The sequence below is a fragment of the Hylobates moloch genome, unplaced genomic scaffold (genome assembly GCF_009828535.3).
Source record: "Hylobates moloch isolate HMO894 unplaced genomic scaffold, HMol_V3 SCAFFOLD_10, whole genome shotgun sequence".
Taxonomy (NCBI): Eukaryota; Metazoa; Chordata; class Mammalia; order Primates; family Hylobatidae; genus Hylobates; species Hylobates moloch.
Genome location: NW_026652285.1, coordinates 53,886,491 through 53,958,579, shown reverse-complemented (window position 1 = coordinate 53,958,579; position 72,089 = coordinate 53,886,491).

The following is a 72,089-nucleotide window of genomic DNA, read 5'->3' as shown; positions in this document are numbered from 1 at the left end:
GGATGTGGATAAATATGAACACTTTTACACTGTTGGTGGGACTGTAAACTAGTTCAACCATTGTGGAAGTCAGTGTGGCGATTCCTCAGGGATCTAGAACTAGAAATACCATTTGACCTAGCCATCCCATTACTGGGTATATACCCAAAGGATTATAAATCATGCGGCTGTAGAGGCACATGCACACGTACATTTATCGCGGCACTATTCACAATAGCAAAGACTTGGAACCAACCCACATGTCCAACAACGATAGACTGGTTTAAGAAAATGTGGCACATATACACCATGGAATACTATGCAGCCATAAAAAAGGATGAGTTTGTGTCCTTTGTAGGGACATGGATGAAGCTGGAAAGCGTCATTCTCAGCAAACTATCGCAAGGACAAAGAACCAAACACCACATGTTCTCACTCATAGGTGGGAACTGAACAATAAGAACACATGGACATAGGAAGGAGAACATCACAGACCAGGGCCTGTTGTGGGGTGGGGGGAGGGGTGAGGGATAGCATTAGGAGATATACCTAATGTTAAATGATGAGTTACTGGGTGCAGCACACCAACATGCACATGTATACATATGTAACAAACCTGCACGTTGTGCACATGTACCCTAAAACTTAACGTATAATAAAAAAGAATAGTTGCATTTTATTTATAATCATTTTAGGATTTCATGTCAATAAAAATAGATTGACTAATTTTTTTATCACTATCATGTGTTTTGTATACAGAGTTTGTAAACTTTCCACTTTATATATCAGCAGATTGTTAAAAGATCACTAGAATAATCTTTTCCTTCACATTGGAAAAGAGCTGCCCATGTAGGCTTCATGGTATTGTTGTAGATGCAGCTTCTTGGCATTATTTTAAACTCTTCCATGGTAGTTATCCTAGTTAGATTTTTCTATCTCCTCTGGGGCCCATTTCAGTAACTTATATTTTCCTAGAAAACCTACTTATTTAGGTTTAACATAATTTTTATAAATTTGAGTAAGATTTTATATTACTCTGATTTCCATTTACTTATATTATTTTTCCATTGACACTTTACATTTGGACATTTGTGTTTTCTTTTTATACTTATACATCCACAAATTATTTATGCATTTCTTTTTGTCTCTAACTTCTTACATTTATTAGTCCTACTTTTCTCTGTCTCTCATTGCATTGTGTTTTAGCTTTATGAAATTCTGTAATTTCCCTTTTGAAGTTGTATTTGTTTGCATTACTCTTATTTATTTGTATTCATTTACTTTGATTCTTTCTTGTGTATCTATACTATGCTTTACACTAGGAACTGCTTTAACCATATCTCATAGTTCTGACATGACTTCATTGCTTCTAATTTATAAGTACTCTGTAACTAAGTTTTAGCTTGTCCTTTTTGACTCAAAAGTGATATAACAAAATTGTGGAATGTCAAAGTTGTTTAGTTTCTCTTTTGTGTCTATTTTTTGAAAAGAAAATTCTAGTTTTATTGGGCTATAATAAAAGATATAACAATACTGAAACTTTTTGGAATTCAGTTAGGTTTGCCTTATAACCTGCTAAATGAGACCTTTTTTTTTTCTTAGTACTTTGTACCATAAGCTCTAGAAAATAACTTTTAGATCCTGCTTCCAGGGACTGATTTTAATGCATTTCTTTACACCAAACCTTTATTTCTTAATAAAAATCAGAAAGTTAGTGCAGTTAACATTCCCCCAGCATCCTCAGCACACTCATAACCTCCTAATTGCAGCTAGACATGTCATGTTTCCTGACATTTTAGGTCTTATAACGTTGTATTTTCTTTTGTATTTATAGCTATTTATGTATGTACCCTTAGCTATTTCCTACTGGGGCTTTATTATTTCTGAACTCTATATTTTGATTCATTTCTTAATTGTCTAGATTCTGTAAATCAGAATGTTTTCCATGAAAAATTCTTAAGTATTATATTCCCTGAATCATGATGTGTCTCTTGCCTTTGTACTTGAAGAAGAATTTAGTTCAGTTTAAGACTATTGGGTCATACTATTTTTTTTTCTGTATAATGTTATGGCCATTTTTAAAACAATATTCTATCCTTGAATAATGTCATGGAAAGGTTTGAGACCACCCAGATTTTCTAAATTCTGTCCCTCTCCAATTTAGAAACTTTATTTTTTCTTAAATGTCCAGAAGAGTTATTACCCTTGAAGTAAGGTAACTTTGACAAGGCAGAATTCAGTGCTGACTATTCTGTACCAGATTTTTCTGGGATACAGTGTTTAGTTCCTTCTGTTATATGTTAGCATACTCATACTTCATTTAGTAATTTGGCCTTCTTTGTACTCTATTTCTATGACTTTCTTTGTAATCACCTTCATCTCTGTTTTAAATTTGCCCTTAACTTCTATTTTTCAGTGTCTATCTATCACAAGTGTTTCTAATGGTGAGAGGCCAAGAAACTCTTAGGATATTCTTGAGATAAGGCACACATTTTAATGCATGTTTAATAACACCCTATTTTCATGAGACTGGGTTGATTTTGCATGTGGCGTGTTATCTACAGGAGCCTTCCACCATGTCCTCCATGCACATCTTCCTCACAGTCTGTGTTGTGAGTCTCGATGGGTAAGTCAAGTTTTAAGTAGGTTGGTCATATCGGAAATAGCGAAAGATCAGCTGCATGAGATGGGTCCAGTGGTTTCTATCATTATAAATGACTTAGAGAACAATCATTAGACTTTCTTATGTAATAGCATCATAGAACAAAAAAAGATAAAAGTTGGGAAATGCTTAGAAAGCTAAATCAAACTAAAAGAAGGTTTATCATAAGCAAAAAGTGCTTAGAGAACTACTTATTTCAGCTATTGTCTGCAATGTTGTGTAGAAATTGGGCATTTAGCATGTTGAGATGCCTTTAAGAGAAGAGCTAAGACAGAATGCTCGAGTCTCAAGATATTACAAAAACATTAGACAAAAATGTTGACATTAAACATTTTAACATTTAAGAATATTTGTGAATAAACGAAACATCAATAAGTCAACGATATTACAGAAGTATGAATTTTTGAAGCGTAATTCACTTATTAATTTCTTGGATTTTTCAAGTGCATGATTACCTAATCTTTTAAATACTTTTATATGCATGAAAAACAATTCACTTAATAAAAAAACAGCAAGGATTGAATGATATAGTTTTGTAAAAATGTAAAGTAATAAGGTAATATCATAAACAGTTTTCTAATATTTATTATTAGTAATATAGTTGGTTTGGGGACTACAAATGTGAACTAATTTTATAAGATGAGATAAGTAAAAAACATTTTGCAACTCTAACACTCTGCAATAAATGCCATCATAGTAGTCCCTGTTTCCTAACTTCCTTCAACTCTTCTTCTCTTCAGAGTTTTCTTTTTCTTCCCCCAATTATCTTCAAATTTCAAACAAAGCTTATTAGTCTAGTTTGCTCTTCTAGAAAGTAAGATTCAGATTTTTGTGTGCTAAGACATAGGAATGCTTTTCTGGGCATCAGGCCAAGGTTCAAATGTAGAAGTTTTTGAGACCCTACAAATGGTCATCTTGGAAACATTTTCTTCTTGAAAACTCTGGGTAATCTCTGGTGAATGAAGCAAAAGAAAATTGAAAATCCTACAATTTAGTTAAGTAAAATGTGCAACATCCCCTAAGAAACTAAAATCAAAGTTTTCCTTTTCTCCCCATGTTGCATGGAGCAGCCAGAATAAGACAGGCAGGGTCAACAGAAAGTCAGGACCCCTAAGGAGAACAGCAGGTAGGGCAGGCTATTAAAACGAAGGCTGCCCTGCCATATGTGGTCATCTGGCAACCCCATGAATCAGTCACACAAAGACAAGCACCTTTGATCTACTTGAAAGACTAGAGATGTGAAATACAAACTTGAGTGACCTTTTCATTTTTCAGCCCGAGCAGTTCCCCCTTGTTCCTTGAGTACTTTTTTTTTTCTAAAATTCCATGCCACTTGGGATGAATCCATGTGATTCTGTGATTTACCTATCTCTGTTCTTGTCTATTCAGCAGCATCAGAGTGTGTGTTTTATTTTTGTAAAGATGGTTCTACAAACTCTGATTACAAAAAGAGCACCTGAAAGCTATATAGAACACCTTTTAACTGGAAGGAGACAGGAAGGAGACACAGAGACACTGAAAGCTGTGATTTACCCCAGATGAAAATGGACATGTTCTATACACATGATGTCCAATATTTAAATACATGCCAACATTCCCTTTAAATTAATATTAATCCTGTCATCTTTCAAAAATTTGGTATCTTGTTTATATATCTTCAACCTTAATCTCTATTTCTAGAGTAGGAGATGAAAAATACCCAATATAGTGAAAACTTGGGACCTTATTAAAGATGTTGGAGATGCTGTGTGGTAATCAGAGTTCATGTATGCATCATAGTGTGTTAATATCAGGACTTTCTTGCTGGTATGAGATAGTTGTTTCAAGAGCCATTGCTTGATCTCTGATTCATATATTTATAAAATGTTGTATTGGACAGTTATGTTGTAATAAAAACCTACTGGAGTTTATGTCATACTATAGAATATTAGCCATATTAACATTTGGAGTTTACTTGAAACTGAAATGTTAAAAACTCCTTCTGCCTTACTTTTTAGCCAGAGGATAAAAACAAAATAGCTAATAATAAGACAATGGATATATTATAAAAATCAGATTATCATTTTAAACAAACTATAATGGTACTTGATACCACAGAGCATAGTTGGTCAACTTTAGTACTTACCCTCTTCCAAATATTAGTTTTTATTAAAATAAATGTGTAGGTCAATTTAATTTTCTTTTAATTTCAAATGACACTCGAAGGATATGGAGTTATTTTTTAAAAATCTTAATGTCACTCATATTTTTGCATAAATATTAGAACCATAATATCAAAAACATTTCCAAAGTATTGCCTTTTGGGAATTTTTTCTTCACAACAAAAAGCATAGTCTTTATTCAATGTTTAGCCAAATGACAGTATTAACTTCCTGACCACTTGATATGATTCTATGTATATCTTACACATACATGAGTGTACAGTCAGTCATAGCTATGCATATATGAAATAAAATCTAGCAAGCTTTTTCAAATTAGGCTTCAATTTTTTCCATGTAACCAAAGTATCTTTTGCTTATATCCTTAATGAGGTGGGCATGGTGGCTGATGCCTGTAATCCCAACTACTTGGGAGAAGCCTTTGAGTCCAGGAATTTGAGACCAGCCTGGGCAACAAAGCAAGACCCTATCTTTAAAAAATTCTAAAAATTAGCCAGGTGTGGTGGTACCTGCCTGTAGTCCCAGCTACTGGGCAGGCTGATTTGAGTGGGGGGAGGGGGAGGTGTCCCTTAAGCCCAGTAGTTGAAGGCTGCCGTGAGATATAACTGTGCCACACACTCCAGCCTGCATGACAGAGCAAAACACCATGTCTGGAAAAAAAAAAAATCCATGTTGCCAAATCCAAAGACCTTTCTAGACCAATCAACAGCAACTGACATAGGTGATCGCTCTCTTTCTTACACACTTATTTCACTTGGTTTCTGGGACACCAACCTTCTTGTTGGCTTCCTCTGCCTCCTCAGGCTGGCTTCCCTGCTCATCAGCTTGCAGATGACCTATTGTGGGACTTCACAATAGGAAAGACACATACTGTGTGTCCCAACCCAGTCCTTCTTAAGCCTTTTTGCTCTTCTTTCATCTCTCTGACCAATGAATTTAGATAAAACTAAAGGCAGTCCTTAGACTTCTTTTCTCCTATATGTTTACAATTTTCCTTGGAAATGTTATCCAACCTCATTTCAAATAATATTTACAGTCTTAGATTTTTCCAAATATATATTCCCAGTTCAGACCTCTCTTGAAAATTGCATACATGCTTGTCTACATCAAATTTTATTTATTTATTATTTTTTGAGATGGAGTTTCACTCTGTTGCTCAGACTGGAGTGCAGTGGCACAATCTCAGCTCACTGCAACCTCCGCCTCCCAGGTTCAAGCTATTCTCCTGCCTCAGCGTCCCGAGTAGCTGGGACTACAGTCATGTGTCACCATACCTGGCTAATTTTTTGTATTTTTCGTAGAGGTGGGGTTTCACAGTGTAGGCCAGGATTGTTTCGATCTCCTGACCTTGTGATCCACCCACTTCGGCCTCTCAAAGTGCTGGGATTACAGGCGTGAGTCACCGCACCCGACCTTATTTTATTTTTTAGGGATAGGTGATCATTTCTCACTGCAGCCTGAAACTCTTGGGCTCAAGCAATCTTCCTGCCTCAGCCTCCCAAGTAGTTGGGACTACAGGTGCATGCCACCATACCTGGCTATTTTTTATTTTTTTGTAGCGAATGTGTCCTGCTGTGTTGCCCTGGCTGGTCTCAAACTCCTGACCTCAAGTGATCCTTCTAGCTCAGCCTCCTAAACTGGTGAGATTGCAGGCATGAGTATCTGGCCTACCCTAGATTTTCTTTTGGAGTTAAAATAGACATTTCAAAGTTAACATTTTCGAATCAGAGACCGTTTCCACCCTCAAACCTGCTTCTCCTGTAGAACCCCCAATGTTAGTACATGGACTCTGTATTAGTCAGGGTTCTCTAAAGGGACAGGACTAATAGGATAGATGTATATATGAAAAGGAGTTTATTAAGGAGTATCGACTCACACAATTACAAGGTGAAGTCCCACAATAGGTCGTCTGCAAGCTGATGAGCAGGGAAGCCAGCCTGAGTCCCAAAACCTCAAAAGCAGAGAAGCTGACAGTGCAGCCTTCAGTCTGTGGCTCAAGGCCCAAGAGCCCCTGGCAAACCACTGGTGTAGGTCCAAGAGTCCAAAAGCTGAAGAACTTGGGGTCTGATGTTTGAGGTCAGGAAGCCTCCAGCACAGGAGAAAGATGGAGGCCAGAAGACTCAGCCAGTCTAGTCCTTCCATGTTCCTCTGCCTGCTTTTATCCTAGCCATGCTGGCAGCTGATTAGATGGTGCCCACTCAGATTCAGGGTGGGTCTGCCTCTCGCAGTCCACTGACTCAAATATTAATCTCCTTTGGCAACACCCTCACAGACACACCCAGGAAAAATACTTTGCATCCTTCAATCCAATCAAGTTGACACTTGGTATTAACCATCACAAGCCCTGTTCTTTATCCTTAGGCCAGAAACATTGTCATCGTTCTTACTCTTCTATTCTCTTCTCTCTCTCTCTCTCTCTCCTCATATCCAAACCCATCAGCAAATTTTGATGACTTCACCTTAAATGTGTCTATTGTCCAGCCACTTATCCCCATTGCTCCCTCCAGCACCTGAGTTTAAGCTACAGTCATCTCTTACTTGGATCATTTCAATAGCCTCCTCATTCTCTGCCTTCTTCTGCCCTTGGTGCCTTTCAGTTGATCTTCAACGTTGCAGCCAGAGCAATAGCCTAGAAATCTCCCACTGAGCATATGTCTCCTCGCTAAATCTCTCCAGTGGCTTCAGAGCAAAAAATAAAGCCTCCAAGCCCTCACACAGACACGACATGTACTACCTCTCTAACCTAATTTTGTATTTCTGTTACCTTTGGTGATCCTTTTCTTGTCACCCTTACTTCCTTGAGGCTCCTCAAAGGCTCCTGACACCTTTGCATTTTCTGTTCACTCTGCCTGGAATGCTCTAATGCTCTTCTTCCAAGGTACTTATGACTTGCTCCCTCTCTTCCTTTAGGTTTCAGCTTACATAGAACTTTAAGTGAGGTCGTCCATGATTTCTCTTTTTAAATAGCAGTTCTGTCACTCCAACACTTTTGACCCAATTTACTATGCTGTATTATCTTCCTTGGCCCTTACTTGAATCTGATACACACACACACACACATCCCTATATATACATATGCACACACACACATTTACATATATACACACATATACCTACATACACACAAATATGTATGTATTATATACATTTATAAAGAAATATATGTGTATTTACTGTCTCTCGAAGTATGCTATGTTAGCCAGATTTTTTTCTGAGTGGTTCACTGATATAACCCTGACTCCTAGAACAGTGCTGGGCATATAATAGACACTCAATAAAATGTGACAAATGAATTAAAAAAGAACGTTCTTAGAATATACTTATGAATAGAATATTGTTTTAAATTGGAAGAAGAAATAAAATTAAGAGAGTGGGGGTGGGTTCTAAGATAGAAATTCTCTTGTTGGCAAAAATGCACAAGGTTATTCACATGCTTAGCTGCAGTGACGAGTTCACCATTGCTCCTGGAAGCTTTTTATCTTGTGTTATGAGTTTCCTCTTTTCTTGTACTGATTCCTGACATACTGACATACATATTTGTGATTGGAAATGGCTTCTGCATTCTTTGATAACCTACCACGTTTCTGCTGGATTTTTAACTCTCTCCTCAAGAGGGTCTGGATTCTGTATCCCTATTAGGGGTCGGTCCATGAGATGAACCACCATTTCTGCTAATTCTCTTCATCTACTTTCTCTTCATTATCCTTTTCTTCACTTAATACCGCTATCAAGCCAGCACTGTGTTAACCAGATTTTTTTCTCAACTCTTGCATGTTGAGGCTAACCTACAAAAAAAGTTCCTAGTTTATCTGCATTTTATATCCCTCTTTTCCCATGTCAGTTTATACTAGATCATTTTCTGAATCTCTTCCAAGCTGAAGCATTCATTTAGAATTCATAATCTTAGAATTTATGTTTGATTAACATGACACACAAAAAATAAACTGCATGATAGACTCAATTCTGATTGTACCAGACTTAAAGGCTCTGTTTACAATTGAGCAAAAACTTTAGAAAGGGCCTTCTTCCAGAATCTTGGTATTAGTTTTAAAGACAATTAAAGCCAAAATCTGTCTTAAAACCTCAGCTTTTAAAAATGACTAAGTAAAAAATTCTGGAAAACAAAACAATACAAACACAAGCCAGAGGTTGCATTTTCTTCTTTTTTACCAAACCAGAAAAGACATTTCTTCTGTTTCTTATTACTGAACCTTTATCTACATGTTGTTATAGGAATTTTGAACAGTTATCAGAAATGACGTATACAGACTATTGATAATTGAATTAAGACAGCACCTTTGGACAGATACAAGATTGTCAAGTAGTAAGCACAAGACCTTGCTTCTCAATGTGTTGAAAAGAGGGCATGACCCTGATGGGCATAGCAGAATTTAGGGGGGAGTCATGTAAAATTAAAAAAGAGTATTCAACATGTTAATATAGTCTGTGATCTATAATATAACATAATATGTGCAGTATTTGGTTTACTCTATTTCTGACTCAAAAATAAAACCAAAGCATATTTGGTTTACATGCCAGTTTGTTTTATGTTTTACACAACCTAGAGGAGAAAATCTTGTGACAATTAAAATTGATACTCACATTGATACTATGTGAACAAAGCGGAAAAATAAAAGTTTTGTCTTTCAAATTAAAATTAATTTTTTCTTTAAAGTCCATTGATTTTATTATTTTGTGGTATATGATATTTAATTTATTGTGAAATTTCAAAGAAAATTTAAGAAGACCACTTGGTATATGTATTTATTGAAAGAGGGTATTGATTTGTTAGGATATACTAACATAAATAATTATGCTGTGTGACACATCAGAGTGAAAATTGTGCAAGGGAAAAATCCAAGAGAAGCATAGAAAAGTTGTGAGAGGGTCGGGTGTGGTGGCTCATGCCTGTAATCCCAGCACTTTGGGAGGCCAAGGCAGGTGGGATCACCTGAGGTCAGGAGTTCGAGACCAGCCTGGCCAACATGGTGAAATCCTGTCTCTACTAAAAATACAAAAATTAGCCAGGCATGGTGGCAAGCACCTGTAATCTCAGCCACTTGGTAGGCTGAAGCAGAAGAATCACTTAAACCTGGGAAGCAGAGGTTGCAGTGAGCCAAGATCACGCCACTGTACTCTAGCCTGGGCAACAGAGTAATACTCCATCTCAAAAAAACAAAAAACAACAACAACAAAAAAGAAAAGTTGTGAGAGAAGGAAAACGACAGATGGAGATGCAAACTATCAATCCAAAAAAGATTTATTCAGCATCTACTGTGTGGCAGACACCATTTTGATTTTAGCCAAGGCTGTGTTCAATTTCAAATAACCAAATCTGTGACTAGCAGTAGAGAGCTTAGGTGATAAAGAACAGAAGATAAAAACTGCTTGGAGCTGTAGGTTTGGGACTACAGGCTGTGCTTGATTATTAGGGGAGTTCTGTCTTACCACAGCCCAGCAGCTCTGCTGTCTAATGCAAATCCTGACTTCAGTCATTCCAAATCACCACAGGTATAGGCCTTCTGGGTTGGACTGCTTGCAAGTTATCAAACCCATGAATATTAACTAGGTAGTTCTCAGGGCTTACTTTATAAATTGGGCAAATCAGTAGTAAGGATTCTTTTATTCCTGACTGCATGACCCAGTGTTGATAACAGGGAATGTAGTGTGAGAGAGGCTGGTAGGCTTTAGGTAACTAAATAAGGTAGTCAACTCAGATCTGCCCTGACTAGTACAGTTATTATAATTGTTGAATGGATGCTGACACATCATTATCACTCCCAGCCTGTAGGTTACATTAGCATTCACTGTTGGTGTTGTATATTCTAAAGTTTTTGGCAAATGTATAATGACATGTACCCACACAGTATTATATAGAACAGTTTTGCTGCCCTAAAATCTCCTATGTTCCACTTATTCATTCCACCCTGCCCCCAAGCCCTTGGCAACCTCTGATTGACTCTTTCCATAGTTTTACCTTTTCCAGAAAGTTATATAATTGAAATCATACAGTATGTAGCCTTTTCAGAGTGGCTTTTTTTTTCATTTAGTAGTATACATTTAAGCTTCCTCCTTGGTAGCTCATTTCTTTTTAGTGTCGAATAATATCCTGTTGTCTGGATGTACCACAGTTTACTTATCTATCCGTCTACTGATGGGCCACTTGGTGGCTTTCAAGTTTTAGCAATTATGAATAAAGCTGCTATGAACATCCATGTGCAGTTTTTTGTGCAGACATAGTTTTGAACTCATTTTGGTAAATAGAAAGGAGCCCTATTTCTGGATCATATAGTTAAGAATATGTTTTAGGTTTGTAAATAGTTGTCAAATCGTCTTCCTAAGTGGCTATACCATTTTACATTACCACCATCAGCGAATGAGAGCTTCTGGTATTTCTTCATTGATGATGTTTTATGTTTCATTTTATTAGCGACAGTTATTGAAGACTTTAAGACAGGTAATGGTATTAATCATGGGAATGATTAGGCCATTTGTTTGGCAAAATAATTTATATTACTTAGAAATATATGTAAATAATAATTATATATTTGTATACATATATTTATATTAATAGTATTGGAGGTAATAAGCAAACAGGTGGCATGTTGGAGATTTGACATAATTATCAAAGAAGATGCTGTTGCTAACAATATTAGAGGTTATTATATGAAACATATATACTTGGGCTTTATCAAAGCCTTCGTAGTAGAGGATTATAGATAGAGGCTCATTCATGTTTGGCCAGCTTTTCTTTTGATGATGCCACAATATCATTCCGTGGGATTTTACATAAAGATAAAGTTGTTATGGTATTTTTAAAAAGTTCTCATCCACTACATCACATCCAAGACAATATATCAGCCTATTATTTAATTGTATTTTATTTTCTATGACTTAGCTTGTTTTGGTAGCAATATATTAAGGAATAAAGTGACTCGCTTATCTTCATTTTTATTCTCTGGTGGTTAGAAAGGAAAGGCTATTTTATAGAGATGTCTAACCTTCAAAATTTGTGCCAAGCAATGGCCTGAACGATCTTGTCAACACAGGGTAGCTTTAGGGGTATAGAATATTATAACAATCCTTTTAAGTTTTTGGAATTTTGAGCGCCCTTGGACCAAATTAAGAATGGATCTATTTTCTAGTGAATTGTATTATATTAAGGAATATTACATATCATCTACATATAATGTAGATATTTAACTTATTGAATTGACTGTTTGAGCTCTTTAATCCTGAAGAAATAGTTTTTGTTTTATTGTGCTCCTTTCACATCCAGCGTATGGACCTGATTCTACCTGTCTCTGTAGAGTAGTCAACAAGCAGTAGAAAGCTTCTACATCTTAGAGAAACATTGTTAACCCATCAGTCATGGTCTAATCACACCTTGTAATAATTTAAAGCAAGAGGAATTTAATTCGGGTAAATGGTGACAGAACTTGGAGTTATATAGGAGATGGCAAGAAATCCCAGAGATTAAACAAACAGGAAGCTGATACCATCCCTTGTTGGAAGGGCAAAGAGAAGAGATAAGCTAAATAGGGGCTGCCTTGGGTCCAAGGATTCCAGGAATAATATGAAATTGTGGCAGGTTTTGCCATGTGGGTGATGAAATAGGGAGAACACACAGCTGCATTCAAAGGCTGCTAGAGGCAGCCTTGAGGGAGAGACAGAATGTCTCATTTCCCACGTACGTTCTCCAGCCTTCCCTGGGGGTCACCCGTTGGTTGAACCCAGGTGGAATCCAGGATTAGTAGGGCCCAAGATACGCAGCCTGCAGTAACCAACATGCCTATGAAACAGAGCAGCAAGGGTAAAGAAAGGGCATACAGTCCAGAGTTCAGCATGGCTAACCACAACCTGAAAATGCCACAGATTTTATCCAGTTTCTATACATATTGAGGTTGTGCAACATTAATTGGCATGAGTTCTTTTCTTCAACTCTATATTCATCATTTAAATAAGTGAAACAAATGATTCTGATGCAGATAAAACTGTCCTTATGGGAACATTTACTTTGGAGTTTATATTTTGACATTTTTTAACTTGAAATTCATGAAGTGTATTTCTGTCTCCTTTCTATATTTAGTTAATTGTGGGATTTTGCAAGCTTTTTAGCATTTTGATAATATTAAAAAAGGGAGCTTTAAAATGATAAAAATGTTTTCTAAATATGTAGTTTATAATAATTTGATTATCAAAGTAATATAAGGTGCTTTTCAGTAATTTATTCTGTAAATGTAAAAATGTCACTAAATTGTAAGCATAATGTATGTTTTTGTGCTACTTATATGCCAATATCCTCTAAGCGATCATTTGACTCAAGTCTCCTGCTTTATATTGGTTTTCCATAGATGTGAGCACAGACCTAAAGTTTCCTGCCTCCATCTGTTCAGTGAGTATTATCATTTGATACACAGAAATAAGGTTTAAAAATTTTAACTAGTTGGTCTTTCTAGACTTTAAATGTTTGATCTTTAAATTTAGCTTTTATTCCAACAAACTGCTCTTTCGTGATCATAACACATTTTGGTACCATTGCATATTAGTATAACAAATTGCTCCCCTCTAAATTTTTCCCAATTATTTCACTGGTTAACGTAATGTAATATTTCTTATACTGTATCTGGAGAATTATCCTTGGGTATCTGCGACTTACTGATTCAGTATAAGCAGATATATCACCTTATATTTTGACTGTAACAGTTGGCTTTGAGAACTCAACCTTGGGATCTATTTTATGACTTACAATGAGTCTTTCAAGTTAAGATGTATATTACAGCCTCTCCTAGTCAATATATGGATTGATGATAAGGTCTACCCACAATATCTTGGAAACAAAACAACTGAGATATATTTAACCTGAATCTACGTCCTCTTTCACTGATATCAGGATAGGATAGACTGTATTCTACAAGCTAAAATTTAAAGTTAAATTTTTAGATTGTAAAAATTTAAACAATATTAATACAAAAGGAGTGGTTAATATTATTTCCAGAAAAAAGGGGACATCCTGAAACCAAATTTAATGTGCCCACAATATTGTAAATGAGAAGTCAATGATGACTAACAGAACCTCTCTATCCTGGTTGGCTTGTGGTACATATTTAATTTATTAATATTCACCAGCAAGATCCAACAATCATTCCTCGCTTTAATCACCTACTGTATTAGTCTGCTTGGCATCAAATTTGCAACAAAGATGAAAGACATATATGTAATTTCTCAGCTTACTTTTTGCAGTAACAAAATACCATAGGCTGGATAGCTTAAACCACAAAAATTTGTCACAATTCTGAAGACTGAAAGACCAAGATCAAGGTGCTGGCAAGGTAGGTTTTATTCTGAGGCCTGTTATCTTGGCTCAAGATAACCTACCTTGGCAAGGTAGGTTTCATTCTTGGCCTGTTATCTTGACAGGTGACTGTCATCTCACTGAGTCCTCCCTTGCATAATCTCTTTGGGAGTGTGACCTGGAAAGAGAGTGAGAACAAGCTTTCTGGTAACTCTTCTTATAAGGGCACTAATCCCATCATGAAGGCCCCACCCTTAGGACCTCATGTAGCTTTTTTTTAATTTAATTTAATTTCTGAGATACATGTGCAGGAAGTGTAGGTTTATTACATAGGTAAACGTGTGTCATGGTGGTTTGCTGCACCTATCAACCCATCACCTAGGTATTAAGCCCCACATGCATTAGCTCTTTATCCTGATGTTCTCCCTCCCCTTGCTCAGACCTCATGTAATTTTAATGATCTCTCAAAATCTCCATCTGCAAGTCCCATGGCATTGGATATTATTGCCTCAACACACACATTTTGGAAGGATACAAACAGCCAGTTCATTATACCTGCTCAGTCACCTTCTGATTATTATTTAGGTTGAACCCTTGTCCAGATGAGAAGGAATCACAAATACAGGCTTTGATCTGAGACTGTAATGCATTAGGAGTTCAGTGAAGGTCAAGGCGGGAAATCCCACAGCCTCAACATACAGAAGTAGGACAGGACATTATGGAGAATTCAAAAAAACAAGCCAAGCAGGGCACCCAGTTGAGTCATCAATCTGAGTTGGATGGTCTGGGAAAGTAAGCCCAGGCAGGAGAGAGGTTATAGGGGGCAGAACTGCCAAGAGTAAAAGTATCCGGAAGAAGGATGCTATCAGGAACCAGGAAAAATTCTCCAAAGCCTTATGAACAAAGCCACGGTCATTTATATAGCAACGCAGAAGATGCTCTGAGAGGGCCCATCTGACTTAGCCATATATTTGGCTCACCACTTTGACTTTGCTACATGAAAAGGATGTTTTAGTTAAAATTTAATCTACATGTCAATTCTATATTTTAAATAAACATATTAAATAAATTGACCTTGCATTTTTTTATGTAGTATCTTTCTTACTTGGATAATGTTAAGTTCGGCTCCTTGAATATGAACAATTCTAGGTTTCCCTTTAGAAGTAGGGGTTTAAATAACAAAGCCAAGGGGCAGAGCATTAGTAGAGATCACACTGCAGGAGGTTCTCCTTTTGCAACTACTCTTCTAAGATGTCATCTTCCATCAGACAGGGGTAAAATTACAAAAAAAAAAAAAAAAAAAATCCTCCCAATCACAATGACTTTAAGCAAAACAAAGATGCATTTCTTTCTTTCAATCACAGACTGATTTTGTGTCATTGGGAAAGATGGCTCTGCTTCACTCTGTTACTCAGGAATCTAGGTTCACTTCCTCTAATGGCTATCTTCTAGAACCTTGTTTGCTGGATTTTCTGCATCTGATCAAAGAGGAGGACGGTTATGCAGAAAGTACATTAATATCAGGTCTTGACATGGAATACATTATTTCCACTCATATTCCATTGGCTAGAACTCAGTTGCATGGGCCCTGCGAGGGTGGTTGGGAAATGCAGTCTAGTGTGTCTAGGAGGCAAAGGCACCAGATAATGGTAAACACATATCTTGTGATTGCTGTATCTCTTTATCTGCTTATCTCTCTACAGCCTCTTCTCCATCAGTAGGAAAGTTGTAGAAAAGAAGATCTACAACAAAAGATACTCCAAAATATGCTTATACGTTTTAATAAATATAATTTCTAAAAAATTGATGAACAAAAATCTGGAGAGTGTGCACAAAGTCAGTTTCAAATCGTTTTGAGCGTATCTGGTATCTGAGAACACGCCATATGTTCCAAAAACAATCAGTCATTGTTCGGTATGAATAGAGAGAATTGTAGCCAATAAATTTAAAATAAGTTCTTGAATATACTTAGCATTAGAAGATTTGATATTATTTGAAAGCTCTGGTTACAGTTCTTTATGGCTGTTTATTTGTCACGAGAAACATTAAGTTTACGCCTAAATCCATGTTTCAATAGACAGAGTATTTATGCACTTGGTTCAAGAAAGAACTTGCCAGTGGCCTTCTGAGAGACAGCCTTGGCACTAGTAACTTTGAATAATACATCAGGGAAAAAGCTTTCAAACAAATTCTTTAGGTTAAAAGTAAGCTTAGCCGTAACTAATATGCAATGACTTTTACTTTATATCAGAGGGAAGAAATAGCCTCTTATTTAGTTAATTCTAGAACTACACTGTCTAAGACAGTGCCAATTAGCCACATGTAAGTATTTAAATTAAAATTAATTAAAATTATATAAAATTAAAAATGTAGGTAGTTACTCTGGCCACATGTCAAGTGCACAGTAGCCTTAAGTAGCTTGTGGCTATCATATTGAAGAAAGAAGACATAGGGCATTTCCATCAACGTTGCTCCCAGGTAGCAGTGATCTAGAAGTTTGCCAACCCATAGCCATGTGAGAGGGAGAAACAGAGACAAAGAACTCTGATCAGGGTGTCTGTTACCTATTCCTTTTTTCATTTGTGCATGCACAAATATGAATGTGTTTGGTACATTTTAAAAAATCAAGCTTAAACAACTGGGTGTTTGCTTTGACGCCTAAAGAAGGGCGGCTAGCTCATTGGGGACTTTTATTTATTGCTTTTGTGCTAGCAAACAGACTATGAAAACGATTGAAAAGAAAGCCAATCTGTTTGGTGTGAATGGGCATAATAAATTAAATACAATGCAATTTAACCTATGATACTTAAGTAACAAAATATATCTGTATACATTTTAAAATATGAAAGCCAAATAGGCTACTAAAGTTTCTCTCTCTCTCTCTCCTCTCTGTTCCATATACTCTCCCACATCCTTCTATTTTTTCTGGTTCCTGGAACATTCTGTATTTTTTACAAGCTAACAAGTTTGATGTGGCTCTGTGTCTTATTCCCTTCCAGGCTTGCAGCTGTTTTGGCAACAGAAGAAAAAATCCCCATAACAAATCAAATAAAAGCCCTTTATGTGAAGAGGAATTGAAAACAGCAGGCCTCAAAGAGGACTGCACATGAGATGCCTTGTTCTGGCTTTCAACACAACTCAAATCAGAAACACATTACCATAATCTGAAACAGCCCACTGCTAACACAAGACAGATGGTGGGTAATAACCCATGCATCATTAATAAATAAATTCCAGCATTAAAGGCTTTACAAAGTATGACAACATTATCTGGGCACAATTACTGCCCCTCTCCCACCCCCAACATCATTTCAGTGTGTTATGGGATATGCTAGGTTTATTTTTATTTTTTTTCCCCTCCAACTCCATGGATCTGAAGGAAGTTTAAATACGACACAAGTTTTAACCAGATGAAACCTATCTCAGTGTACAAGACAGGTCTGAAACTCCATAAGGGAAAAATAAAATAGCTGCCAAAGTTTAATAGCTCACATGTTCTGGTGTTGGATCAGCCCACAGCAATTTATTGCGCTGCCCTCCATGCGCTGGCCTCACCCTTTCTGGTACGCCTCTGTGCCTGTATTGCAGTATACACTCCAAGCAAGAATCTTGGCATCACATTTGCCACAAAGCTGAAAGATATATGAGTAATTTCTCAGCTTTCCTTTTGCAAACGATACCATCTGTCTCTTTTCCCCCAGCTCCCCCCACCAAGGGGGGGAAGAAAAAACCACCTCTGATTAAATTGAAAAAAGGAGAGAGAGAGAGCATTTTAACTCCATAAATTTTGGAAATTTAAAAAAATTATTTTGTTTTGTTTTAATTTGTTTGTCCAATGGGATGATGTTATTCCAACAGAATGTGAGGAGCATAGGAATGCAGCAATGTGACACAGAACTGTGCAGACCTCTTTGGGTGATGCTGTCTGGAATTTCCCAGGGTAGCAGCATTCCTGCAAAGCCTAGGTGCCCACTTCCTATGCATGCCATCCTAAGCCAAAAGTCAAGCATGGTCCTGGCCATCAGTTCTGGAAAAATACAGGCCTTAGGAGAGCAAATACTATGTTAGATTCATCCTATATAAATTACATATTCCTCCTCAAAAATGGGTAATATAAGCATTTTTGTCAAACAGACCAGCATCATGTTTTTAACGAAAGAGATAAACTATTTTGCATTAAGTCACTTGACAGGTGAAGAGCTAGGAACAGAGAAAATAATACATGCTAAACAGGCTAATCCAAGATTACTAGAAGGCCAAGGGAAAGTATCTCCGTGGCATCATCCGTTGACCCAAGTGGTCAGTCATGAGGACGTGATTTATAGTCCGTGAGTACAGAGTTGCTTCTCCTGATCCAGGCCCTGTGGGCGTGGGGGAAAAGAAAGAAATCCCTCTCTGGAACAGCTGTCCCTTTTCTTTCAGCACACAGGGAATTTTCCTTCCACTTAGACTCATGTGAAGGCTGATCAGCAAGACTTTTCTAATTAGCATCTAAACCCTTTGCCTCTATGTCCTCTTCTTTCCCAAACTTAAATCAATATTTTTATGTGTACATATGTATCTACTTTCTCTTAATTCACTGTGTGTTTATCTTATTCCCTCCATCAAATTGTGAGATTCCTGAGAGTAAATACCATGTCTAATCTATGCCCTAAATTCCCCTTAGCACCCAGTACAGAACACCACACTCAGGCTAAATGAAATCACAACTCAGAGACAGACGCCAGGGCCCCTGGCAGGGCAGACTCGGATGGAGTCTATGAGTTCCAGGTGAGTCTGTTCCAAGGCGGCTTTTCTTTGAGCTCTCTCCAACTTTCTCTGGGAACAGCTGCTGAGGGACGGTCAGAAGAAGGTGAGTTAAGCTTTAATTGGTTCCTGAGGTATGCAATTTCCTCTATGATCTTTACGTGATGAAGGGAAATTTAAATGGACTCCCATATTGAATTGATAGAGAATAGAGCAAAAAGTCATACTGATCAAGGAACTTTCTACAAACAGCACATTCTGTAAAATAAGGATTATTTTCAAAATGTCTTGGTGTATTTCCAGCTTTTTAATTTCTGGATTCACATTTTATAGTCTCCCTCTTCTATCTTGTGGTAATTCCCAAGCAGGACAATTTACTAAGCTATTATTTTTTCATTATCATCATCCAGGTCAATAAGCAACCGATACACTTCTTATTTTGCCCATTTTGAAGCACAGGCTATGGTTTTAAGTTGGTTAACTATATTTAACCTCTGTTCTCTGAAGTTTTAAGGCCAAAAATCAAATTCTATGACTACAAACATGAAAACTGTGAAAAACAGTATGTAATTCCACATTCATGCTGTAGTTTAGATTGTTATTTTTACTTTTACATGTAGCAAAGAGCAAAATATAGCATGAAACATATGAAGGACGAGTTACTTTTTTTGATAGTCAAGAAAGTCTTTGTCTAGGAAATTAAGAGGTGATGTGTTCATTAATGAATGAATATTTTTGTGTGTCAGGACTTGCACCAGGGGTTTAGGTTAATGCGATGAGCAGACCTTAAAGTAATGGAGCAGAAGAAATAAATCAGAACAGTGGGCTGGCTGAAAAAAGCCGGTATTTTCACATAGACGACTATGATGAGGAAGCAAAGGGTAGATAGACATTCTTGTGAGACCAGGGAGAGGGCCCAGAAACACAGAACAGTTTTCTACAGACCTGAACTAGTTGAATGGAGGGAATACACACTTAGCACATTATATCCCTAGACATGGACAGAGTTGGCGTTTGCCACCTCTTTGAGGTATTTCCAGCCCAGTATTAGTAGCTATTCCTCTTTCTTCATTTTTCTGTATGTCTGCTGTTAGAGCATATGGTTCAGTTTAACAAATACTTGTGAAGTTTCTAGTGCCTCATTTTCCTTATCTGTAAAATGGGGGGGAATTCTAAATCTCACAGATCATTGAAAGATTAAATCACACATGTAAGGGTCTTAAAATGATGCAAACATTTATGGAAAATGATAGGTTTTAGCTTTTATTCTTACAAAAAGTGAATCCTTGGGCTAGGCACTCTAAGTACAAAATAATTCCTTTTCCTTGCCATCTGGAAGCTTACCATTTGGGGGTAAGATCAATGTAGGAAAATGATTTTCATGTAATAAGGTAAGTGATACTTGCATTCACTCATGCAGAGGTATTTATTGAGTGCCTACTCTGTGCCAGGCACTCATTGTATTAGGCCCTGAGTATGCCCTCATAAAAAAAAAAAAGACAAGATCTCTGCCCTCATTGACTTTACACTTTAGTAGGACATAGGGAAAGAAAGAGATTTTCAAAATTCACAGAAGTAAAGCTAAGTTATAATTGTATATGACTACCACACACACAAAAAAGATGCTTCAAGAAGATTGTTCAGTTGTTTCTAAGTGTGCAAGGCAGTTAAGTGAGATAAGGACTTGAATGGGTGCTGTTCATAATTAGTTTCTTTTGAGAGCTAATTCCAAAGACTGTTGATTGAAACCAGATTGAAGTGGGCTGAAGAAGAAGGGGAGATAAAGAAGTGAATACATTGATTCTACTTATGGTACACTTTTGAGAACTAAAATAAAGACATGCCCAGGAAACTTAGTGTAAGTTCAGCATCCATTTCCTGGAGGAGCTAACATCTTGCCCTGAATTTTAAAGAATGAGTTATGCATGTAAAGAAAAATGAGAAGGATATTATAAACAGAAGGAATAGCATCCCTGCCCGTCTCTAGAGATATACATTGCTAAAGTCAAAGATGTGTGAAATGGCAATATATATGTAGTCTGATCTATAAAATTTCTAGATTTGATCATTTTCCAAAGGTCTGGGCTATGCTCTTGGCTTAACATATCTTAAATGTAATTCTAGTTTACTTTGTCTGGGTGATAACAATGTTCTGGCTGGTTGTCTCAGTCATCTTTTGCCATAATAATAATGCCTAAATAATAACCACATACCCATGACATAGAACAATAAACATTTATTTTTGTTGTAAAGTCTATGGATCATCTACATCATCCAGGGCTTGGCTTGGCTGATTTCAGCTGGGCTTGCTCGTTTATCACTGGTCTACTCTGGGCCAGCTATGGACTGGCTGGCATAATATATAAGGCTTTACTTGGAATGACTCAGCTCTTTTCATAGTTCCTCATACTCCACCAGGCTAGCATGGGTTTGTTTTCGTGAGGGTGGCAGAGTTCTAATAGAATGAATGGGGACATAAAAGGCCTATTGAGGGCAAGCTGAAACTGGCATGCCGTGTCTTCTACTTCTTCCTATTGGCCAATGTATGACACATGGCTAGCCCAAATGATTAAGTTCTCTACTCCTCCTGTATCTAGGAGGAGTATCTAGTACTTCTATCTAGTACCTAGTACTCCTATGCAGTATCTAGTATCTAGTACTCCTCCTATATATAGGAGGAATATTTAACCATTTGTGCAATCAGTTTATCTCATGGGTAATTAATGTTTTTGGAGCATAGTGATCCCTTTGCTGATCTCTCTTCAAAAGAAAGCTGAAACCACAAATACTTCATATTGAGATATCTTGTCAGAATATATCTGTCAGGGTGCATTTGGCATCTTGCTGGTTAGTTTTTGGAGATTAGCCATTCTTCCACCACATCTTGCCAATCTTTAAAGTATAGATAAAGAGTGGCATATGTTAAAGAATGAATGTTCTTGCCCCTTGCCAGCTAGTTAGTCATATGCTCACCTATTTATCTAGTTTTCCCACCCAGCCTGGAAAGGTGGGTTGCTCTTGTTATGGTTCCTATTGAGTTTGGCCACCAATCATGTGGGCATGGTAAAGTTTCTGGAAGAATCTAAATCTAGGTCCCATCCATCCTGTCTCATGAGATTTCCATTTTCCAAGTCAATAGAATAAATAGATCTACTGGGTCCAGCTCATGTGTTCTTTTTCCCAAATCTACGTTACTGGTATTTTTCATCATTTGTGCCACAACTTTCTCTAAAACCTGACCCCTCTCTCAGGATTTAGATTTGAGGAATAGAAAGTATGTTGGTAGGAAAGGAAGAGAATGAAACCACAATTCATTCTCAAACTCAAAGTCTTTGCTATAAACCAACTTATAGCAAGCAGGCCTATGTAAGTGGTTTTGAGTTCTAATACAGATATTAATAAAGTGGTACTTTAATTCTTATTCTGTTACTGCTTTTGCCCATGATTCTCTAACGGGCCTTGTAAAAGCACCATAACTTTACTATAATTTCTAAGTCTCCATAACACAGTCTTTTTGAGCTTGAGCTTCTCAGAAGTGATGTAAATCGGATTGTCAACTGAAGGCAGCAGGAAATGTTGGGGAGAGAAACGAAACAGAAGATAGCGCTCATACTAGAAAACTTTCCCATCCATGTGATAACTTGATTTCTGTGTGCTGGCCAGAATTTTTCATCATTTCATTTTGCATGGTTTCATGCTTTCTTCCATTTCCTTTGAAGATTCCTGAGTTCGAAAACATGAGAACAAAAATGAAGAAAAATCTGTTTCTGTGAACTTCCCCTATTCCAGCCAAAATCTCTTGGGCTTGCATAGCTCCTATTTGATGATGGCTCCAGGGACTGACAGATGGCACTGCTCTCCGTCGCCTGACATCTCTGTGATGTGGCTTGGGAAGTCAGAATGTTCTAGGCAAAACTCTACAAATTCCCAGTATCAGTAGCTTCAGAATAAAGGCAACATGGGCCTCTTGTAGTCATTGGATGAGTCATTTCTCAAGCTAAACTTTATGTGTGATTTTTATTCATTGTAGGAAAATAGAAAAAAAGATGAAACATTTTAAGATTTTAAACTACTAAATAGGATGATGTCAAACTATTTTGAAAATAAAATTTTTAAAATAAATCTATTTTAAAAATAGGTTAACTTCCTATTTGTAGCAGCAGGAGGAAATTGTTGATATCATCTGTTGGTTTGCCTCCACGTTTTTAAGCTAACTTGCTGTCATGTAAAAATGGGAAGACAGAGAATCATCCCCAAAACCAGCTAACTGTGTACAAATATATTGATCCTAGACAGTTTGGGGTCAAAGTAAATGAAGTTTAAGTAAGAGGCAGGGTGGTGGAGGAGGAAAAGACATACTTTAGCAAACCACATTGTGGAATTTGGTGTAAAATATGTATTATTTAGTTAAGCACAGTCCAGACAAGTGAGACTGATAAAGGAAAAAAAATTCTGGGCAAAAAAATAGAATTCAACACTCATCTTTTAGAGAAATGAGCTTTTGTCTTCCTTTAGGAATGAATGGATGGTTAGTGAAGTTCAAGGAAACCCAACAATTGTACCTGATTCGTATTCTAAGTCATCTTTCCTTGATGAATTTAGCAGGAACTGGATAAAAGTTGATTATAATTTCAATTCCCACTGCTATTTTGGAAACTAATCAGAGGAAAGAAGGCCAAAATATACTTTCAAGACTTGTAAAGAAAAAAAAACGAGAGAATCTTGGCTAAACTGAGTCCTCCAGGCAGATGTTTCTATTGGCAACAAGTGAGGCAAAGGAAAAAATGTTTACTGAAGAAAATATTCATAGGTGGAAGCTTTGAGCTCTGAAGAACTCACTACAGTCTAATCACACCAGATGTAGGGCTTCTGGAAAAAATAACTGCCTTTATTCTTCTTTAATCAATTTCATTTTATTAATTTATATATTTAATAGATATTCTCTCCATATTTTTAGTCACATCACACAAAGATTTACATTTGGGAGTTTTCTCTCTGTATAGCAATATTCCTGTGTTACAGCTCTAGCACTCTGAAATATGGTCTGTTGCTCAGTTTGTGCTGGAACTTAGTATTTACTGTGATTGGATAGGAACCTGGCTTACCATCACTTACCTTATCACTGAAGAAATTAATCTTAAGAGAGGGGCACAATATGACTTATTTTAAGTTCACAGAGTCAGTAAAAGTTCAAATTGAAGGAAGCCCTGGATGTTACGTTGCTGTAGTAAAGCTCAGACAAGATCACTTGTCACCAACACTGTGCAACAGTTGTCTCTTTGATTTAAAACACAACCACCAATGCATTTTCACAAATATAAGGTAAACTCAGCTGCTCTACAGATTTCAGGACCCAAGCCCTTTTATCATTTGTGTTAAACAAATACTTCCTCAGCATTACAGATAATTATTATCTTTTTCTTAACTACCTCGTATAGACAGGCTTTTTAAAGTTATTTTCTTGTTTGAATTCTGCCATTCAAAAGCACTTAATATAAGCTGACAATCAAGTCTCTGATGCTCTATATAACAAAATACCTACAAGAAACCTTAAAATTGCAATTTTAAAGCATAAATGTTACCAAGAGTTTCAGAGTAATTTTTGAAGCTTTCTTTCTAGCCATCTATTATTGCTATTTTACTTGCTGGCTTGAGATGAATCTCAGTTTTGTGGTCTAAATTGAGAACTGGGAAATGACAGGTAAAGTAACAAATATTTCAAACTTTTCATTTGCTTTTTAGAAGGCCCCTGGAGTAATAGCCCTTAGTGACTCTCATGTTCTGGCTCAGTAGTTCTCAAATTGGGAGTCACCAATCAGCTCCAACTTTATGGGTGTTAGATCTGTGCAATCTCACAGGGCTTCACATATATAACAGCCCCATACTTGTTTTAATGTTCCTCTATAGCCTTATTAAAATTCTAAATTTTTATCAAGGGCTCCACATTTTCATTCTGCACTAAGGCCTGCATACTATGCACTTGGTCCTATTGCCGATCTCCCACCATCTTAACCACTAAGAGAATTAGTTACAGGACTATCACAAATCCAGGGAAAGAGACAGAAAGCAAGAGAGAGAGAGAGACTCAATTTATAGGCAGCACTGTCCAATCAAAATGAGACACATAAGTAATTTTAAATTTTCTACTAGCCACACTAAAAAGTAAAAAGATGAGATTTTAATATATTTTGTTTATCAAAATTTATCTGAATATACTTTTAATATATTTATATATTTAAATATTTGAGAAGTATTATATTTTTTCTTAGTTTTTGAGATTCACTGTATTTTACACTTACAGCACATCTCATTTAATTAAAAATTCAGTTCTTCAATCACAATAGCAGCATTTCATGTACTCAATAACCATACCTGTTAGTTAGTGGCTACCATATTAGACAGGACAATCACAAAGTAATTGTGAAAGAAACTTGGTTCCATGCTAACAGAAATACAGAAGCATGGTGAAAAGTTATTGGCTTTGAAAAGCATTCTACAATTCTTTGCCTTCTGTGTTTCTTTCTCCCTGGCTCATTTTTTTTTTTTTTTAATGGGACTAAAAAAGGAAGAAGATATTCAGTATAATGATCTTAACAATTCAAGTGTGGTTTACTATCTTGCGGAGGCCAGCAACCACAGTAAATTGGAACACCCTGGGTATTCCTGGTGCTCAGAGCAAGAATGGTTCATATTTGGCACAAAAGCTGGAATCCCACAGCGAGGAGAGATGGAAAACAAGTATACCGCTCTTGTATGAATAAGTGGACTGGAGCAACGATCCGTGAAATGGTGTCCTGGAAACTCCATCCCAGGCACCCTCACTGTAATTGTTTTTAAAATGGTGGTGAAGCAGGGAGCATTTTGCAAATCTTTTTCTAACCCCTCACCGGAAAATGTGAAGGCAGCAGTCACCCCCTGCAAACAAACAGATCATTGGTGACTGACCGCAGCATCAACGTGCACCTGAGCTTCCCAGAGAAATGGGCTCTTTGTTTCAGGTAATTGGCAGAATTAGAAAAATGGCCTTCATTACAATCTATATAAATTTTTGATTTATAGGATTGTGATAAATTAATAGTTTTGAAGTCTTAGTAGGGTTGCCATGTATCTCATATCAAACCAAACATCCCAGGACCAAGACTTCGATCAAGTATTGAATTTGCTTTCATCGATGGGCGTCCAGGGTTGCTTGGGGTCCCAAGAATCTCTGGCATTTAAAGATGCCTGCTGCCTCTGCTGGAATATTTGGAAATGCTATTAAGAATTGGTGCCCTGAAGGCAAGTAGATTACCCAGTTTTCCTCTTTCAAGGAGATACTGTGAGACTTGGAAAATAGTATTTATTTTTCACTTCAATTTAATATGAATAATTGAGTCCTAGTACGTACATAATAGAGTCCTCAGCTAGAAAAAACCTTAGTTGCTATTCAGGTTGCGGCAGTCTCCAATCGTACAGGAATGCTCTTTGCAAACTTCTGTAACTAACACTTCCAGTGATGAAAAGCTAATACTCTTTGTAATGCAGACTGTTTCATTGTGTGTACAATTCTGAATCCCAGCTCCTTTTACTCTCCACTCTTCTAAGATAGAGCTCAAATCTATTGTGTCCAAATTCCCATCCATCTTTTTTCTAATTCAACATTTTAGAGACTTAAGGAACATAAACATCATCTTTCACATGACAACCCTTAAAATACGTGGGCTCAAACCATTCCTGAATAGTCCTTTTTTGGCCAAGCTAAATGTCCACACTTTTCTCACCTATTGCTGTTTTAAATGTGATTTTCATATCACTCACTGGTCATTTGAGTTTACATAATCTTCAGAATTTCAGAGTATCTTTTAAAATATAGAATAACTAAACATAATACCACAGATTATGCTACGATTGAAAACGCTGTGAAGGTATTTGATTGGATTCATCTATTTTTATAATAATGCAGACTCAGATTTCCTATAATCACAGCAATGATGGATCTTCCCTCTTCTGATCTTTATTTATCATCTGATTTTTGTTTTCCTTAGGTACATTTTCCCTTTCTCATTACAAAATAATTTTTAAAATACAGAAAAATATATATATATATTTTTTTGAGATGGAGTCTCACTCTATCACCCAGGCTGGAGTGCAGCGATGCGATCTCGGCTCACTGCAAGTTCCGCCTCCCGGGTTTACGCCATTCTCCTGCCTCAGCCTCCCGAGTAGCTGGGACTACAGGCGCTTGCCACCACGCCCAGCTGATTTTTTGTATTTTTAGTAGAGACGGCGTTTCACCATGTTACCCAGGATGATCTCGATCTCCTGACCTCGTGATCCACCCACCTCGGCCTCCCAAAGTGCTGGGATTACAGGAAGTCTTAATACCTAGGAGGGAAGAACCCAGCCTGTATTATTTACCTTGAAAATTTTCATCTTACAAATTACTTGTCCTTCCTCTTGTTCTTATATGTAAATTTTTGGATCAGTTTGTTAAATTTCATCAAAAACAAAAGCAAAACCCTTCAGGGCTCTTGTTTGTTAACTGCACTGAATTAATTGATTTTAATGGGGAGAATTAAAATATTGGCTCCTAACTTTTAAATGCCAGACAACATGTTTTCTCCTGAGCATCCATTTTATTTCTCACCCTGACCATGAGACCCAATAAATAAGGTCAAGTCGCAATATACCCTAGCAGTCAAAAGCAGAGTTATCATACTGGGAGTGGTAAGAGGTAGGACTGTGGTTACACAATAAAGGCAAGGTAGAAAACAGTTGATAACCACAGTGTCTCTTGTTACTCTCTCACTCAATCATGACAATACATGGACAGTAACAGCCACAGCAGTGTGAGAAGAACATGGCTCAGAACCCTCACAGATAAAAGTGTGTTAACCTGACTAGATAAACCAGTAATACCAGTTCAGTAACTAACTGAGGATGTGGGCAATTTCAAATGGGTACTACAGGAGGAAGATGACGAGCACCTATGATAATCTGAAACCAGCTATTGTAGTAGGGACTGCCATTTGTTTTACTACCCTTTCTTTTTTATAATTTCTAGAAAAAGAGACTAACAAGAATCATGGAGAAGCTTTTTCCAATTGGAGTGAACTTATTATATGGAACAAATAGATCTGAGCAGTGCTGGGGTGAACTGTAGTGGATGCTGTGTTGTGTAACACAGATGTCCTTTGTGACTAAGGCACTCATTTCCCCAGGTTCAGAGACTGTTGGTTGCTTACTGCTCCCAGCTGAGTCAGTCTTCAAGCAATTTTTTCAGCCAAGGAAATCATCCTATCCCACAGTTAAACTCCATTCCCTGATGAAAGCTGTCATATAATAATTAGTTGTTGGGGACAGGGAGAGTTAAAAAAAGTCCCACACTGTTGCCACAATTGAGAAATCTCTGAATAGCCATCCCAACCACTGTTGCCACTGAGAGCTGTGAGACCTCTGTTAGAAATGCATGATTACAGTTCATTTTATCCTGTGTTTAATCCTGCTTTCTTCACTCCTCATTCATGTTACTCATCAGAGAACTCCCCAAAAAACTAGCTGCATGAAAACTCAGAGCCTCAGACTTTTGTTCCTTTGGGATATCTGACTTCCAAAAATTACTAAAATTTCCATTAATTATACCTGCACATACTTTCAGTAACCAAGGATTATAATTCAACTTGACTGTGGGTATTTGAAATCATATATTATCTTGCAATCTCACTGGAGATATTAAGATTGAATTCCATACTAAACGTATTTTAGAAATATTTTCCCATTCTAATTCTGTTTCTATGAATAAAAAATTTTCTCTTTTCCCCTGACATTCTGGAATTTATCAGTGATACCCATTTAATTTTTTTCAATTAATTTTACTGAGTAGTCAGATGCTTTAAAAATGAAAATATATATTTTTCCACTTGAAAAAAATGTACTTATGTCTTTGATGACCTCCTTTTCCATTTCCTTTGTTCTCATTTACTAGGACTCCAGTTAAGTGAATGTTGGGCCTTCTAGATGAATAATTTAACTTCTTAACTTTTCTAAATTTTATCTCTTTGTTATTTTGTCTACTTATTGAGAGACTTTCTCAACTTTTAACTTCCAAATTTTTGAATTCAAAGATTTCTAATTTCTATGGTTTTCTTATTTTACTCTGATGATTCTTCTGTTGATGGTGCTTTGATTTTTTTCTTAAAATTCATTATAATTTATATTGTTAAAAATGTCCTCCTGTTCTTGCATTGTGAATGCTTTCTTTCAGTTATTTATTTATTTTATTATACTTTAAGTTCTGGGATACATGTGCAAAACGTGCAGGTTTGTTACATAGGTATACACATGCCATGGTGGTTTGCTGCACCCATCAACCCGTCATCTACATTAGGTATTTTTCCTAATGCTATCCCTCCCACCCCGCAACAGGCCCCATTGTGTGATGTTCCCCACCCTGTGTCCAGGTGTTCTCATTGTTCAACTCCCACTTATGAGTGAGAACATGTGGTGTTTGGTTTTCTATTCTTGTGTTAGTTTCCTGAGAATGATGGTTTCCAGCTTCATCCATGTCCCTGCAAAAGACATGAACTCATTCTTTTTATGGCTGCATAGTATTCCATGGTGTATAAGTGCCACATTTTCTTTATCCAGTCTATCATTGATGGGCATTTGGGTTGGTTCCAAGTCTTTGCTATTGTGAACAGTGCTGCAATAAACATAGGTGTGCATATGTCTTTATAGTAGAATGATTTATAATCCTATGAGTATATACTCAGCAATGGGATGGCTGGGTCAAATGGCATTTCTGGTTCTAGATCCTTGAGGAATCGCCACACTGTCTTCCAAAATGGTTGAACTAATTTACACTCCCACCAACAGTGTAAAAGCCTTCCTATTTCTCCACATCCTCTCCAGCATCTGTTGTTTCCTGACTTTTTAATGATTGCCATTCTAACTGGCGTGATATGGTATCTCATTGTGATTTTGATTTGCATTGCTCTAATGACCAGTGATGATGAGCTTTTTTTCATATGTTTGTTGGCTACATAAATGTCTTCTTTTTAGAAGTGTCTGTTCATATCCTTTGCCCACTTTTTGATGGGGTTGTTTTTTCCTTGCAAATTTGTTTAACTTCTTTGTAGATTCTGGTCTCCTTGAGTTTTCTAAATTATAGTTTATAACAGAAGCAAAAATCATAATGTTTAATCTGATTATAAATGGACATACAGAAAATATTTAATATAATTAGATTATAAATGAGAGAGGGTAACAGAACATAAAGGGAGATAAGATCTCTATATTTCACTTGAAATAGTAAAATGTCATATTACTAGATTGTAATTACTTATAGATATATAATATCATACCTACAGGCAGGAAAAAGAAAACAGAAACAAACAAGAGAGAAAAACAGAAAAAAATGGCATATTTAAGTATAATATATCAATAATGAAATTAAATATAAATGGTCTAAATTTATGAACCGAGAAACAGGCATTGGCAAAGTAGATTAAAATGCATGACCTATAGTGCCAGAAAATAAAAGTGTTTTTTAAAAAGAAACTACTGTGCAAAAACGTGTACAGAGATGTTTATGGCAGCTTTACTTATAATTGCTCATGGAGGCAACCAAGATGACCTTCAGTAGGTGAATGGATAAAGAAACTGCCAAATTCAGAAAATGGAATATTATTCAGTGCTAAAAAGAAATGAACTATCAAACCACAAAGAAACACGGAGGAAACTTAACTGCATATTAATGAAAGAAGCCAATTTGAAAAGGCTACATACTGCATGATTCCAATTATATGACATTCTGTAAAAAGCAAAACTGGAGTCATAGTCCAGGGTCAGAGGAGAGAGAGGGATGAATAGGCAGAACACAGACTGTTAGGCAGTGACAAAACACTCTGTATGATAGTATAACAGTGGATATATGACATTATATATTTGGCCAATATGAAATGGAATGTGCAAAAGGAGTGAACCCTAATGTAAGCTATATAGACTCTGGGTGATAATGATGTGTCAATGTAGGCTCATCAATTATAACAAATGTACTACTCTGGTGGTGGATGTTGATAGTGTAAGAGGCTACTCAAGTATAGAGTCAGGAGGTATGTGAGAATTCTTCATACCTTCTACTCATTTTTGCTAGGAACCTAAAACTGCTCGAAAAAATAAAATCTACTTTAAACAACCCACTAAAAATTAAAGGACATTTTTACAGAATGAATAAGTAAATAAATAAACTGCAGATAATGACAGGAAACTATCAAAGGGATATGAGTACCATCTGAAAGAGCTTCAAATGGCCAAAACCTGAATATTTTGAACAACAAAAATACAGTAGTGTTGATTCATACCCCAAAGTATAAAATAAATAATCATGAGTCCATACTGATATAACTTAATGATTTAATAAGTAAATTAATGTAAGAGAATAGACAAATCTCCCATCCAAAAAATTCTAAATAATTAAAGTAGATACTTTCTTCTTCAGCAAGTAGAGTATAACTTTCCACTTTTTATTTGTGGATTGCAAATAGTGAGTTTCTTCCCAAGGGCACAGTATGAAAATGGGAGAAATACTAAATTTACAATGGGGAACCTTCACAAACACTGTTCCAGTCAGGTAATCAAAGTTAATATCAACAATCATAAATCATGTCAATAGCATGGAGCCTTAGTGTGATCTGGTGAAAATGACACATTACATCTATAGTGGTCCTCCCAAAAACATATTACGCAACCTAATCATGAAGAAAACAGACAAATTCCATTGAGGAACAATTTATAAAATACATGACCATTACTCCTTAAAATTGTCAAGTTCATCAAAAACAAGGAAAGTCTGAGAAACTCTCAGAAGAGGAGCCTAAGGAGACATGAGTATTAAATTCAATGTGGTTTCCTGGATGCAATCTTAGAAGAAAACAAAGACCTTAGCGAAAAATAAAGGAAATCTAAATGACGTATGGACTTTGGTTAATAATATTGTATCAATCATGGTTCATTAATTGTGACAAACGTGCAATACTAATATAAGATTTTAAGAGCAGGGAAAACAAAGGGTGGGTTATAGATCAACTTCCTTTACTGTCTTCATGATAAATCTGTAAATTTAAAATAACTCTACAATACAAAAATTTATTAAATTCCTGTTTTAAATGACCTAATTTTAGGCTGTCTACAAAAAACTTCAAATATAAAGATAAAGGCAGATTAAAAATAAAAGGATGAAAAAGATCATGCAAACATTAATGAAAAGAAACAAAAAGTGACTATATTACATATTAACGTGTATTACGGAGCAAATACAAAATATTTTGTATTTGCACAGCAAATCCAGAAACAGAGAGATATATTACATAATAATAAAAGGGTAAATCCAACAAGAAGACATGACAATGCTAAACATGCATGCACCAAACTACAGAAACACAAAATATGTTAAACAAAAATTGATACCACTGAAAGGAGAAATTAAGAACCCAGAATTGTACTTGGGAAACTGAATACCAAGTTGTCAATAATTGCTAGATCTGGCAGGTAGAAAATCGGAAAGAACAGAGAATAATGCAATATCCTCAACAATAGAATCTAACGGACATGTATAGACTACTCTATTCAACAATAGCAGAATATACATTCCTTTAAGTGCCTGGAGAACATATAGCAAGATGGATCATATCTTGGACCAAAAAAAAACTTCAAAAAAGTTAAACCAATAGAAATTACACAGAGTGTGTTTTCTGACTACAATGGAATAGAAATTAATAACTAAAAGATACGTGGACTATTTTGAACACTTGGAAATTAGGCAGCATGCTTCTAAATAATCCATGGATAAAGGAGAATGTATCAGGGAAATAAAAAATATATTTAACTGAATTAAAAAAAGCAACGTATCAAAATTTCTGAGACACAGTTTTTCCTTTGGTAGTGTGGAGGCCACATCATACCTGCAGTTACTGTAAAAGATGTGAACTGGCAGGAGTTCTTCAGACCTCTGGCAGCGTTCCCCAAAAAGTCCAAAAGTTGAAAGTCCCAAGACATGTTCAAGCTGGCCAAGCATAAAGACCTTGCTCCCTATAATGACAGCTGATTCTACACATTAACTGCTTCCATAGCACAATAGCTGTACCTCCCAGGTGGAGCTGGGGTCAGCTCCATGACCAAAATCTATGGGGGATCTTGAGAAATGGCCTCAGGCCCAGACACTTCAACCAAGGATCCAAGAGTATGGCATGCTGGGTCCTTGTCCTGGAAGCGCTGAAAATAGTGGAAGAGGACCAAGACAAGGGCTACAAACTAACAACTTCAGTGCAAAGAAATCTGGACAGAATTGCAGGGTAGGTGGTGACTGCCAACAAGAAGCATTAGACTAAAAGATGCTGAGTTAATAACTGCCTCGTTTAAAAAAATCTAAAACACATCTTATGCAGCACTGAGAGGAAAATATGTAACATTAATTATATTCGAAAACAGAAAAATTTTTCAAATTAATAATATAAGCTTCCTATTTCTCCACATCCTCTCCAGCACCTGTTGTAAACTAGTTCAACCATTGTGGAAGTCAGTGTGGCGATTCCTCAGGGATTTAGAACTAGAAATACCATTTGACCCAGCCATCCCATTACTGGGTATATACCCAAAGGATTATAAATCATGCTGCTATAAAGACACATGCACACGTATGTTTATTGTGGCACTATTCACAATAGCAAAGACTTGGAACCAACCCAAATCTCCAACAATGATAGACTGGATTAAGAAAATGTGGCACATATACACCATGGAATACTATGCAGCCATAAAAATGATGAGTTCATGTCCTTTGTAGGGACATGGATGAAGCTGGAAACCATCATTCTCAGCAAACTATCGCAAGGACAAAAAACCAAACACCGCATGTTCTCACTCATAGGTGGGAATTGAACAATGAGAACACATGGACACAGGAAGGGGAACATCACACTCCAGGGCCTGTTTTGGGGTGGGGGAAGGGGGGAGGGCTAGCATTAGGAGATATACCTAATGTTAAATGACGAGTTAATGGGTGCAGCACACCAATATGGCACATGTATACCTACGTAACAAACATGCACGTTGTGCACATGTACCCTAAAACTTAAAGTATAATAAATAATAATAATAATAATAATAATAATATAAGCTTCCTTAAGTTCTTCTTTCAAAACTTGTAAAAGAGAGAGCAAAATAAATGCAAAATAAACAGAAGGAACAAATAGTAAAGGTAAGAGCAGAATGCAGTGAAATTGACACACCAAAACAACACAGAAATTTGATGAAAACCAAGTTGGTTCATTGACAAAATAAATAGAATTATCAATCTTTTAGCAAGCCTGACAAAGAAAAAGTAGAGAATATACAAATTACCAATATCGGGAATGAAAAAAGATATCATTATAAATCCTGCAAACAACAAACAGTTAAGGGAGTGCTACCAACAAATCTATACATCCAAATTTGATAGCTTAGATGAAAGGGACTGATATCTTCAAAACTACAAACTTACACAACTAATACTATATGAAATTGATAATTTTGAATCGCTATATAACCATTAAGCAAATTAAATTCATAATTTTAAAACTCCCCAAAAATTAAATCTCCAGGACCACATGGTTTCAATGGAGAATTCTACCAAATGTTTAAATGATAATTTACACTGATTCTAAACAATTTTTTATAATATAGAAGAGGAAGTTTTGCAAACACAGTACAAGAAAATAAAACTACAGATGAATATTCCTCATATAGTTGCAAATTCCTTAACAGAATATTAGCAAACATAATTAAGGGTTCTTCTCCCCTCCTTGACTGGGCACTGTCTGAACCCGCCAAAGGAGGGCCAATCAGAAAGAAGCAACTCCCGCCTTCCCTTGGGCCCGCCCCACGTAGGCCCAAGAGATATAAAACTCAGCACACCAGCAGCTCTCTCTCTTCTCTTCTCTTCTCTCTCTCTCCCCTGCGCGACCTGACCTCTACCTCTCCAATAAAGATCTCTTGGCTGCCACCGGTGTTGTTTCTGACTAGCCTGTCACCCTTCAGGGGGTGACATGATGACCAAATGGAGTTTATTCCAGGGTTGCAAGCATGATTCAATATCCAGAATCAGTCAACGTAATCTACCATACTAACAGTTTAAGAAAAAAAAGTGGTGCAGAAAATCATTTGACAAAATTGTATACACATTAAAAATGCTCTTAAAAATAGGAATAAAGGGAAATTAACCTGATAAAGAACATCTACAAATAAAACAAAACAAAACCTCTACAGCTAACATTGTACTGAATGATGAGACACAAAATGCATTTTTCTTTTGTTGGAAACAAGACAAAAATATCAACACTGACCACTCTTACACAATATATTACTAGCACCAAAAATGCTATCCAATGCAGTTAAGACAATGCAGTTAATACAAGGCTTACTAATTATATAGGAAGAAATAAAAGTGCCCCTGTGTATAGATGGCATGGTTGTCTGCGTAGATAATCCCAAAAAATTTGCAAAAAACATTTAGAACTATTAAATGAGTTTAGAAATGCCACAGAATACAAAGTAAACATACAAAAATCAATTTTATTTCTGTATACTGGAAAATGAATTTAAAAACACTATAAGTAAAAATACAAAACTATTTGCAATTGAGGAAATAAAAGATATTTTAAATCTAAAAAGTATATAGGACCTTAATGCTGAAAATTGTGAAGTACTGGTAAAAGAAGTCAAAGAATATGTAAATAAATAGAGGTACATACTACCTTCATGGATTAGAACGTAGATGTCAAATCTTTCCAAATCAATACACAAGATTAATGCAATTCTTATGAAAATCTCAACAAGCTTTTGTACATATAAGGTTATTCTAGAATGTATACAGAAAGGCAAAGTAATTAGAATATCAAAAACAATTTTGAAAAAGAAGAAAAATATGGGAGGAATTAGCCTAGTCTCTTTTAAAACTTATTATAAAGCTACAGTAATCAAGACTATGTAGTACTGGTGAAGGCATAGGCATGTAGATCAGTAGAACAAAATAGAGAACCCATAAATAGGTCCACACACGTATGTCCAACTGACTTTTTGATAAACGTCTAAAAGCAATATAAAGAAAAAACAATAGCCTTTCTGCAAATGACGCTGGAGCAATTAGACATTCATAGGGCCAAAAAATGAAATAGAAAATAAACTTAAACCTCACTTTATTTAAAAGTTAACTCAAAATGGATTATGGATTATATGCAAAAGATAAACTCTAAAACTTTTGGAAAAAAAATAGGATCTTTTGGATCACAGTTCTTAGAGTTGACATGAAAAGCATGATTGATAAAAAGAAAAAAATAATAAATTTGACTTTGTGTTAGTCCATTTTTATGCTGCTGATAAAGACATTTGTGAGACTGGGCAATTTACAAAGGAAAGATACTTAATTGGACTTATAGTTCCACGTGGCTGGGGAAGCCTCACAATCCTGGCGGAAGACAAGGAGGAGCAAGTCTCATCTTATGTGGATGGCGGCAGGCAAAGAGAGGAGCCCTTGTGGATGGAAACTCCCCTTTTTATAACCATTAGACCTCATAAGATTCATTGACTATCATGAGAACAGGACAGGAAAGACTTGCCCCGTTGATTCAATTACCTCCTACTGGGTCCCTCTCATAACGCGTGGGAATTCAAGATGAGATTTGGGTGGGGACACACCGAAATCATATCAGACTTTAAAATTTATAAATTTGTTATGTGAAAAAAAGACAAACACTGACTGGGAGAAAATATTTGCATATGATGTATCTGAAAAAAGTCTTAGATCAAAATATATAAAGAAGTCTCAAAACTCAACGGTTAAAAAAAAAACAAAAAAAACAAATAATCCTTTTAGAATGCAGGCAAAAGACATGAACAGACATTTCACTGTAGAAGGTATAGTGAATAAGTACATAAGCACATGAAAAGATGTTCAACTTCATTAGTTATTAAATAATTGTAAATTGAAGCCACAATGAGATATAACTACACACCTATTAGAATGTCTAAAACATTGTTTAAAAACAAAGTGACAAAAGAAACTGTTGCATGAGAATGGAGAGAAACTAGGTCATTCATTTATTTTTGATTGGAATGTAAATGGTAAAGCCTCTCTGAAGAAAACTTTGGCAATTTTTAAAAAACAAACTAACATGTAACTAACATGTCACTCAGCAATTTCACTCCTAGAAATATTTATTTCAGAGAAACGAAGACTAATGTTCACGTAAGAACTTGTATGTGAATATTTATAGAAGCTTTTTTTTTAGTAATAGCCAAAAACTTAAAATAACGCAGATATCTTTCAATTGATAAATGGTTAAATAACCTATGTTTATCCATACCATGTTATACTAATCAGTAATAAAATGAAATACTTAAGTATAAAATGAAATACTTAAGTGAAATACTTTAGCATTTCATTTTATACTTAAATATTTCATTTTGTCATATAAGTATTTCATTTTATTATCTAAGTATTTCATGTTATTACATAAGTATTTCATATTATATAAGTATTTCATTATATTTAGTATAAATACTAAAGTACTTCATTTTATAACTGATTAGTATAACATGGTATGGATAAACATGGTTTAATTTTTAAAAATATAAAAATATACATTTATGATGATTTTACTTGTATTTCATGGCAAAGAGTAATGGATACATGTCATCAAACCACTATCCAAATAGTGCCCCTACTTTTTATTTCTCCAAACACAGTTTAAGGCCATATGTTTCAATGTAGTTGCTCATAAAACTCAGTTTATTTTTTCACTGTCTCACAAATATATATAGAGTGCTGCTCCATATCAAGCACATTGCTATGATAGAAACAGTAGTGAGCAAAAATGACATAGTCTCATCTCTAATAGGGCTTTCAGAAGTGAATGAACTAATAAAGAAATAATTACATTTTTATGACATGTAATATAAAAGAAGAATGTCTTAGAGAACATGAATAGAATAGTCACGAATGGCCTTTTTACATATTCTTTAAACTGAGATCCAAAGAATGTAAAGAAATCAACTGTCCAAATGTATTTGCTTTCAACATATTTCATGAATCTGTCTACTATTTTTTGTCTCCTCAACACAACCTAGTTTAAAACACTGTCTAACAGCACTCACATGGATCATTACAATGGCCTTTTCCCTGAGCTCTCATTTCTGTTTCCATTATATCCTAGGATCCATATGATTAAAAGGAAACTCAGATAATCTAATTTTTCTGCTTAAAACTCTTCCATGACTTCTAGGATAAAGGTTACATCTTTCACAAGCCCTTTACATTTTGCTTGATCTCACCTTGCCTATCACCATGGCCTGAGGTTGGACCACTATCCATCTCACTCTCTCCTTTCAGGCAATCTGGCATTAGGGGCTTAAAAATAGTACTATGTGGTCTCCAGCCTTAGTGCTGTACCAAGCTCTGGCCGGCGCCCCATATGCTAGTATGTTTGCCTCGCTAGATCTCAGCTCAAAAGTCTTTCCTGAACCTCATCCTACAACAGATGCTCTATGTAACAAACCCATGACATCCTTTATCTTTTCTTTACAGTATGCACAAAATGTGGCTGTTTAAATAAGTATCTTGTCTGCTCCACTAGGCTGAGGACAGAAAGGATCTCTGTTTCTCAACGCTGTATTTCCAAGCAGAGTGTACTGGTTGTCATATGCAAATATTTAATAAATTTGCTAATTGAATGAGTAGATAAATGAACTATTAAATTTTTGTTAAATTTACTAAGATTCTTCAAAATATTAAAATTGAATTAAATAGAGATGTGATTGTTAAAAAAGGTTGACCCCGGAAATATTCATAAAATGATTTTGTGCTTCATTATGGCCTTAAAATAACTCAGTATTTACTTCTTTTTTTTTCTTTTTTTGTATTTTAGTAGAGACGGGGTTTCACCGTGTTAGCCAGGATAGTCTCTATCTCCTGACCTCGTGATCCACTCGCCTCGGCCTCCTGAAATGCTGGGATTACAGGCTTGAGCCACCGCGCCCGGCCTTTACTTCTATTTTAAGTGTGTAGTTTTTCTTTTCATGATTTTTATATTAGCATATAAATACTAGAAAAAAATTTCCTGAAAACAAAAATATTGACAATTAAACACAAGATTAGGTCTCATTATCAATTCAGAATTTCAGCTAATGTGAATATGAACAAAGTTTCCCTGTGTGTTTTTAAAGGAAAAAATGATATCTGCATCTATGTAGTAGAATGGTTAACAGAACAGGCTTTTGATTTGACAGTCTAGATATGAAATACTGGAAATATTTATTTGATCACTTTATTTTTTCACATATAAAATGCAAATATTGCTCAGAAAATAATCATAAGAATCTGTAAAATAACATTGATGATTATAACTGGAACATAATACTTCTTGTATTAAACTTATTGTAAGTTTATTATTGAGCTTACTGTAAATAAGCCATAAGTAGTAGAGATTATTATCAAGTTAATGAAGAATGCAAACACTATTGCAAGAGAAAGTTTTAAGAAAATGAAATGTGTTCATATATTTGATGATTTTAATTTACTAAAATTAACATATTACAAGCTCATTCATATTTCAAAATTCCTCAATTTGACTGTTATATTATTATGAGGGGTTGGCAAACAACAGCCCATAGGCCAAATCTGGCCCACCATCTGGTTTTATACGGCCTGCCAACTAAGAATAGGTTTTACCTTTTTAAGTGGTTGAAAAGGCCGAAAAAAGAATATTTTGTAACATGTGAAAATTATACAAAATTCAAATGTCAGTGTCCATAAATGAAGTTTTATTGGAATACAGTCATACTGATTCATTTACGTATAATCTATGGCTGTTTTTGCACTACAACTGCAGAATTGAGTAGTTATAACAAAGACTGTATGTCCTAAAATATTTGGTATCTGGCTCTTTACAGAAAAATTTTGCCAACACTTGTTATTATTAGGGCTTCATAACATGCCTGTCACATATTTTGATCCTTACTGGAATCTCTCTTTCCTTAATCCTGCATTTTTGTGTGTTGACCTGTTCTGACATTAGAACATATCCTTGCTCTACTGATTTAAGACAAATAAAGTTGCCTAAATCCTTTGCTGTTTTTCATTAGTCACCTAAGTGATCTCCTGGTTCCTAGGCCTCCTCCACCACACAACTAACCCCAGTCTGCCTGTGTGTCTGGTCTTAAGTCTTAGATAAGATAATCTGAGAGTGCTTCTCATGGATTGCCCAACCACTTCACTCAAGTGTGTAAGTGAAAATTGCACTATAAATCAAATTATTACAGAGCAAATCATAGCCTCCCTGAGGAAACTGCTATAATATAAATGAGCTTTGTTTTTCTGAACAAGAATCTAGCATCCAGGGAAGTAATGATCCAGTGTAAAAACATATTAAATTTGCGTGAACAGTTAAAAGTATCCAAAACATATTTCACATTGTAAGCTTTTAGAACTGGAAATATCTTTGGAAATGATTCAATTATATGATTTTTAGATGACAAAACTGAGGGCCATATGCCTTCTTTCCCAAGGTCAGATAGTTAGTGGGTATCATAGACTGCACCAAATCTCACATCTTCTATTCCCAGCCCAGGCCACTAGCTTAACAACGTGGTAATGAGTGTATTCTCTTATTATAGAAAAATTATGCATTATGTAAGGAGCATAGAAGATATGAAATGCTATTATATTTTATTGGAAGTTTAATGGGTCCAAAATTAATCTTAACTTAAAAGTCATTAATTAAAATTAATTTATTTTTCTTTGCCTACTTTCTAGAAATGTTGAATTCTGTTTTAAGCTGTGTTTGTGAAGGTGGGATTGGAGAGGGCTAGCCAGGAGTGGGGAAATTGATTTAAATAGCTGAATAGAATCAGATTTGTTCCACTAAAATTTTAATTTATGCCATTTTATAGGATTTTTTTCTAGGTTTCCCTGTCTGAGGCAGAGACTTTCACAGATATATTACCAAATTCTCTTTCAAAAATAAAACATAAATAACCAAAGACTTTTGCAATTTACTTTTATGAATGAGTAGTCTCTACAATCAATTCTTCTTGTTTGCATTTTATCTATTCTCTGATAACAGCCAGAAATATCAAGAGAGTGTAATTTAATTTTGCATTTTTAAGTACAAAAGAAACATAAAGGGAAATGTCATGAATGTATATGGAAGAGGAAAAGATTATGGACATAGTCATATTTTTGCCTATATTTGTTGTTGTAAGAACTATTAATGGTTAACTGTGTGTAATAACATGGTTATACATATTTTAAAATAGTCCAGCATTAAAATCGTCACTCCTTCCTCTTCTATTTTATTTTTTTTTTTTTAGAGACAGTGTCTCACTCTGTCACCCAGCCTTGAGTACAGTGGTGTGATCATAGCTCACTGTGGCCTCAAATATCTGGGCTCAAATGATTCTTCTGCCTTAGCCTCCCAAGTAGTGGGGACTGCAGGCATGCAATATCATACCTGGATATATTTTTAAAAATTTTTTGTAGACACTGGGTCTTGTCCAGGCTGGTCTTTAACTCCCGCCCTCAGTCAATTCTCCTACCTCGACCTCCCAAAGTGCTGGGATTACAGGCGTGAGACACATGCCTGACCTCCCTCTTTTTTTAACCTTGGCAAGTTCCCAGAGTAACCAAGGAATGACCATGGGAAAAGTGATGATTATTGGAAACAGTAATTAGACAAATGTAAAATGAGGAAAATGTAGGAAGAATGAGGTGTAGTGTGTTGGCTACCTGTAGCAGAGAGTAAGTTTTCTTGGTAATGAATTACTATTTTCAAAGGAAAATTTTAATTTTTCACCAAGATGAACATTTAATTTCATAGCTGATTTAGGTTCTGGGGTCTTCCATTCCTCTGAGTGATGACACAGGTGTGACCTGGCACGTCTCAGACTGAGGTAACTTTGGTGTTGGTGAAATGTGAGAACAGTGGTCAGAGTTTGGGGAGCAGAAGATCAGATGTGGGATCAGGTAAAGGTGGTTTGTTTAAAAATGGGTAAGAAATTTTAAGTTTCAAGTGAAATTTGAAGCAGTTCGATTGAAAATGCGTGTGGCATATGGGTGAAAATCATCAATTTAAATGAAATTTCAGGAAGGAGAACACATTGATTTTACTCTTTCTCACTGAACTATCATGAAAACTGAATAAAAAGACCACAAGTCTCCTTGGAATAATACTAGTACCACAGCCATAAATACTTGAAGAATTATTTAGAGTAAGTTTGGAAAAACTCGCTCCATTGTTTTCCATTTACTTTCTATCTACATACTTAGCAAGGATATCAATAATTACCATTAAAATGCACATATTGGAAAACAGGAAAAAAAAAGTAGTTCTGGAGAAATTAAAGATGTTTATGGAGATATCCAAAGCAAACACACACTCTAACTTTTTTCTATGTTGAGAGGATCTCAAATCATTCTTCTACCCCCCAATATTTTAAACTTAGATAGTAAATATTTTTGTCCTACATACTGAAATTCTGAATATATTTCCTACTAGAAATCTATCCAGTATAATTAAACTTTCCGTGTGCTGGGATGTAGTTTTGACTCAGCAGGAAACCAAGAAGTCTTCAAAACAGACTTGATAAAGCAGTTGATTTGCAAAATTTCTGATTCAATTCAGTGCTTCATACAGATTTTGAAAGCTGCAAAATGTCATTGCATTCTAATACCAAATAGTCCCTATAGAGTATCTGTGATACCTTCAAATCTACTTGTTTGGAAGGCTTTCGGGAGTCTCTCATATCTACACTTACACATAAAAAAGAATAAAATTATAACGTACTTGGATGGAAAATCTCCATTTTGCCAAAATATTTGTTTTTTCTTCAGTGTTTATACCTTCATACTAATTTTCAGAATCAAAAGATTAGAAATATTTCACATCTAGTTCTGACTAATTGATGTTGTCTATATTTCTCTGAATCCAGGTGTGTATGTGTGTGTGTGTGTGTTTGTGTGTGTGTGTATGAGAGGATACAGAGAACCTTCCAGCAGGGTTTGCCCCCAAAATTGACATGTCAGCTTAAATTAATTAATATCATCTTATCTGATTCATTTAGCATAAATGCGTAAATTGTCACAACTGTCAAAGTATTCACTGGCTCATGTGGCTTAATCACTATTTACAATGATTAATTTTGAGACTGTGGAATGATTATCTTTCATCCATTTTACTCTGTTTCAAGAGTGAAAGAACTGTGTGTGCTATGTTTAACATTGTACTCCCAGCATTTCAAACAATTTTTGGCACATAGTAGGATTTCAGTACACATTTAATAACTAAAATACAATGTGTAAAATTGTGTAAATAGAAACATAAACATTATTGAACTAGTCATCACAATGTCCCTAGTATTTCTTTCTACCCCTGTTCCTTCCTTGCACCTTCCTCATCCCATACAGGCTGCAGCTGCCCTGCTCAATGCTCATGGCAATGGATGTGTAGACATGCATAAGCCTCTTGGAAGGGATGGTCCCTTGTTTTGCTCCCCAAGCTAGCTGTGGGAAGAGTATTGGTCAGCAAAGAACCCAGCATAGAGAGAACGCATATTCTCTTTCTGTTATAGAGCCCTAGGAAACTCCCAGAGAATATGGTTGCATGGCACATTCTAAGCAGAAAGCTCCACAGCTCTTGGAGTGCCCCATGCTTAAGCATGATGCAAACACGAGGATAACATGTACATAAAACAGGGAAGGAGGAAAATGCCTGGTTAACGGAAATGAAAACTAACTCTGCAGTTTTCTGTTTTGATCATTAACACACATGGACCAAGGAGCATCAACCTCCTGGGAGAGATCAGTATGGGTAGATGACAACTAGGATCAGATAATCCCCTCTTCATACCTAGATCAAGGTGCTTTAGCATGGCTAGCTTCTAACAACTTCAACCTCAATGCCAGAACAAATGGTTTTTGTCATGTTAGCAGAAGGGATGACTGTGATATTATTATTAAGGAGGAATCTACAAATGTTAGGACTTTTGCACACTTTATTTCTGTACTACATTTCATACCCACCACATGTCTAATCCATGGGTCACGAACTACAGCCCTGAGGCCAGTTCTACCCTGCTGCCTACTTTCATACAGCCCATAAATTAAGGATGGTTTTTACATTTTTTAAAATTGTTGAAAACAATAAAAAAGAATGCTATGTCATGACACATGAAAAATTATGTGAAATTCAAATTTTAGTGTCTATAGATAAAATGTTACTGGGAAACAGCCATGCTCATTTGTACATACATTGTCTATGGTTGCTTTTGTGCTACAGCAGCAGAGTTGAGTGCTGGAGATGAGACTGTATGTCCCTCACAGCATGAAATTTTCCTATCTGGTCACTTACAGAAAAAGTTTGTCACCCCCTCTGGCCTAATCTAAGAATACTTAAAAAGCAGCAAGCTTTTTATTTCGTGCATTTCTTGACAATACCTGTTGGTGTATCCCAGGATTCACTTTCATTTTTGTGTGTTAAATATTAAAAAGTAAAGTAGAGAAAGTGGGCCTAGAGTAGAAGGCAGAAGACATTTCACAATTTTTAAAAATGTTTTTTAACCAAAATATTTATTGGTTAAGAAAACAACATTTTTGAATTTCTAATTCAAAATATTACTCTGACAATAAAGATAGTACTCATGAAAGAGAAGTAATATACCTAAGCTCAAATCTTTCACAAAAGGAAATTGGTGAGGGCTGGGTGTGGTGGCTCATGCCTGTAATCCCAGCACTTTGGGAGGTCAAGTTTGGAAGATATCTTGAGGTCAGGAATTCAAGACCAGCCTGGGAAACATAGAAAGACTTTGTCTCTACAAAAATAAATAAATAAATCAATTAATTAATTAATTAAAATAAATTGGTAAAACTCAGAATGCCACCAGGTGACCAGATAAAGGGTACAATATGTGAGAAGACTAATCAGTGCTTCACCATTGCAATGTAGACTCTAAGATGGTACATACTATCTTTCAAAAGCCACCAAAATAATTCTGCAAACCATAGTGAGTTATCTTTGATGCTTGTTTGGTGATCTTAAAATGCTTATGGCTGCTTAAAACAAATAATCTGTATCTAATCTCGCTAGTTCATCTCAAATTTTCCATCCTAGTGATAGGGAAGTACAATGTGCTTTGAAGTAGGTAACCTCATTATCAATGATCTGATAAGATTTGTCACTTAAAAAAATCATTTTTAGTACCTCAGCATAAGAGAAGTTATAAAAATACCTTTCTGTATTGGAGAAAAAAAAATGTTGTATTTGTGCTACTCATTAGTTATTTAATGTTTTCAGGAGGTCTTCTTTAGTTTTGATTTTTATTTTATTTTAGAGGGAGTCTTGTTCTGTCGCCCAGGCTGGAGTGCAGTGGAACGATCTTGGCTCACTGCAACCTCTGCTTCCTGGGTTCAAGCGATTCTCCTGCCTCAGCCTCATGAGTAGTTGGGATTACAGGCGTGTACCACCATGCCTGGCTAATTTTTTTGTATTTTTAGTAGAGATGGGGTTTCACAATGTTAGCCAGGGTGGTCTCGATCTCCTGACCTCATAATCCCCCAGCCTTGGCCTCCCGAAGAGCTGAGATTACAGGCGTGAGCCACCGTGCCTGGCCTCTTTATTTTCTAATATCCAATCTGGAGGGGTTATTTTTAATGGATTAAACCATTAAATGAATGTGTGTTACCAGATGGGTAATTTAGAATCCATGAATTAATGTTTGGCTAAAGTTAGTTCTACTGAGCAGCACTAATTTAGGTATTTAAGGCTAAATGTATAATTTTTAAAAATCTAGGTTTTAAAATTTGTCTTCATTGGTTAATTCATCTTTGCTTTCTTACATATTAAAAGGAGAAAAGTGTGGTTACTCCAGACACATGTTTTCCTTTTCTGCTATAATCCCCTCAGTTAAAGAACTAATGTCACATTCATATTCTCCTAAAAAAGAATATACTGAAATTGCCCCTTTTAATTTTCAAAACATTAAACCCAACTCTATTGGTATAAAAATGGTACTAGATTTCCCTTTTCCCAACTGAAGGCTTATTTTTCCACATTTCTTGAGGCCAACTGATTACATTACTGCTTATTTTAAATATTCAAAGGCTCCCAGAGCCTGCAGGTATATGAGCTCTTTAAAGTCTCTCTAAACTACTGTCTTGGTAGCTTCTTACTATGCTCCCCACTATACAGATGATATACTCAGTCAGTCTTCCTAGAGCATGCCCTTTTGACTTCTGGATTTTCATTAGCTATCCATAGAAAACCCCACATTTTTCTGTAATGTAGACTCTACTTAGCCTTCAAAGCACTGTTTGATAGAGATTCTCCTTTAATAGAGTATCCCCAGCTCCTTTAGATACATCAGATGCCTTTCTCTGTGTTCCCATAACACCTTACATCCATGTCTATTTTAGTTTTTCATGCAATGTGTTTTAATGGGTTTACCAGTGCTGCCCTTCCCCTTGACTTTGAGCTCCTTGAGGGTGTTCAACACCTTCTCCAGAGCTAAGCATAGTGTCTGACAAAGGAGATGCTCATTGTATGTCTATTGATGAAAAACAGGTATATTTACCTTTAAATGTAAATGGGCTAAATGCTCCAATTAAAAGACACAGACTGGCAAATTGGATAAGGAGTCAAGATCCATCAGTGTGCTGTATTCAGGAAACCCATCTCACATGCAGAGACACACATAGACTCAAAATAAAGGGATGGAGGAAGATCTACCAAGCAAATGGAAAACAAAAAAAGGCAGGGGTTGCAATCCTAGTCTCTGATAAAATAGACTTTAAACCAACAAAGATCAAAAGAGACAAAGAAGGCCATTACATAATGGTAATTCAACAAGAAGAGCTAACTATCCTAAATATATATGCACCCAATACAGGAGCACCCAGATTCATAAAACAAGTCCTGAGTGACCTACAAAGAGACTTGAACTCCCACACAATAATAATGGGAGATTTTAACACCCCACTGTCAACATTAGACAGATCAACGAGACAGAAAGTTAACAAGGATACCCAGGAATTGAACTCAGCTCTGCATCAAGCAGACCTAATAGACATCTACAGAACTCTCCACCCCAAATCAACAGAATACACATTTTTTTCAGCACCACACCACACCTATTCCAAAATTGGCCACATAGTTGGAAGTAAAGCTCTCCTCAGCAAATGTAAAGGAACAGAAATTGCAACAAACTGTCTCTCAGACCAAAGTGCAATCAAACTAGAACTCAGGATTGAAATTCTACTATGTTCTTCCAGCATTTAGCCTTACTCTGATAATGTTATATCAGGGTCAATCTTTTAATTTTATGTTATTTATCTACAGAATTCACACACTTTTCTAAGAATTCTCAAACCCACTGGTTGAGTATTGCCTCCGTGCATTAACTACTTGCTTTTCTGGGCTACCCACACAATGACCAAAGGCTTTTGTGCTTTCTAGAGAAAGCCCTAAAGCAGAAAAGCAGGGGAATGCCCAGCCAAATGTTTTGGGTGAGACTAAAAGTACGTGATGCTCTGAAATCAAGAAGCAGGGCAACAGAAGCATCTCCTACAGCTTCTATTCTAGTGTGTTAGAGGTTTTATCAAGAAGGAATGCCAAGCTTTATCAAATAACTATTCCCATATCTTTTTAGTTCATTAATATGATAATTTACATTAATTGATTTGCTGATGTTCAACCAATCTTTGATTGCTGGGCTAAGTCCTAATGTTCAACCAATTTCTGATTGTTAGGCTAAGTCTAAGTTGGTCATAATGAATTATCATATTCATATGTTGCTGGATTCAGTGTGCTAATCCTATGTTTGGAATTTATATAATTTATGCAACTAAATTCAGGACTAGTATTTTTCCTTTTTCACTCTCTCCTTATCAGGTTATGGTATCAATGTTATACTAGCCACATAAAATTAATTTTAGATTTCTCCATCTTCCTTCTGACTCTCTGAAAGAAATCGTATAAAAATGGAATTATTTAGTTCTTTAAATATTTCATCAAACTTGTCAGTAAAAGTACTAGGCCTCAAGTTCTTGGCAGAAAGATTAACAATAGTAGATTCTATTTTTGTTAATGGGCAACTATTTTTTGATAAGCTGTTATGTTTTTCTAGTAATTTACCCCCATTTCACTAACATTTTCAAATTTATAGTTTGCTTACTCTCTTCTTGTTTATAATTGCTATATTTATTGTTCTGTCATGTCTTCCTTTTATTCTGTTATGTTTTTCTTTTTCTTAATCTCATCATGGATTTTTTTTTTTTTTGAGACGGAGTCTCGCTGTGTCGCCAGGCTGGAGTGCAGTGGTGGAATCTCAGCTCACTGCAACCTCTGCCTCCCGGGTTTAAGCAATTCCCCTGCCTCAGCCTCCCCAGTAGCTGATACTATAGGCGCGTGCCACTATACCCAGCTAATTTTTTGTATTTTAGCAGAGACAGAGTTTCACCATATTGATCAGGATGGATGGATTTGTTTATTTTATTAGACTTAAAGACAACTGACATGGTTTGGCTATGTACCCACCCAAATCTCATCTTGAATTGTAATTCCCATAATCCCCAAGTGTCGCGGAAGGGACAAGGTGGAGATAATTGAATCATGGAGGTAGACTGCCCCATCCTGTTCTTGTGATAGTGAGTTCTCAAGAGAGCTGATGGTTTTATAAGGGGCTTCCCCCTTCTCTGGGCTTTCATTCCTCTCTCTCCTCTTGCCACGTGAGGAAGGACATGTTTGCTTCCCCTTCGGCCATGATTGTAAGTTTCCAGAGGTTTCCCCAGCCATGCTTAACTATGGGTCAGTTAAACCTCTTTCCTTTATAAATTACCTAGTCTCAGGCAGTTCTTTATAGCAGGATGAGAATGAACTAATACAACAGCTAACACTTGGCTTTGTTGTTTCTGTCTATTGTGTCTTATTTTCTATTTTGTTGATTTCTGCTTTTTCATTTTACTCTCCCTCTGATTTCTTTAAATACTTTTGTTATTCATTCTTACTTTTAAATGAGATATGTAACACCTAATTTTTAGCCTTTCTACTTTTCTCATAAGAGCACATAAGGTTATGCATTTACCTATGAAGAATGCCTTAATTGCATTCCATGTTTATAAATATATATTTACATTTTTATTCAGTTTTAAATGTTCTATTATTTGAATTATAATTTCTTCGATATAGACTATTTAGCAGTATTTTGGTAATGTTCAAACAATGTAGTCTTTCTAGTTATCTCTTGTGCTTGCTTTCTAACATAATTACATTGTACTTCCAGAACACAATCTCTTAAATTTCTTGAGGCCTTTGTTGTGCCAATATAGGTTCAATTTTTACAGATTGTTTAGGTCTGTGTTTGAAAACAGTGTACATTTTGCAGATGATGAACACATATCTTTTAGTTCAAGCATTTGGATCATTTTCAAATGTTCAATGATTTTATTTATCGTGTCTGTTTTATCTATTAGGTATGAGAACATTATCTGAAGATCTCCCACTATGTTTGTGGATTGGTTGCATTTCTCGTGTAATTGTGGAATTTTGACACTTTTTGCCTTCAGATCTGTTTTGTGTGATGTCAACATAATTGCAATAGTATTTCTCTGATATATTGTTTTACTCATATGGAGTTTCAACCTTATTGTACACTTTTCTGTTGCAGATACCCATCTTGTGGATGTGGTACATGCCTCCCCTGTTTTCTTTCTGTAGCACAAATGCTATGGTTAGGAGCCATCCTGTAAACAAAAGCCTTGTGGTACAGATCATTCAACAGCAACAAAAGGAGCCTGAATTCCTGAGCACTATGGAATCACCTTTCTACCCTTTAATATTTATCTTTGGGTGTAAACCATTTGTTTTGGTTTTCTCCTATATGCAATTAAGTTTAATCTTAACTAATACTCAGGCATATGTTCTATGGAAATGTTAAAGATTAATTGAACACAATTCCACCTAAATGTATTGTCCAGTTACAATCAATATATTTTATATAAATAGAACCTAGGTATGTGCTTATTTCAATAACATACAATTTGAAATGTAGTATTTCCATAAGAAATGTCTAAAGTATTGCGGTATGTCAAACTGAATATTTGTTACAATATGAAAAAAGTTACCTTCAGGGTGATAGTTTTTTAGCTGAGCTTTAAATATAAAAAGGTAGAAATAAGACATAGATAAAAGGAAGAATTATTCAGTTATAGAGAAAATATAGGGGAAAAGACTCAGAAGGAGAGAGATATCTGTATAAGTAATAATTTTTCAAAATTAAGTTACTAAATTTTGGAGTATTTGAAGGGAAATAGTAGTAACAAATTTGGTAAGGTGGCTTCAATTCAAAATGTTAAAATCCTTGAATATTAAACATAAGAGTTTGAATTTTCCTTGTTTGCAATGCAGTTTTGTTGTACCAGGAAGGACAAAATAATCTTGAAATTTGAAGAACTTGTTTAAAAAATGCTTTATTCAAGTTGTATGATTTTAAGAAGTCATTTAGTTTCTCTGAGTCTCAGTTTTCTCTTATGAAAAGGAATATTAACTATATCTACACAAAATGCAAGCACTTTAAAAATTTTTGAAGGGCTACATGAATGTAAATCACTGCATTCATTAGATAAGACATTTTTAGACATTTATTTTCTAGTGAAGGAGATAAACAAAGAATTTGGTAATTTGAAACAGTTCTACAACAGACTTACAAGTTCTGTAACAGACTTATATCCAATATGTGCACAGGCGTACAGAGGAGGCACTCCTAAAAGAGCAATGAAGAATTAGCATTGACTATTCTGAATATAGAGCTGACGCGGCTGGCTGGTGCTTCAGGAAGTTTAGTCCGAAAGTATGTGTAGGATGACTACAGTGGAAGATCAGTGAAAGGTGTACATCATAAACAATGAAGATTTGAATTAAGGTAGTGTTTCTGGGGTTTGGTAATAGTGGTGATACACTCATTCATTCATTTACTTTTTGCAACAAATAGCAATAAACACTTGCTAAGTAATAGAAAGTCTTCTAGATATTGATATGGTGATAAACAGATAACATTCTTTTTCTCTCAGTGTTTTTAACCTGTTGAGGGAGATCAAAAGTAAATAGATGCATATAAAATATATCAGATAGTGACAAGAAAAAGCAAGAAGAAAAAAATTAGCAAGAAGATGCAAAATGGGAAGATCAGGTTATTTTGGACAAAGATATCAAGGAAGATCTCACTAAGAAGGTAGAGACTTGAATAAAATGAGGAAGTAAGCCATACCAAAAGATATGCAATCCATGAAGAGAGGATAGGCAAAGCAAAACTGTAAAGGCAGAATGAGCAAGGCATATCCAAGAACCAGCAGGAAGGCCAATAGGTTAAGGAGTAGGTAGCAGGAGGTGAAATTCTAAAAAGAGACTTGAGTTGGTTCATTGGAGTGGTACTTATTTTGTTAAGTTGTTTAGATTTTATTCTAAATATATGGTTGGCCACTGGAGAGCTTTGAGCAAAGGAGTGAAAATATGTAGTTTGCATCTTGGAAAAGATTACACTGTTTGCTATATGGAGAATGGATTAGGGCGAACAAGAGTGGAAACTGACTCAAGACCAGATAAGAAGCATTGGCTGTAGCCAAGTGAGATAGAGTGGTTACAATGGGGCGGTAGCTATGATAATGGTAAGAAGTAGTCATATTCTCAGGATCATAATGAATATACTAAAAATAATTTGTAAACATAAGAGGATGTTAATAAAAGGTAAGGCTTTAGAAATAAAAATTGTAGTAATTTACAAGAATTACAAATCAATGCCCAAAGGAACAGATTTAGTTTACAGATGTGTTTTCTTTGTTTAATATGACTCTATTTTTAAATTAATGGTTTGCTAACATTTAAAAATCAGTATATTTCACGAAAAATTGTATTTGCTTCTTTTTTTCTGAAATACCAGAATATTTGGCAATGCTTACACTTACCCCCATGCTCTAAAGTTTTACACCATGGCTATAACCGATGGATATTATTAGAGGCTGCCCCTACACACAATGCACTGTGCAGAGGGGTTCATTCATTTATATTAAATTCTTATCTGTACACATTTGAGGTTATGACCACTGACCTAGATAGAGCATACAAGAAAGCAGACAGTCAAATCCAAACACAACTCCATTCATTTCCTACTGCAGTGGTTTTTAATGGTGTCTGTTGATATGAATCCTTACTTTAGCATTTACTTGTCTTATGAATAGAGATTCTAATATTTAATTTGACATAAAATATTTTTTAAATATTATTTCTTTCTCAACTGATGATATTCCTCAATAGGATAGACACCAGCATTTATTTTTGAAATTTTCAAGACTTCCACCATATTTCCTATTTTCTTTGCATTAATAATCACTTGCAAACAGAACACATGGGGAATTAGAACTTGGAAATTACACTCTGGTAGTGGAGACTCAAACCAACATTTTGAGACAAGGAAAACCTAATTAGATTTGTAAATCAGGATTTAAACTTCAAAAAATAAGTTGTCTTGTCAGGAGACCATAACTGATGGGAAAAGGCCTGGAGTCCAGGGAGAGAAGATACAGCCTCGTTTATACTTTGGCAGGAAAAACTCCTTTGGCCATGAATGGATCCAGGGGATGCAGAACTGGAAAACCAGACTGTTGAGCCTGAGCAACACTGTGGACACTAAACGTTCCTAGCTGACAGTGCTTCTTCAGGATACCACTTGGGAAAAATGCTGTTGCTAGGATTTTAAATGTCTTGGAAGGCTACAAAAAGCTTCTTATTTTTTCTTTGCAAGCACCATCAGGATGGAGTACAGAGAACTTGGTAGTTCTCCACAGTCTGTCTAGGTTCTGCCTAAGAAATTGCAGGTAGTAATGTCACTGTGACACAATTTTAGTATTCTGAGGACAAGAACTCTGAGAGGATTTTGCTCCGTCCAGGATGGTGCACTCTGAAAAGCTTAGGGTTGCAACAACCTCAAATTCTTCCTAAAAGCAAGCCTCCTAATATCCTGTATCAAAATCTTTAGTAATATCACCTACAAATATATGTGAGCTTTAAAAAAGCCATTTACATGAAAGCATAAAAAGTGACATTTTAAGTGACACCCAAATAAGTATTCCCTACCGAATGAAAAGTCATCTCTTGGTAGGGCAGAGGAGGACATTCTTTACTTAGAGATGATATAATGACTTGTAAAATAATTTTGCTTTCTGATCCTATAGAAGTTTCTGACCCTTCTGTTGAAACCACATACAAAGAGAGGGAGGATTTTTTTTTTTTTTTTCAAGACGGAGTCTTGCTCTGTCACCCAGGCTGGAGTACAGTGGTACAATCTCCGCTCACTACAAGCTCTGCCTCCCGGGTTCATACCATTCTCCTGCCTCAGCCTCCCAAGTAGCTGGGACTACAGGCGCCTGCCACCATGCCCGGCTAATGTTTTGTATTTTTTTTTTTTTTTTTTAGTAGAGATGGGGTTTCACCGTGTTAGCCAGGATAGTCTCGATCTTCTGACCTCGTGATCCACCCGCCTCGGCCCCCCAAAGTGCTGGGATTACAGGCGTAAGCCACCGTGCCAGGCCGAGGGAGGATATTTTTTAATGAAGAATTGTGGAGACTGTGAGGATTTTCTCTTTGCTAACTACCCCTTTATCAGTCAGGCACGGCCTCACTGAGAGATGTAATCAGCCGTTAAAACAGATGCTGAGGAAATTCATCGAAGGAGAGCAAAAAGATTGGGATGAGTGATTGCCCCATCTCTAGTTTACTACAGGGAAGTTCTCGATGCATCTATAGATTATTTATTATTTGAACAGTTGTGTAGGAGATTATTCCACATGAAATCATTTGACAGGCAAAAAGGAACTAGCCCAGTAAATATCAAGAGGACATTTATTTGCTAAAAATGAACAGAGATTGTACAAAGCCCTCCTGGGATTCACCTATAAGTTATCCTGTGATGCAAAGGCATGAGAACAAGTACAGTATATTAACTATGCTCAAGTTATGCACCCCAAATGCTGAAGTAATTGCTTTGGAAAGAAAATATCTGCTGGGGCAGAATTCAACTTGAAGTTCCAAAATGGTGCATTGTTTCACTATATTGTTTTTCTAAATGAAATAGTTGTTTAGAATAATTTGGGCATTGGCTCTGTATTGATACATGAAATGATGCATGCATGCTGGCACAGGTGGGTTGGCAAGCTCTTTGCTATGGCTGACACTGGAGATTCAGTTGCCTTCAGTCCTTTACATAGCTGTACAGTGCCTGATCAGTGATCTGGAAATGCTTTTATTGTTTCCCTTCCTAATGTAACAATTGTCCCTCCTTCTCTGGCTCTTTTACATTTTTGTCATGGTTTATGATTTTTGTCTTTTTGAGGAAGATGATCTGCCACTGGAATAGAAATGCTTGTGTTTCTTTTAAGCATAGATGTGCTACTTTACCTGTTTTAGGTATACAAATATTATCAGGTGAAACCTGTAAAGATTTTTAATGACTTTTCAAAAGCATTAGCCCCTCTGAGCTCAGAGGAATATGGGCCCAACAGTTTAATTTTTACTCATGTGTATCTCCTGACTGCCACTGGAGAAAAATTTGTATGGCCAACACTGAGGAAAATATTACAGTCTGGTAAAACCTACTGCTAGAATAGCATCCTTACAATACAAAAATTAAGCAATGACATATTGTTGTTGCCTTAATGTAAATTTTAATGCCTTTCCTGATGTTGATTAGCTGTATTATGTATTGCATTAGTAAATTGTCTGTTACATATTTTCATAGACAGTTTGCACATAGCGACATTACACTGCCCAAGGAAAATACTGATGAAGTGAAAAATCATGTAATTCTTTAAAAATAACATTTGGAAATATATTGTTTTCCTCCATATTTTTCTAAGTTCTCGCATCAGTGCTACATTAAATGCAGAATTAAGCTGTCTATGTTTATTTTTACACTTTATTCAAACGTATAATCATTTTATGAAAACTATAGTTATTATGTATATCACTTCTGAAAAAAATTTTGAAATGTTAATCTAGTCAACCTTAACTCTAAACTGGCAGAACTCACTGCCATACATTGATTATATAATATGTTATAAAATGTGCTTTACTTTCAAACAGAGCTTTCTGAGGAGGAAGAGTTCCTATTGATAGCAAGTGAAGCTTACAAAATTAAAGAAGACAAAAATTTGTTTTTTTATTAAAAATAAACTTGGAAGATCAAAACGGAAAAAAAGAATGAAAACAATAATAGAATAATCCATAGAAAACTTAACATTTAGCTTTGTGTTTTATACAACCTTGAATTATTAAAAATTCCTCAACTAAATATTTGAATAGCCACATAATATCAATCTGTATATATATAAAACAAGGTTCATTTTATCCTTTTTTCTATTGATAACATTTGCATTTTTAGTTTTATATTATTATAGATAAAATATAATAAATATCCCTTTATATAAAATATGCTTTTACTCTCTGATTATGTTCTTAGAAGAGATTCTTAGACATGGGTCAGAAATTATGAACATTTTTCTTTTTTTTTTTTTTTTGAGACGGAGTCTTGCTCTGTCGCCCAGGCTGGAGTGCAGTGGCGCAATTTCAGCTCACTGCAAGCTCTGCCTCCCGGGTTCATGCCATTCTCCTGCCTCAGCCTCTCTGAGTAGCTGCGACTACAGGCGCCCGCCACCACGCCCGGCTAATTTTTTTTTCGTATTTTTAGTAGAGACGGGGTTTCACCATGGTCTCGATCTCCTGACCTCGTGATCTGCCTGCCTCAGCCTCCCAAAGTGCTGGAATTACAAGCGTGAGCCACCACGCACGGCCTATTTATGAACATTTTTCATACTCATACACATTTTATGAGGCCAGCATCATCCTGATACCAAAGCCTGGCAGAGACATAACCAAAAAAGAGAATTTCAGACCAATATCCTTGATGAACATTGATGCAAAAATCCTCAATAAAATACTGGCAAGCCAAATCCAGCAGCACATCAAAAAGCTTATCCACCATGATCAAGTGGGCTTCATCCCTGGGATGCAAGGCTGGTTCAACATATGTAAATCAATAAATGTAATCCAGCATATAAACAGAACCAAAGACAAAAACCACATGATTATCTCAATAGATGCAGAAAAGGCCTTTGACAAAATTCAACAACACTTCATGCTAAAAACTCTCAATAAATTAGGTAATGATGGGACATATCTCAAAATAATAAGAGCTATCTATGACAAACCCACAGCCAATATCATACCGAATGGGCAAAAACTGGAAGCATTCCCTTTGAAAACTGACACAAGACAGGGATGCCCTCTCTCACCACTTCTATTCAACATAGTGTTGGAAGTTCTGGCCAGGGCAATTAGGCAGGAAAAGGAAATAAAGGGTATTCAATTAGGAAAAGAGGAAGTCAAATTGTCCCTGTTTGCAGATGATATGATTGCATATCTAGAAAACCCCATTGTCTCAGCCCAAAATCTCCTTAAGCTGATAAGCAACTTCAGCAAAGTCTCAGGATACAAAATCAATGTACAAAAATCACAAGCATTCTTGTACACCAATCACAGACAGAGAGCCAAATCATGAGTGAACTCCCATTCACAATTGCTTCAAAGAGAATAAAATACCTAGGAATCCAACTTACAAGGGATGTGAAGGACCTCTTCAAGGAGAACTACAAACCACTGCTCAATGAAATCAAAGAGGATACAAACAAATGGAAGAACATTCCATGCTCATGGGTTGGAAGAATCAACATCGTGAAAATGGCCATACTGCCCAAGGTAATTTATAGATTCAATGCCATCTCCATCAAGCTACCAATGACTTTCTTCACAGAATTGGAAAAAACTACTTTTTTTTTTTTTTTTTTTTGAGACAGAGTCTCACTCTGTCACCCAGGCTGGAGTGCAGTGGCGCAATCTCGGCTCACTGCAAGCTCCGCCTCCCGGGTTCATGCCATTCTCCTGCCTTAGCCTCTCCGAGTAGCTGGGACTACAGGTGCCCGCCACCATGCCCAGCTGATTTTTTTGTATTGTTAGTAGAGACGGGGTTTCACCATTCATATGGAACCAAAAAAGAGCCCGCATCGCCAAGTCAATCCTAAGCCAAAAGAACAAGCTGGAGGCATCACGCTACCTGACTTCAAACTATACTACAAGGCTACAGTAACCAAAACAGCATGGTACTGGTACCACAACAGAGATATAGATCAATGGATCAGAACAGAGCCCTCAGAAATAATGCCGTGTATCTACAACTATCTGATCTTTGACAAACCTAACAAAAACAAGCAATGGGGAAAGGATTCCCTATTTAATAAATGGTGCTGGGAAAACTGGCTAGCCATATGTAGAAAGCTGAAACTGGATCCCTTCCTTACACCTTATACAAAAATTAATTCAAGATGGATTAGACTTACATGTTAGACCTAAAACCATAAAAATCCTAGAAGAAAACCTAGGCAATACCATTCAGGACATAGGTGTGGGCAAGGACTTCATGTCTAAAACACCAAAAGCAATGGCAACAAAAGCCAAAATTGACAAATGCGATCTAATTAAACTAAAGAGCTTCTGCACAGCAAAAGAAACCACCATCAGAGTGAACAGGCAACCTACAAAATGGGAGAAAATTTTCACAACCTACTCATCTGACAAAGGGCTAATATCCAGAATCTACAATGAACTCAAACAAATTTACAAGAAAAAAACAACCCCATCAACAAGTGGGCAAAGGACATGAACAGACACTTCTCAAAAGAAGACATTTATGCAGCCAAAAAACACATGAAAAAATGTTTATCATCACTGGCCATCAGAGAAATGCAAATCAAAACCACAATGAGATACCATTTCACACCAGTTAGAATGGTGATCATTAAAAAGTCAGGAAACAACAGGTGCTGGAGAGGATGTGGAGAAATAAGAACATTTTATACTGTTGGTGAGACTGTAAACTAGTTCAACCATTGTGGAAGTCAGTGTGGCGATTCCTCAGGGATCTAGAACTAGAAATACCATTTGACCCAGTCATCCCATTACTGGGTATATACCCAAAGGACTATAAATCATGCTGCTATAAAGACACATGCACACGTATGTTTATTGCGGCACTATTCACAATAGCAAAGACTTGGAACCAACCCAAATCTCCAACAATGATAGACTGGATTAAGAAAATGTGGCACATATACGCCATGGAATACTATGCAGCCATAAAAAATGACGAGTTCACGTCCTTTGTAGGGACATGGATGAAACTGGAAACCATCATTCTCAGCAAACTATCACAAGGACAAAAAACCAAACACCACATGTTCTCACTCATAGGTGGGAATTGAACAATGAGAACTCATGGACACAGGAAGGGGAACATCACACTCTGGGGACTGTTGTGGGGTGGGGGGAGGGGGGAGGGACAGCATTAGGAGATATACCTAATGCTAAATGACGAGTTAATGGGTGCAGCACACCAACATGGCACATGGATACATACGTAACAAATCTGCACATTGTGCACATGCACCCTAAAACTTAAAATAATAATAATAATGAAGAAAAAAAAGATTTTGAAAATCTGTTTTCCACAGTCTTCCTACATACTTCTAGCAGTGCTTCTGGAAATACTATACCAGGCCTTTTCCAGTGTGAAAACTAAACATAATACATTCATGTTGTCCTAAAGTAGATTTTGTTTTTTCTATAATATATCTGAATTTTTCCATATTTTTTAGCCATTTATAGTTCATTGGTGAGTTGCCTGTTTTATACTTAAATAGACATACAGTTTTCATCTGCGTAGCACACTCTCCTTTGGGAAATATCTCCTCTCTGAATCCATAGGAATATGTGGCTTAGTCCCAAGTCAACCCTGCCTGCCCCCATTCCCAACCCTCATGTAGCCCCACCAAATAACCATATGTTCTAAGTAGTGCAATCAGAATTTTTGTCTAATAATTGATGTATGGATACGGAAAAAAGAATTATCCCCCTGTTCTGTCAATAAAAGTTCTAAAAACAATAGAGGCTTGGGTCAACCTATGACAATTTTGCTGACATCATAATGCCATGTTGAAGAAGCATGTCTGCGAATGAAGGCGGCAGAAGCAAATAGGACTAAAATGTAGAAAAAAGAAAACACGTTCATAAACTTGATAGTACCCTTGGATTTAACTCTGCTTTAATCAAGTTGCACCACATAGATGTTTCCAATAACAAAACCTAATAAACAATGTTTTTTCGTTTTTGCCCATCTAGATTGAGTCATGTTTCTGTAATATGTAACCAATAATTTCTAAATATTTAAGCTCTTTTCAAATTTTCTTGCATGTGATTTCTTATTTTGATATGCAAGATTATGTTACCATTGTGGATATTAATTTATTAACTCTTCTGATTGTAAGAATTACTTTCTTGGTATCATATTTTAATTTCAGTTTTATTGAAGATTTCTGCCATTTGAAAATTGTAAAGATTTATGTTCAATAAAAAATATTTTCTTTCATTGTTAATCCCTTTGCTTTTTTTTTGGCAGTACATTTCCCTCCAGAAATCTGTTACATATTTGCTTACGTATTCTTCTAGGCTTCATCCTATGTATTTAACTCTTTAATTCACTATGATTTATTGTAAGCACAAGCTTTGTTATTATATTTTCCCCATAAATAATCTATTTGCCTTTAAAATGTATAGAATATCTCATAACTCAAACTCTTATATTTTGAAGATTCTCTTTATTATATGTGAAGTTTTTTGTGTACTAAAACATATTTCTTTTATTGTTTGCCTGGTTTATTCTAGAAGTTCTTTAAAAGAATTAACATATAACATTACTATGTACCAAGATTGTATAAGGACATTTACAAATACTAGAATATTCTTATATATCTTATCAGTTATGTATTGTTACTGTCATTTAACAAATGAGGAAACTGGAGCACAGAGAGGATAAATATATTACTCAGGGTCTCATTACAGGTAATGGCTCCAAATGCAAACCTAGATAACATGGTCCCATAATTCATGGTCTTAGTCACTGCATTCTGCCTCTTATTACAGATGTAATACAATCATGATGATAGATGACACCAAAGAAGGGATATATATGATAGCTAAGAAAAGCCAACAAATAATAGCCTGGTCATATTTTTGAAGATATTTATTGCTATAAATGCAATTGGTATATTAGTTTAGGTATTATGCTTAGCCTGGCTCTACCTCTGACTTTATATCCTGAAAGAGGATGAATATGTTGATATTTCAGAATAAAATAAGGAATTAAATGATATATTTCAGAAGTCCTTTTATTTCAAGTAACAGATATCACTGCAATCAAATTAAAGCATCAAAGATATTCACATATTTCTCCCAATTCACAATGACATTTTAACTTTTCTGATATTGCATACGTTATAAAAATGACATACTTCACTACCATTCTTTTTCTTTCTGGAAAGTGAATTTGTCTTATAAATTACAGCTTCTTGAAATGAAGAAATAGGTATAAGGATTAGAATGGTATCTGCCTGAGGAAGGCATTGAAATCAGGGACTGGAAGCCTGTATGGACTTTTTCATCTACTTTTATTTCAATTCCTCTCTGCTTGTCTGTATCTTTCTGTTGTTTCTTTAGTGTGGCTACTGCTTTTCTCTAATACATGGGGTAGGTGTAAGAGGTGTGTACCATGGGTACTACGCTTATGTATTTAGCTGAAGAAAGTCTCACTCCTTCTCTCTTTATTGATTTCTTTCTCCCTCTCTCCATCCCCTCCCCTGCCTCATTCATTCTGTTTTTCTCTTCCTCAGTTACAAATTCCAGGGAACAGGTCTCTGATTTACCTACCTTAAGTCCTGGGCCCAATTCTAGACCAACCACTCAGGGCTATTAGGCAGAGGACAATTTGCCATTGTAAATAGTTGTAGGAAAGTTAAAGGATTCTGTGAGCTGGGAGGGCACGTCTAGGAAGACCCACAGGTGCCTACTTGAAATATATATATATATGTGTGTGTGTATAGATATATATGTGTATACATACGTATATATATATACACGTACATATACGTATATATGTGTATATATATACACGTACATATACGTATATATGTGTATATATATATATATATACGTATATATGTGTGTATATATATATGCCATTATTTTAAAGCCAAGGTAGTTCAAGTTTACCAACATCACACTACATTTCTTACTTGTCCATTGCTTGTTCTTTATCCCAAGTTTTGAATTCTTATGGTATAAAACAATATATGACTGTGTTTTCCAGGAGTAAAAGATAAAACTTACCCCTTTTCCATGTAGAAAATCTGTATAAGGATACAGAAAAGGAATATATATTTAAATTTTAAATTTTTTTTATTAGTCTGTATGTTTATTAGAAAATCTAGATTAAAAAATTTTTATCTGGATGTTTGCCATTATATTGGCATAACCAAAATATATTTTTATTAAATAGTGATATAACTTTTAAAAGTTAAAACTAAAATTAGAACTCCTATTTTTTGTCTGTTGATCTCTCTCTCCCTCTATCTCCATCTTTCTCATAAATAAAATTTTAAAACATGGCCCCCTTCACCATAGATGGATTTCTCTGAGTTATAAATTACTCATGTTTTCAAGGATTTTACTGTGTATGTTTATTTTATGAAAGAGACTTACGTGGTTTGCATCTGTATCCTCACCCAAATATGTCCAGTTATAGTCCCCAGTGTTGGAGGTGGGGCCTGGTGGGAGGTGACTGGATCATGGGGGTGGGCCTTCATGAATGGTTTAGCACCATCCCTTTGGTGCTGTTCCTGTTCTGTCGATAGTGAGTAATTGTGAGATCTCATTGTTTAGAAGACAATCTCTCTTGCTCCTGCTTCTGCCATATAAGACCTGCTTGCTTCTCCCTCACCTTCCACCATGATTGTAAGTTCCCTGGCGCCTCCCCGGAAGCCAAGCAGATGGCAGAATCATGCTTCCTGTACAGCCTGTGGAACAGTGAGCTAATTCAACCTCTTTTCTTAACTCAGTCTCAGGTATTTCTTTACAGCAATGCAAGAATGAACTAATACAGGAACCATGGGTAGCTTTACAGAAAATTAACCAAGACTCAAATGCAACTGCTACCTTCTTTTATATACTGGCATTCCATGGGATCTCTTTTATATAAGTTACTGCCAAGCACAACTGGCAAGCAGGGCTTCATGTGAAACCCAGTGCAAAACAAAAATGAGGGACTCCCTGTTCAAAAATTAACTCTGTTCAAAAGTAAGAATTTGAAGATGGTGGCAGAGCATTAAACCAAGCAATCACTGGGGCCCTTCTATGGACAGGGCTTTGTGTGACTGCAGAGTTACATGTCTAGGAAGCATGCCCTGTACCCAAGTGTTAGATAAGACAGGCAAAATTCACCTCTGGGTTTCATCAATTCATCTTTAAAATATATCCTCACAATAAATGAACAGAACATTAATTATTTTTAATAATTAACAATTTTTAATTTTAACAATTATTTTTAAATGAAAAATACAACTTTATAATCAAAGCAGAGTGAAAAAGTATAACTTGCAGAATATTAAATTCACATATAATTTGTGAATAAGTAATTTAATTATTATGTTTAGATCCTATACAATTGCATGGTGCTTGTGTTACATAATGTTTACTTCTGGAGTTATTGTAAAATCATTATCATGAAATTGCAGTAGAAAAAATATCCCATTAACAGGAAAATAATTTGATTAAAAGATAAAATTTAATTTCTTAATATTTTACCAATAGAAAAAGCAAAGTTCAGTGAAAATAGTTTCTTAGATAATTTTAATCAGGGAGAGAAGCAAAATATTTTTAATTCTGGTCTCAAAACGGACTTATCAATTGTGATGCTCAGAAATACCTCGCCATTGCATTTTATCTGTAGCAGCAAATATGCAAATGTAATAAAATATTTGAAGTTAGTAATCAGATGTAAACTTTAATAGTACAAGGTAAGAACTAAAGCCTTATCCTGATTGGTAGCTCTTATCTGTAAGATGAGGAGGAAGGTCTGATACAGAGTAATTCCAGGCTTTCATTAGATGTAAATTACATGTCAAGAAACAGTGCCCTAGTCCTCTGATAAGGAGAGTGAGACTACCTAGATAAGAAAGAGAGAAGGCAGATAACAGGGAGCAAAAAAGAGGAGAAAAAAGCACAAGAGACAAACCACAATGCTGAGGTTTTCTGTGTAAATACCACGTCATTTAATTTCTGAGAAAAGCAAGACATTGGAATAATAAATCTAGACAAAAAGACACAAGTGGGTAGCAGGAGACCTGGATTTTAATTCAAGTGCTTCTATTAAATGTGTATCTTTGTGACAGCATTCTATTTACCCCTATTTCAGCTCCCTCTTGTGCAAAGGGAGGAATTTAGAGTAGAATACTTTTAAGACTTTTATAGTTTTAAATTTATGTATCTAGCACTCATAAGAGTTAGATAATTTTGTAACAAAATATCCTGGTTTTTCCTAGCTCTTTACCTTGCAAATCTATTGGCATCTATTTTATTCAAAGTCCACTGATTGCCTGTTTGATCTAGATACTTAGTGCTAAGTTCTAGAAATGCAGTGGCAATTAAAACACAGGACCCATGGTGATAGGTCTATGTAAGATTACTGAAATAAGCCTCTTCATATGAAAATAAAAGAGAAGAAATTCAATTTTTCTCCACTTAACTGCTTATACCCCTGGATGAAAGAACTGATTACTGGTATTTTAACTAATGTATCAGGTATCTTCTCTGTGTGTTTAAAAAAATAGAGTTTCAGATTAAGATCTACAATCTGGTATTTGCTCCCTAAATTTCAAGGATGTAACCACTTTCTTTCACCTTTGAACTTAAGTAAGTGGAAGCAGTATGCTATTCAAAACTGATGATGTAGTCTTCTGAATGAAACTGAAAAGGGTGATAAATTCAGAGAATTCTATAACTAGACAGACAATTAAGCTGGCAAAGTAACTTAAAAGGGTAGGAAATTGAGTCCTTGAATTTCAGAACCAGGAGTCCCTTCAAAGTTCATTATTCTAATCTCATTTTATGGGTGAGAAAATTGATGTCCAGAAAGGTCATGTGTTTTGATCAAGGTCACCCACCTGTAGGTGTGAAAACCAGAATTTTAAGTGATACCTGTCCTTGTCTACTGAAGGTATCACTTTTTAAGCAGGTATTTTAATACTGGAGTAAAATGCATATTCATGTAGGATTGACATAGGGTGTGACAGAAGGCTTAACACATGTGTGCAGAAAGTTAGATATAAAAAACCTACCCTGACCGAAAACCTTGTCTGAAATTTCTAAGAGGAAGGAGCAGATTTTCCTATACCTAATCAAGATTAGCTCCTGAAAAAGTATAGAGACCACATATAGAGCTACAAGGATGAGTTCTGGAGTCCCTGTCCTATTAACTGATGTGTCAGTGACACCTTGTTAAATTCCTGAAGTTTCTTGGAGGGTCCAGACTTTTTAAAAAAATATATTTTATCTTCTCTCTGAAACATTAAACTTCCACACAGTTGGTGAGAAAAGTCTAACACTGACACAAATATATGTTTACCAATAAAATGAAGATATGAAATATTTTAATTTCAAATTGTTTTCTGGAAAGACCTAGAAAGAAATGTCATATGCAATGCTGACATGGGTTCTAAGAAATACAGAGCTATCTATCACTATTTGGGACTCAAATAAGATTATTACACGCTTTTTTATTCATTATATTTCTAAAGGCATACCTAATAAAATAAGAGAAAAAAGTCAGAGAAAACTTGAATTTATGCTAATTAATTATTCTTAGATAACTTACCCTGGAGTGAATGAAAGGACCACAAAAGGTAAAGATGGATCATAGATGTAAATTAGAGCAACTTCTCAAACCCACTTTCTATCTTAGCTACAGACAAGGTGATGGAAACCATTTCAAATATTCCTCAGAACTTTCCAGATGTTTCTAGAAAGACAAGAGCTGTCATCAAGGGAAGACAGAGAGAATAGAAGTCTTTTTTTTGCTTTCTTTATAAGGGAAGAGCTGTATAGATATATGCAAGGGAAATGTATATTGATATGGTGTAGTAGAACATCAACAATTGCTTCAAAGCTGAAGGAACCCTAATTGACAAGAATGATTTCTTGTAGGACTATGCTTTTGTATTTCAGGAGTCAGACCTTCAACATCATATGTTATAGCCCTTGATGCTATGCTTGTAAAACATAAAAAGATAGAGATGAAATAATTTATGGATCATATTCACCTGCCTCTTACTTTTACAGTTCAGGAAATTGAGGCCCAGTAACATAACACGTCATACTCCAGGTCACATAGCTCATTATTAGCTGAATCTAGGATAAAATGCAGTTAAGTGCTGTGCTGGGCTGAATAATGGCACCCCAAGAATGGCTATGTCCTGTACCCTAGATCCTGTGAATATGTTATCTTCCATGGTAAAACAGACTTTGCAGAAGTGATTAAGTTAAGGATCTGGAGATAGTGAGATTATCCTAGGTTAGCTGCTTGAGCCAAATGCAACAATAGAAGAAGATGTGACAATAGAAACAAAAAGTGAGAGTGGTATAAGGAAGAAGCCATGAGTTGAGGAATGCAGATGGGTCTAAAACATGGAGAAAACAAGGAAATGAATTCTTCCCCAAAGCCTGCAGAAGAATGCATCCCTGCTAACACCTTGATTTCAGACTCTGACATTCAACACTGTAAAAGAATACATTTACATTATTTTAAGCCTCTAAAATTTTGATATTTTGTTACAACAGCCAGAGGAAACTAAGACAATTTTTCTTTGTAAAACATCATGATCCTATCACACTCTGTTCCTATCTGTATTAATCTACTTAATGCTGTATATTGCAAAATGCGTTTGTATATCTTCCTCTTCAACTTCCCAGATCTTAAAGACAAAGTATGTTATTTCTCTCTTTATCTCTGAAACCTAAATAATTAAATAAGACTGTATGCATATTAAATAAACGAATGAATAATCATGATGCTAACATTTATTAAAATATGCCTAAACTTCACTCACAAGATGATTGGCCAGTTACTCAATAAATATTTACCTAGAGATTTCTAGTTGTGAGGCATTGTACTAAGCACACATTAATATTCGAAGACTTAGGCAATACGTATGTACTAGGCTGTTCTTGCACTGCTATAAAGAAATAACTGAGACTGGATAATTTATAAAGAAAGGAGGTTTAATGGCTTACGATTTTGTAGGATATACAGGAAGCATGGTACCAGGCGTCTTCTCGGCTTCTGACAAGGCCTCAGGAAGCTAACAATTGTGACAGAAAGCAAAGGGGAAGGCGGTATATCACATGGCAAGAGTGGGAGAAAGATGCCACACATTCTTAAACAGCCAGATCTCGTGAGAACTCACTCACTGGGGTGAGGACAGTGCCAGACCATATGGAATCCAAAACATCACCCACTAGGCCCCACCTCCAACACTGGGGATTATGCTTCAGCATGAGATTTAGAGAGAACACATATCCAAACTATATCAACATTTTTTTTTGTAAAGTTTTTAGTAGCTGAAGTTTTGTTACAAGATGACAGGCTTGATCTTAAGCCAATTAGAATACTGATAATCCTTAACTATCTATCATTCCATGATTTAAGTTGCAAGAAAGTGGAACACTTTCTCTTAGTAAATCCATTTCCTACCTTGGTTGCCCAAATTATATGTACCATTTTTTCCTCTCTATATGAGTTTTTTTTTTTTTTCCTTTTAAAGGTATTTCTGCCTGTCACAATGCAACTATTCCAAATAATACTGAACATATTCTTCCTTCTTAGAAGGAAATAATCCAAATCATGTCCATTTTTCCATCCAGACCATAATTCACTAATTTTGGGAAATGTGCTTTGGTCTGAATGTGGCTATTCATGATCACAAACCTGGACTATGATGAAAAATGTAACCATGCCTGCATGAGTAATACACAATAGTACAGAGAAAGGAGAAAATCAGCAGTTAAGTTCCTACCATTGGGTAAAGGAAAGGAGAAAAAGCACATTGTGGGGTGGGAATAGTAAGAACTTGCTCTTGTCGTGGCATAGATTTCCTAGCTAGTTTGGTAACCTGAGGATACCAAAATCTATGTATGCTCAAATCCCTTATATAAAATGGTATAGTATTTGTATATAACATATTCACTTCTTCTGATATGCTTTAAATCACTTTATACTACTTATAATAGCTAATACAATATACATGCCATGTAAACAGTTGTTATACTGTGTTTTCTTATATGCATTGTTTTTCTTTTTCAAATATTTTTGAACTATGGTTAGTTGAATCCACGCATGTGGAATCCAGGGGTAGGTAGGGTTGACTGAAGTGGTTTCTTCTTCTGAAGAAAAGATTCTTATCCTTGAATATGGGAGAGAATTTTTTCTGGGGTGTGCACTGTTCTATTAACCCACACCTTCAGGCAAAATTATGACCTGGGGATTGTGTTTCAGTTTGAAAATCGGGGGCCCTGCTTGTTATTCACTAAAAAATAAAATAATTTGTTTGATTTCAGGGGATTACATGCTAGAAATTTCATTCACTTGTGGGCCTTGGTTTTGAGTCAGACCTTATGATAAGTTTGATCTCCTAACATCCTAAAGGAATACATGACTGGAATCCAATCAAACTTGCTTAAATATAAAGAGAATGTGCTAGTCCAAATAACTAGAAAATCCAGAGCAAAGCTGGCTCCCAGCAGATCTTGTAAAAACTCAAAACTGTATCAGATCACTTTTTCCTCTATCTCAAACCTCTTATTACATCTAACTTTTTTTTTCTTATGCCAAAAAGTTACCATGTAGCAAAAAAGATGGTTGCTAATGGGTCCCTGTCTCATCTTCTAAGGTCTCATCAATCATAGAGGAAAGTTTCCTGTTTCTCCAAATCTTTGTATATAAAACTGGGAATGATCTTATGTTGATCCTATCTGACTCTTGTGACCACTTCTGTAAGTAAGCAGGGCTGGTTGAGGGCTACAGGAGGTGCTTCTTTAAAAGAAATTGGCATGCTGAGAGGGAGGAGAAAGACTCAGAGACCAATGGAACAGGATAGAGAACCCAGAAATAAAGCTGCACAAATAATGAAGTCAACAATAACAAGCGATGGGGAAAGTACTCCTGAAGCAATAAATGGTGCTGGGATAACTGGCTAGCCATATGCAGAAGATTGAAACCGGACCCCTGACATTCACCATGTACAAAAATTAACTTATGATGGATTGAAGACTTAAATGTAAGACATAAAACTATATAGCACCTAGTAATGTTCTGTAGAGCACCAAAGCTAATGCAAAACACATTAGTTGTAACACAGCAGACTCAAGAGTGATGGATCTGATGGTGTCAATAAGTTTGAAATATGCATAAATCTTTAATGGTAAATACCACAAATGCTAATACCATTAGCATTTTGTTGATTGTGAATTATACAGAAGAGAAATAACACATTGTAAATGATATTTTTATATTGCTTCTCAGATAGAAACCATAAAACTAATCAATGGTTGTGATGAGAAATTAAGTCAGGCAAACAAAAATTATTCCAGGAGAATATAAGAATGCCAGATCAAGTTACCTCTTAATATTATAATTGTGGTTTTAAGACAAATTATTTTAGTAAGGAGCTCACAGTAATAATGGAAATTTCTGTCCTTTGATGGACATTTGGAAATGCTGATGAGCCTCTATATTTAAATGGTGAGGATGGCTCCATTAATGGAAAGCAATACATACGTTATTACCAATTAGTGCTGTTTAATATTAAGATGTGCACTTTCTACATTTTTTGATATTGAAAATCTTTGACTAAAAGCAACTTTTTCTTGATGAAAGTTCCTAGAAATGAAAATTTCACCCTTTGTTTTCTGATCTATTTACTTTCAGCTATTTTTTTACAATGATCACTTGCATAATTTTTGGCAGAAATGTGTTTCATTGCTATTTGCATAGGTTATATTTGTTTTGTACATTTACATTAAAATTCAATAAAGCAAATTCAATAAATGTTTGTTGAACTGAATTAGAACGCACACACCTATCGGATCTATATGTACACACTCATATTGACTGACTATTCCATTTTGGTTATTAATGTTTATCTTAGAGTCAAATCTCTGAATTGGCTGCATTAATTACTAAGTGCAAAACCCTGTAACTTTAGCAAATAAAGGCTTAATAATTAAATCTTAAAAGTATAATAAAATTTATATATTCTTAAGAAATCAGAAATTGAAACTAAGTTGTGTCTCACTGTTGGCCTGAAAAGAAATAAAAAATACCTGCATAAATAATTGCCTTTGGCCGAGTGCAGTGGCTCATGCCTGTTATCCCAGCACTTTGGGAGGCCAAGGCGGGTGGATCACGAGGTCAGGAGATCGAGACCATCCTGGCCAACATAGTGAAACTCCATCTCTACTAAAAATTAGCCAGGCGTGGTGGCGCATGCCTGTAATCCCAGCTACTCAGGAGGCTGAGGCAGGAGAATCCCTTGAACCAGGGAGTTGGAGGTTACAGTGAGCCAAGATTGCGCCACAGAGCTCCAGCCTGGCAACAGAGCGAGACTCTGTCTCAAAAATAATAATAATAATTGTCTTGGAACTATCCAGCTTTTATCTCACGTAAAAGGCCACTTATTTTCTATTTTAAATTTGCATTTATTTTTAATATTTTTTCCCCAAATATAAATATGTTACATGGTCAGAACAAAGATATATATAAAGTATATAATATGGGAAGAATTATCTACATTCTAAAATTTCAGAGATAGACATTCAATTTTAACAATTTGTTAATGCTCTTTATCAACAGATTATTTTTGTAATTACCAAAGAAAGAAAAATATTTTTATTTTGACAATTTAGTTCCTGAGATAAGGTCAAAAGATGGGCACTGCGGGGAGGAGGCAAATCAGCTAGGGCCTGCAGAACTTGAGAAATGACCTAGTGGTGAGTTATCTGAGGTTTTTTCTTTTTCTATTTTTTCTAATTCCAGCCTGGTTGCTGGAGAGGCCTGCAATCAGGAAGCAAAAATAGGCACAGATAAAAAGTCCCACAAGAAGCCTGCTCTCCGGGCGGATCACGAGGTCAGGAGATCGAGACCATCCTGGCTAACACGGTGAAAACCCGTCTCTACTAAAAATACAAAAAATTAGCCGGGCGCGGTGGCAGGCGCCTGTAGTCTCAGCTATTCGGGAGGCTGAGGCAGGAGAGTGGCGTGAACCCGGGAGGCGGAGCTTGCAGTGAGCCAAGATAGCGCCTCTGCAGTCCTGCCTGGGCGAAAGAGTGAGACCCTGTCTCAAAAAAAAAAAAAAAAAAAAAAAAAGGAAGCCTGCTCTCTCTAGCCAAAGGATGGTGAAAAGGGCATCTAAGCCAGACAGAAACATCCTAACTATACCTGCTTTATTCCAGGTGAGCAGTCTAAAAAGTCATGGCCCTACCCCTTCCCATCAGGCACTAAGCCACTGGAAACTAAAAGCACAGCCCGGCCCTATCCCATCCCTGCAGCGTCATAGTGGCACCACTTTCCTTCCCCACTGGGAACTGCAAGTTGGGAGACAATAGGCAGAGCCAGACTCACCATTCTTGCCCCAAATAATGAGGTAATAGTGCCCTCTTCCCTCCCAACTAGACAGTGGAAGAAGGACCACGGAGAGAACAGAGTTAGATAAAGTGATTTTCTAAACGTCTGTATGAAATCCTGGGCCGAACTCTAAGCAGCCCAATTGTGACAGCCAGAAACAGCATAGCAAAGGTTTGATAACTCAACTCCAGTGTGGAATACTACTCAGATTTCAGACTACAGCCTGGGTAGAATGCAAATGGACAGACTAGAATAACATAGCAAAGGCTTGAAAAACTAAACTTCCATTTGAGCAATCTACTAACCTACTAAAGTAATCATGATGTGTGTTCTGTCGACTGCCTGATAGAATATTTAAATGTAAAAGAGAGTCTCATAACATACTTATAATCTACCATATGCAATTCAAAATTACTCGATATACCAAGAATCAGGAAAAATCCCAACTCAAATGAGAAAAGACAATTAACAGACCCAAACACCATGTAAACACAAATTATCAAAACAGGAATTATCAAACACAATTATCAAACAAGGAATTAAGAGGCCCCACCTCTTAATATTATCACATTGGCAACACCTAAGTTTTAGAGGAGACGCTTTCACACCATAGCAGGTCCATTGCAATTTCCATATGAATTTGAGGATAGATTTTTCATTTCTGCAAAAACAGGCTTGTGATTTTGACAGGGATTGCATTAATTCTGCAGATTACTTTGGGTAGTATTGAAATCTTAACAGTGTTAACTCTTCCTAACCCTGAAACACTATATTTTCTACTTAGTTTAAAAAAATTATTTATGCAATGTTTTGTATTTTCATTGTACAAGTCTTTTATCAACTTTGTTAAATTTATTCCTATATATTCTTTTACATGTTATTGCAAATTAAACTACCTAAAACTTTTTTCTTTAATTATTTTGGTATATAAAATCACAGCTAATTTTTCCATGTTGATCTTGTACTCTGAAATTTTCCTGAATTTGTTTATTAGCTCTAGTAGTTTTCTTGTGGATTCTTTGGAATTTTTATGTATAGGTTATTCCATCTAAAAATTTAGATACCTGTACCTCTTTCTCATTTGGATGCCGTTTGTTTATTTAGTCATTCATTCCTTTGTAACCACCCAATGGGTTCACCTCACTCACTGCCTAGACAGAACCAATTTATCAAGACAGGGGAATTGCAATGGAGAAAGAGTAAATTTATTCAGAGCCAGCTATGCAGGAGACTGGAGTTTTGTTATTACCCAAATCAATCTCCCGAGCATTCCAGGAACAGAGTTTTTAAACATAATTTGGTGGGTAGGGGCTTGGGAAGTGGTGAATGCTAATTGGTCAGGTTGGAGATGGAATCATACGGGGTTGAAGTTAGGTTTTCTTAATGTCTTCTTTTCCTGGGTATGATAGCAGAACTGGTTGAGCCAGATTACAAGTCTGGGTGGTGTCTGCTGATCCATATATATGATATATATATAAATGATATATATATGATATATATAAATGATATATAAATGTCACATAAATAT